Here is a 60,948-nt window from a genome sequence, read left to right on the forward strand (position 1 = left end):
ACTGTATTTGAATTCCGTTTTTGAAAATACTTTCAAATAGTAGGCTATTTATAGGAAAGTATTTGAAACTACTTTAAAATACTTCCATAGAATTAGTTTATTTGGGCCACATTATTTGAAAATATTAAAATACAAAAAAGTATTTAAAAAACATGTATTGGAACCCTATGATGTGAGTCAACACGTTTTTGTTTTATTCTGTTTAGCATGTTATTAATCATTTTAATTAAGTAATGGAAGATTTACTCCCCGATAATATTTTAGATATCACCCACAGTGCATTGTGGAAAAAGTGGCAGATTATTCTCTTACCTGGATGAAGTTGGCATCATCACTGCGGTTGTTACTGCTGTTGTTCAGCTTCAGCCCCCGTCCTTGCTGCATTCCATCCACCCGCTCTTCTAGCCTGTCCATCCTGGTGTGGATTCTCTGGCGCTCTGCCCTCAGCTCCTCAGCACTCGCATGCACCTCAGCAGACATGTTCACCACCATCTCCTGGGCTCTGGTCTTCAGTGCCTCTCCACCCTCCTACAGGCTCTTGGTCTCCCTGCCCAAGTTGGCCACTGTGCCATTGAAGGCTTTCAGCTTGATGGAGATGTCTCTCATCTGGCTCTTGGTTTTCTCAACGTGTTCTTTGAGGCCCTGGCCCAGCTGAAGAAGCCGGTGGGCCACCACGTTCACGTCATCCCAGGAGGCGTACTGAGCCCTGTCTCTCCCAAATGAGAAACTGGTCACCATATGGACCAAGATGGCTGCTAACAGCAGTAGGAATGCCAGTGTTGGCTTCATATTTTGTTTTCACTAGTGTCTTTGGTCGAAGCGACAATGCTGATCTTGGTTCAGCTCAGCTGGAGAAGTCTTGTTCTTTCTTCTGTTATACAGCCTCAGAGGTTTATATATCCTGTTGGTCACATGCTGCGGATACTAGGCAGTTCTGATTGGATGCTCCTCGGGTAGTAGGGGTGTAGCAAGCAAAGTCTAACTCTCCATTGTCACTCTAGTCACATTCTTTTAGGGAACATGCACCTTGATGAGCAATAAGCTGTCTGTGCAACTTTGATATATCAATCAAACTTTACCTCCTATTGAACAAAAAATATACATAATACACCCTCATAGTACATTATTGACAGGACCAGTATGCATTATGTGACGTTATAAAAAATAAAGTAACTAGCTTTGGCTTGTGTGATCCAGAACGGCTCAAATGAGTTTCAGTAGCCTGAGGCAGCTTGACGTACAAGTACACCCCCTGGATAGGATGCTATTCTATCGCAGGACTTTACCGTCAATCTATCTCAATGCTGAGTGCCAAGCAGAGACTCATCAGGTCCCATTTTCCCAACCTCCCAATCTCTGGGCCATATTCAACAAAAATGTTTATTGCTGAAAGTATTTTGGGAAAGAAGATGTGAGATGATGTGTTTATCTATCTTGATTTTCCTTTTAAGGAAGTTAGTTTTCACCTCCGTAATTGTCTCATCTCTAAAGGAAGTTGCTGTTAAACTAAATTATGTTTCACATTCATTATTGTTTGTTTAGCAGTGTTGCACAACATAGATATAGCCTATCCTATTAGATCCTGTTATTCTGGTGCACTCAAGTGTCTAGCTAGCAGGACAGTCGTGATCATCATTATGTGTTGTGGAAAGCTGATTCAAACAGAGGCAGTGTGAATTAGGGGAAAGTTCAGGCTCAGAGAATAGTGGTATTTTGGGGAATATCAATTTGATGAAACAAGTGGTGACAGCATTTGACTTGCATTAGACACTCAAGTTTGTTTTGATAGATTCACTATGCCAAACATTTGTGAGGATATTTATTTAATTAATACTATGTTTTTCTGTTCCATCAATGGTACTTTTGACTAAGAATTTTACTTGAAGTACTTTTATGAAATGGTTTTATACATATTACTGTGTATTTATGTAGTTGGCTAATTAAAATTAATATGATGCTTACGTTCCATATGTCAGTGAATGGTAGCATTTTGACAGCATCTTCGGTTGTACACAAGTTGCATAACCTTTTTCACAAGCTAGGTTATGACACGTAGTCAAGGTTATATTGACTAGAAACCATTGTTTCGAACAAGAGACTGAAGAGAACATAGTGCTGTATTGAAACTAGAGTTCCTGTGGGGAATAAAAAAGCATCTATGTTTATGCAACATAATAAGCATCCTAAGAGTTTTTCCAAAACTGAGGGAAACTTTAAAGCAGGGGTCCCCTATTCCATTCAGCCAATTTTTTTTTACCTTGACTGGGTGGTCGGGCCGGAACATAGTTATAAATTATTTGTGCGCTGAAAATTCACAGAAAGAATTCTAAACAGATATACATATTTGAGAAAAACAGAGTAATTTCAAACATTGATTACATTGGGATATGATCACATATGCCTCTGTGGGTGATTTTAGTCATTTATGTCCAAGAACAAAGTAAAAAAAAAATATATATATATAAAATTACATATCCTGGACTGCCATCCTGCACGTCACCTTGTATTGCTAGGATACTGTAGGTCAGGATACTGTGGTTGTTGACCTCTAGTCCACTAGTGTCCAGGAAGTGTATTTTTTAATGCACACCAGAACACAATGGTCAACTTTGTGATGCAACTTAGTTGTAATTAGATGAACCTACGCTTTTCCTGACCCAGTAAAAATAATTGCTTCTACAAGTTTGAATAATTTCATAGTAAAAAAATAATATTTCATAGTAAAAAAAACTTCACACAAACTATTATGTAAATCTGAATATGTTTGCAAATTGTATGTTTTGCATATTACAAAATGTTTTTAAGTCAAGTCATCCAAACTATACTGGACAAAAATATAAATGCACATGTAAAGTGTTGGTCTTATGTTTCATGAGCTGAAATAAAAGATCCCAGAATTTCTGTACACACGAAAAGCAGATTTCTCTCAAATGTTGTTCACAAATGTGTTTTGAATCCCTGTTAGTTTCTCAAAGCATTTCTCCTTTGCCAAGATAATCCATCCACCTGACAGGTGTGGCATATCAAGAAGCTGATTAAACAGCATGAGCATTACACCGGTGCACCTTGTGCTGGGGGACAATAAAAGGCAACTCTAAAATGCCACAGATGTCTCAAGTTTTGAGGGAGTGTGCAATTGGCATGCCGACTGTAGGAATGTCCACCAGAGCTGTTGCCAGAGAACTTAATGTTCATTTTTCTACCTCCAACGTTGTTTTAGAGAAGTACGGCCAACCGGCCTCACAACCGCAGACCATGTGTAACCATACCAGCTTAGGACCTCCACATCCAGGTTCTTCACCTGCAGGATCGGATGAGTCCAGCCACCCTGACAGCTGATGAAACTGAGGAGTATTTCTGTCTGTAATAAAGCTCTTTTGTGTGGGAAAACTATTTCTGTTTGGGTGGGCCTGGCTCTCCAGCGGGTGGGTCTAAGCCCACCCATGGCTGTGCTGTGCCCCTGTCATGTGAAATCCATAGACAACGGTCTGAGTTTATTTCAACTGACTGATTTCCTAAATACGTATGAACTGTAACTCGTTGAAATTGTTGTATGTTAAGCAGTGCGGCTTGGCGGGGTCGTGTTTCAGAGGACGCATGGCTCTCGACCTTCGCCTATTCCGAGTCCGTACGGGAGTTGCAGCGATGGGACAAGACTGTAACTACCAATTTGGATATCACAAAAATTGGGGGAGGAAAAAGGGCAACAAAAAAAATTGGGGATATTTGTTGCATTTATATTTTTGTTCAGTATAGATAAAGGTACTTACAATGTACAGTGCAACATTGTTTCAAGGTCATTGCATTGGTTATTCAAATCAAATTGTATTTGTCACAAGCTCTGAATACAACAAGTGTAGACCTTACCGTGAAATGCTTACTTATAAGTCCTTAACCAACAATGCAGTTCAAGAAATGGAGTTAAGAAAATATTTACTACGTAAACTAAAGTAAAAAATACATTTAAAAAAAGTTACGCAATAAAATAATGAGGCTTTATACAGAGGGTACCAGTACTGAGCTACTGTCGTTATTCTGGTATAAGGCCTATGTAGCTAATAATGATAAAATTCATTCATAAGCAGTGTAGGAAACATTCACAAGACGCAAACGCTCCCAACCAAAGGTTTAAATGTCACAGCATTCTAAAGAATAAGTGGGTCATTCCACGAAATGAGTGCCTTTTAGATATTTTTATGTAGAAATTGTGTACCAATGTTCTTATATGAAGTGCCCTTAAATAGACCAATAGCGAATTCCACCCAAAAACATTTGCTTAAGTGGCAAAATTAAGCATTTTGACATGTCAATTGTGTTTCACTTCTAGGAAGATTTTAACACACATATTGTCTCCAAGTTTCGCTATCATTGTAGGGCCCTATTTAGTTGCTTTGACAAAGTTATTTGTCTGTCCCTCATTTTAAGAATAACACTTAAGTGAACTGAAGTCTCGTTTTAATATGGTGAAACTATTCCTTTTGAAATATTTTTTTCAATATGAGCTGGTTTTAGTCTTTTTGGACGTTTTCTGGTGTTTTTTGGTGGAAAATGGAGTGGTTCCAGCATAACACTACAACTCTGTTACACATAGATGGACCAGCTATATACAGTGGGCTCCAAAATTACTGGCACCCCTGACTGGCAATGCACAAACAATGCTTAAACAAATATAAACAATATAATTATAGAGAGAAACTCAAAATACCAACATGTGAGAAATACTGTACTTTATTAATGTTTCAATGGAACCAACCAAAATAATTTGATTTAATTAAAAATCAAAGTCCTCCAAATCAATGTTTCACAATTAATGGCACCCTGAAAGATTATTGTAAATAACATCTACCAAAATTAAACCACAAATTAAATTAAACTTATTTAAGTTTATCTAAGTCTTAAGGAACTATATTGAGCCATTACATCACTTCCTGTTTCACTAGGGTATAAAAACGAGGTAACACACATGCAATATCCCGCTGTCATCCAACACCATGAAGAAAACAAAAGAACTAGCAGTTCAAAAGAGATAGATGGTCATAGACCTTCATAAATCTGGTAATGGCTACAAGAAGATCCACAAACGATTGAATATACCACTGAGCACTGTCAGGGCAAATATTAGAAAATTCTAAAGATATGGAACAGTTGAAAACCTCACGGGTAGAGGACAAATGCATTTTGCCCCTCAGGATAGGGAGGAGGATGGTGAGAGAATCAACAAAATCCCCAAGAATCACTGTGAAAGAATTGCAGGCCTTGCACATCCACATGCTCTTTGGAAGGGTTGCCAGCAGAAAGCCCTTTCTGACCCCAAAACACAGATGCAAGCGCTTGGAGTTTGCCAAACGTCATTTAAATTATGACTGGAAGAAGGTGCTCTGGTCAGATGAGACCAAAATTCAACGTTTTGGTCAGATTCGGCATGTTTGGCGTCGAAACAGAGATGCATACAAGGAGAGGCACCTCATACCCACGGTGAAATATGGAGGTGGGTCGGTGATGTTTTGGGGCTGTTTTAATTCCAGAGGTCCAGGGGCACTGGTTAAGATTGATGGCATTATGAATTCTACCAAGTATCAGGCAATTTTGGCTGACAATCTGGTTGCCTCTGCCAGAAGGCTGGGACTTGGCCATAGGTGGACCTTCCAACAAGACAATGACCCAAAACATACCTCGAGATCCACACAGAAATGGTTCTGTGACAGCAAAATCAATGTTCTGCCATGGCCATCTCAGTCGCTGGACCTCAATCCAATCGAAAACCTGTGGGCTGAGTTGAAGAGGGCAGTTGATAAGCGCAAACCCAAGAATGTGAAGGATCTTGAAAGGATCTGCATAGAGGAATGGACCAAAATCCCTCCAAATGTGTTCCTTAACCTTGTCAAACATTACAGGAAAAGACTCCATGCTGTTATCCTTGCCAGAGGTGGTTGCACTAAGTACTAAATGAGGAGTGCCAATAATTATGAAACCTTGATTTTGGTTAAATTTATTTTGTATTAAATAATTGAATGATTTTGGTTGGTTCCATTGAAACATTAATAAAGTACAGTATTTCTTACATGTTGGTATTTTGAAATGTATCTCTATAATTATATTGTTTCTATTTTTTTAAGTATTGTTTGTGCATTGCCAGTCAGGGGTGCCAGTAATTTTGGAGCCCACTGTGTGCATATATATATATAAAAAATTTGTGTGTAAATTTTGCATTCCTGTTGTACACAACAAGCTTCCATTCCCCCGTCACAAGGGGATTTATGGCTGGTTAAAAGAAAAAATGATCAAATCTGTTAATTTCTAGAATTTTTTTGCTATTTTTATTTAACCTCTTGAGATAGGCAAACTTGTTTTTTATGAAGTTGAACATGTGCTCTTTGTCTGAATGTTAAAATGAGGTTAAATCAAACGTCTCTTTTGACCAAGTTACACTTCTCAAAAGGCACCGAATTGGTGGAGCGACCCAAGTATTGTGCAAAGCCATATGCATTTAAATACCATATGGCCCTGGTATGGTGTGGGATTGTGAAGACTAGATTTCTACCACAGCAATAATAACTCTCATTATTGTTTTTCCTTTGCAGGTTTGTGTGTGAATGGTGAAGATGATATCATGTGCCAGGAGTGTTGTATCAGCTTCTTGAGGCAGAAAATAAAATCAGCAAAAAAAAATAAAAAATGTCACTGTCAACTGCATTTATTTTCAGCAAACTTAACATGTGTAAATATTTGTATGAACATAACAAGATTCAACAACTGAGACATACACTGAACAAGTTCCACAGACATGTGACTAACAGAAATTGAATAATGTGTCCCTGAACAAAGGGGGGGTCAAAATCAAAAACAGTCAGTATCTGGTGTGGCCATCAGCTGCATTAAATACTGCAGTGCATCTCCTCCTCATGGACTGCACCAGATTTGCCAGTTCTTGCTGTGAGATGTTACCCCACTCTTCCACCAAGGCACCTGCAAGTTCCCGGACATTTCTGGGGGGAATGGCCCTAGCCCTCACCCTCTGATCCAACAGGTCTCAGACATGCTCAATGGGATTGAGATCTGGGCTCTTCGCTGGCCATGGCAGAACACTGACATTCCTGTCTTGCAGGAAATCACGCACAGAACGAGCAGTATGGCTGGTGGCATTGTCATGCTGGAGGGTCATGTCAGGATGAGCCTGCAGGAAGGATACCAAATGAGGGAGGAGGATGTCTTGCTTGTAACGCACAGTGTTGAGATTGCCTGCAATGACAACAAGCTCAGTCCGATGATGCTGTGACACACCGCCCCAGACCATGACGGACCCTCCACCTCCAAATCGATCCCGCTCCAGAGTAGAGGCCTCGGTGTAACGCTCATTCCTTCGACGATAAACGCGAATCCGACCATCATCCCTGGTGAGACAAAACCGCGACTCGTCAGTGAAGAGCACATTTTGCCAGTTCTGTCTGGTCCAGCGACGGTGGGTTTGTGCCCATAGGCGACGTTGTTGCCGGTGATGGCTGGTGAGGACCTGCCTTACAACAGGCATACAAGCCCTTAGTCCAGCCTCTCTCAGCCTATTGCGGACAGTCAGCACTGATGGAGGGATTGTGCGTTCCTAGTGTAACTCGGGCAGTTGTTGTTGCCATCCTGTACCTGTCCCGCAGGTGTGATGTTTGGATATACCGATCCTGTGCAGGTGTTGTTACACGTGGTCTGCCACTGCGAGGACGATCAGCTGTCCGTCCTGTCTCCCTGTAGCGCTCTCTTAGGCGTCTCACAGTACGGACATTGAAATGTATTGCCCTGGCCACATCTGCAGTCCTCATGCCTCCTTACAGCATGCCTAAGGCACGTTCACGCAGATGAGCAGGGACCCTGGGCATCTTTCTTTTGGTGTTTTTCAGAGTCAGTAGAAAGGCCTCAGTAGAAAGGCCTCTTTAATGACCGTTCCACAGGTGCATGTTCATTAATTGTTTATGGTTCATTGAACAAGCATGGGAAACAGTGTTTAAACCCTTCACAATGAAGATATGTGGAGTTATTTTGAATTTTACGAATTATCTTTGAAAGACAAGGTCCTGAAAAAGGGATGTTTATTTTTTGGGGGAAGTACCATGGCTGTTTCTGATTAGACATGCACAGCTGGAGTGTTCTACGACTGGTTAGTTCCGATCTATAAACCCACAAACAGGCTTCTAAGTGTAAATGTGTTAATCCTTGGCCGTAATGGCTGTAAGATTGATTATGATTTTTGATTAATGTACGCTCACATTGTTAATTTTGATTTAAAGGGATCATTCAATATCTTAAAAACATCAAGTTGCACAAATTGTTATTTAGCTGAAGACTAGAGGACAGTAGATATACCATTATTATATACGCCATTCCATGAAACACATGGTTACACTTGTTTATTTCAGGGGGTGTGGTGGGGGAATTTACATTTATGTTAGCAACCACACAGCTGTTATTTTCAATGCAGGAACTGAAATTCCATTCACCTTCATGTTGACCCATCACCCAGATTCCAAATGTATAGTACCTGTGTTCTGCATGTTGTTTGTCTTTCTATAGGCCTTATATGAACTGTGTCCTAGATTATCTTCTCTATCTCACTGTTAATTGACTTGTTGCCTCTTTTCATTGAAAAATCTATTTTGTGATGTGACCAAATGCTATCAAGTTAGTGCTATCCAGGGTTATTGTGACGTCCCTAACCTAAAGCCTAACCTTAACCACTACCCTTACCCTTACCCGCTACCCTTACCCCGACCTTAACCCTTACCCTTAACCTTACCCAACCTCAATCATTAACCCTTAACCCTTACCTAACCCTTACCTTAACCGTTTTAAATTTCAACTTCAATGGGGGACGTCAGAGTTGGGACATCCCAAGGATTCCATTTAAACTTTTCCATGCCCTTAATGTCACAGAAATGTCATGCGCCATGAGATACATGGTCAATTGGTAACATACACATACATGGACTTGTCCACAAATCAATGTACACCCCAAGTTAATTGTAGATGTGGTAAGAAATACCTCATTATGTGTCTACTGGATTCAACTGGAATTTTCTTACTTTTTAAAGATAAGTGTCATGAGTGGAATGCCTGCTGGAGCAAACATTGTGACCATTACTTAAAAAATGGTTATACACACATGTTCAACCCTTAATCAGCTAATCAAATAGATTTTCCCATGATGTTGCAACTGTGGGGTGACATGAAGATACTCTCCTACATTCTGCCCAATTTCAGTCACTGTAACCTGGAAATGGGTTCTGCCCAATTTCAGTCACTGTATCCTGGAAATGTATTTAACTCTTACCCCTGTTGCATTCAACTTTAGTTGAATCTATTTGCTCAGGTAAAGTTCATTGGTTCATCACTCTGCCTCAATGCTCATTGGTCTGATGAGCCAGGACTTGTGGTAAAACAGTCATTTGATTTTTCATTCACCCCAATCCCAACTCAAAGAGATTTCCACAGGGTAAAATGTGTGAAATGGACTGGACATAACTAATATTTTGACTTTCATCCTTTTTTCATATTTCTTTTTTAATATGCTGGTACCGGGCTACCTTCAGATGAGGCTTGTGGGTGTCCTACAGCAAAACAAATTACATGTATTTTTTTCGTGAAAGTCACTTTTCCATAGAGGGGTCATATTAGTTTTGTAGGACAAACCGTTCAGACGCTACAGACATTTTCGTGAGAATACCAATTTTTGGGATGTCTCATGGTCTGGCAAACCCTGTTGTAGCTCGGCCACCTTCCACCGCAGATACGGAAGGCCACCATTGGTGGATGTGGTGGATTGAGACGCAGCCCATGCAAGATAACAGATATCTCTTAAACAGACAGATTTTGATGGGGCTTTTTATATTATGCTAATTAGATTTCAGAGGGGGCGTGACTCAAGGGTTTTTTATCATGACTATGTTCAACTCATTCAGATATTTAAAATAACTTTCTGTCTGTCAAATCCAATATTCTTTGAGTCCTTTTACCAGGACAACAAATATAACAAATATGTTTTCCTCTCCATTTTGGACTTTAGCATGTCCTTAAAAATGACTGGTTTCTTATCTTACAGTAGGTAGGATACGACACAATTTCTCTTGCCAGTACACAACATCCAAAGGATTTTATGACTTATTGATGGGACAAGGAGTGACGTACAAAGAGTGCTTTTTTTCTGCCATTAGGCTTCAACTTTTAGCAGATGAAATTATAACTAAGAACTTTATAGAGTAATATGTGTATATCCCTTGTCATCCCTTTGGCTAATTTACAGGCCATATGGAAAATATATTTTCAGAAGAAGAAGTTTGGGCCATAGTTGTTGGTGGTAGTTTAGAGTCTGGAATCTAATGACAGAGCGAGCTTGGTTGCTGCCTATGGCAGGGGAGAGTGTGATAATCCAGTAATTGCTGAATTTGGTTTCCTTACAAGCAGTTTCAGTATTACATAGCTGAGGATAGCGCACTCATGGAAAATCTGAGTCAGTTAGGGAACAACAATGCCAACTGTTCCCAATGGTCATCCTCTTACCGTTTTTTGCTGGCAAAATCAACTAGGTAATCATCATTTATGTGTATATATCGTCTGTAAATCACAATTAGGAGGAAATCGAAGTGTTACGTAAATGCATTAAAAAAAAAAAAAAACACATCACGCCTGCTATTTACATAGGCTTTTCACTGCTGAAACAACTTTTTATTTTGTTTAACATTTATTTAACTAAGCAAGTCAGTTAATAACAAATTCTTATTTACAAAGACGGCCTACCCAGGCCAAACCCTCCCCAACCCGAACAACGCTGGACCAATTGTGCGTCACTCTATGGGAATCCTGATCACGGCCGGTTGTGATACAGCCCGGGATCGAACCAGGGTCTGTAGTGATGCCTCTAGCACTGAGATGCAGTGCCTTACACCGCTGCACCACTCGGGAGCTAAGTCAACTAAGTCAACTACTGTTATAAGATGAGAGAAACAATAGAACTTTGGATATATTCAGTAACATACTGTGCCAACCTGAGGGGTTAGAGAGTGTGCGTCTGAGACAATGGCAAGCCCCCATACAACCTTCACCCACACTAAGCTTTATCTCCTTTAGATAGGACATTAGAAATAGCCTATCTCTGTCTTCTGCAGCTTGTATAGACAATAAGGGACTTACATAACAGAACAATGTTTCACATTCCATTCCTGAGGGTGCATATTTGTGTTCTAGTCCAGCACTAACACAACTGATTCAACTAATGAAATGGGCTTGGTGAAACAAACTAACATGCAACCTCCTACAGATATAGGATCATAATTTGAGCTAGTTTGCTACAGCATGACAATAATCCTGCAGCAACAGGATGTGAATTACTATGTGGATTTTAATTAATGGAAATGTTTTTTGGGGTTGATGCATTTTTCGTTATGGGTAAATCAAGTCTGACATTTTAAGTGTAAATTACAAACTTTAGAAGCATTTTTAAACCTTGAATAGACTACACGTTTGTATCGCAAATTCTCGGCAAGAAAAGAGTGATCAAATGAAGATCCTACATCTGTAAGGGTCTGCTTGCCCTGAGACATGGTAGACTCCTACAGCCATGTCTCAGAGCAAGGGGGCCTGTCATGCCAAATAATGTCCCTGTTCAAATAGTGTCCCCCACTGCGTCAGAACTCATCGAATCCCATTGAGGGGGACACTATTTGGCATGACAGGCCCCCAGGAATGGAAAAATAAATAGAGAGGTCAACTGATGATGTTATTATGACTAGTAATTGTTGTAATTTAGCCTCTCAGTGAACAGTAGCGTGGAAGCTAACTATGTTATCATGGCTCACTGAAAGGTAATCAGTCAGAGAGTGACCTCAGCTAAATGTCTAACAGTAACCCCAGGACTCTTCATCCCCTGGGAGTTCTCTATTCTGCTGTGGCCATCAACCGGGGGTCAGCTTCTGACCTGGAGGTAAACCCACAACACTCATCCTGGCTCCATTCTCTGGCATCCTCCACTCCACCTTAGAGGTCAATGAACTAAGGATCTGGGAGAGAAATATTATGTTAGTATTTTCGCACTCAAAACATTTCACTCTGAGCATATATATAAGAATAAACAGACGTGGACTTTTAATATCTATGGCTCAAAATGAAACTGTGAAGCGCAACTAATCTAAATGCTTGGCAGAAGGAACCCTGGAAATAAAAAGACATGGGAAACTAGTCAGTGGCCTTCATTGACACCTAGCCTACATTAATTGTATTACTCAACTGGCACACATAACTGTGATTAAACATGGAAGGGACATTTTAAAATGAGATATGGGAAACTGTAGAAGTTAGTAGCTGAAGTGATTTATCACTTATGCCATTCTCTCATGGATCTTGAAGGTCTTTGCCAGTGTTTGTTGTTGTTACATTGTGTCAATGTCATGTTGTGCTCATCAGTTTTACCCCTGGACCCATACCAAGGTAGGGTCAACAGTAACCTAGAATTGGAGCAATAAAAACAGTCTCCTTTTCCTCCTCAGGATGTTGATCCCCAAGGGATTTTTAAAATATGCTTTATTAATTATCTCAATATTAATCAGTGCTTGTTTGCCCCAGCCCCACTGCCTGTCCTTTTGTTGTACGACTAATGAACCATGCAGTTTTCCCATATGATGGATGTTGGGGTGGTGCTGGAGATTATGAATATGAAGTTGAATAATGGTGAAATTTTCCTTTAATTTATCTCCCGTAAGTGTCACTGGCTCGGTTTCTCTGGTAAATCACAGAGAAGGAGCGCTATCTGTGTGCTCACCCTGGTATCCCCTTTCCCACTTTTAGCCTTCTCCTTGCAGTCTATTTCCGCAGTAAAAACCCTGTTAGAAAATAGTGGCTATGTCAGAGATCGACTACACAGCAGTCGGTGACGGCAGACTGAATGATCTACAAATCACCTTTCATCCTAAATAACTACTCATTATTATTTGTAGATCAGTCAGTCTGCTCAATCATTGATCAGCAACTGCTCTCTAACACGGCTGATGTCTCTCTTACTTGAAGACACATTCTGCTGATTCATCAAAGCAAAGATATTTTCAATGTTCATGACAGAGCAGGGAAGCCATTACAAAACTTTGGTCAGCTACGTGTGTGGTTAGTCAAGCACTGTTCCCTCTGTCACGCTCTTGTAAAATGGAACAATATTTTCTTCAGTGACCAGATTTATCTTAACCCTACCCTTAGAGGCTTTACTGGTCAGTAAGTAGTGCTTTGTACAATCTGAGAAATACAGTAACTGTAATGCAATAGTGCTCTCTACTGTTAGGCCATATGGTTGCAGCCAGGTCAATAGGGGAAATTGTGAGACGTGTTGACATGATGAGTGAAGGCATTGAAGATGACCCTCCCACTTTGCGAAGCATAGACTTTGTTAATTCTTACTCTGCGAAGCCTAGACTTGGTTAATTCTTTATAGATTATAGTTCAGCTTACATTTTTTTTAACATATACTAGCAGACTGCAATTTTATTCCCAGTTACTGAGTTTTTGTAACTAGCACTGAACAATAAAATAGTTACTGCTGTCTGGAAAACATAACATCTGTAGTAGCTGTTTCTGTTTGTAATTAAAAAACTGCTGGTCAGCAGAAAGGAACAGCTACAAGTACAAGAAGGATGCTCATGAAATAAATCAGTTTCTCATTTTACTGGCTTCCGCTATATACGCACTCGCACACGCACACACACACACGCACGCACGCGCGCACACGCGCACACGCACGCACACACACACACACACACACACACACACACACACACACACACACACACACACACACACACACACACACACACACACACACACACACACACACACACACACACACACACACACACACACACACACACACACACACACACACACACACACACACACACACACACTATGCTGACCAGGCATTGTAGGAATGGTAAATATTAAGGTGACTTTCCCCATCCAACATCTTTGCATTCTCAAGTGGGAAGTACTTCAATTGCTTTTATCCAAAACACTCCTGCCCTCCATGCGCTTTCTACACACACATGCATCACTTACCTCATTACATTACCTCACATTGGGGACATTCCTGTGAATGTATTGTGTAAATGGTGGTTTCTACAGTGTTATATTGTATATCTGTATCGATGTTGAATTGATGATGTTTTTGTTCTGAGCCAACACACCAAGATAAATTCCTAGTATTGTTTGTTGCATGGCTGTAATGTTTCCTGATTCTGATTCAATGTCCTATTACAGTCACCTCAAAATGACTTGCAATAGAGCAGACATCCTATGAATGCTTTGAAGTTAACACAATTGAATCACATAGAATAAAAACATCATGCAAAAGTAATTCATAGCAACAAAACCTTACTGTTCAGTGTATTATTTTTGATTATGAAGGCATGATCGTTCTAAATAGATAATGCTATTGAGCAGAACATATTAAACGTCACTGACATCCTTTTCATGGCAAATCAAGGCAATATCCTTTCCTATGCAGGCTTTCCAATGTGTTCTGATTTACATTGGTATTTGACCAGACAAATGTGTATTCTTCATAATTATTTTCATACAGTTATCACAAGCTAATTTAATTCCAAAACATTCCACTATGCACTAAATAGCTTGAAGGCAAACATGAACACATCTTTGTTCAAATAAATAAAGTATATTTTACACTTCAGAGACTACATTTATGAATTAGAGCGGTAGTGAAACTTTCGCCATTTTTATAAAATGTAGAAAGAAGATCTGTTGGCAAAACAATAAAAACGTATTTCTCATTACTTACTGACTTTTTTTGTCCCCATGGGGAAATTTTGTTGCAGTGTCATGTACATGTTTAAAGTGTACATGACACTGCAACAAAATTTCCCCATTGACATCTGGCACTAGTCTAGGCCAACTACAACATGACAACATTTTTTTTGCTCAATTATGACTCAAGAATTTTGGCCACAAACGTATTTTTTAGATATTGTGATACATATGCAAAGTTGATTTTAATTTTCGAAACATATTAAAAAGTATTTATATTATGGCTATAACATCATAATACGTAGCATAAATCACTTCCACTGAGGTATAAAGAACTTCCCACCGTTTCTGTCCCCTACTACTTCTATTGGGCACACATCCCCTTGCACGGATTGGTTGATTCGCCTGTCTATCATTGACTCATAAACCTGAGTGGGAAAGCGCAAGGGGTGGCATGTTTTTCCTTCCTTCCTAACTTTATTACCAACAATGCTCGGAGAAATTATAGTGAAAGTTAAAAGAAAGCCTTAGGAAGTCTGAAAGGTAAGACAAACACATTTCAATGATACATTATTGCATGCACTACATATTCCTCGAACGATAGTCTATCAAATGGGCTCAACATTTGCGTAAAAGCAAAAGGGTAAGTTACAGGTAAAGTTGCCGCTCTATCAACCGTATGGACCATGCCTTGATTGATTTCTATCTCTTTTCCTTTTTACGTAGGCCTACATAACATATCGTGTGCGCTTCTGATTTAGTGCATTGAAAATAGTGCTCAGATAGTTGTGAATGTTACCGACCCGTACGAAGCCCATCATATCCCTACGATACATTTTGTCTGTAACCAACTGTATTCTGAAAAATCTGTAGCAAACCGTCTGCCATAGTTTAAAACATGAACTGTACGTTTATATTTGTGTATAACCAATCAAGTAACGTTATATACGAATAATTGTTCATAACGTTGTGCATTTATTTAGCTCACTGTTCAGAGACAGCACATGAAACGCCACAATTAATATCCTATGTGTGCATAAAGACAGTATCGTCAGGTCCACAAAGAGCCCCATTTGAGCAAAACTGGGCTAGTCCAAGAACATCTGTTTGAATTTAACAAAAATTAATTATACATTTTTATAGTGAATTTAGTCTTGAGAAGAGAGAGAAATTGACACACCCCATGCAAGATAACTGTTAAAGTAGTACTTCATAGATGTATAGGCTACTGAACGCATAGGCGTTATAAAGGTGTTACATGAGGCTGGATGTCTGTTGATTAGTGACATTAGATTTAGACAAGTACATTTGAGATTATAATCCACTCAGGAAGTCAAAAAAACTTTTTTACACCAAGCAAAAAATATTTGGAGTTGTAGCTAAACAAAGTCATCATCAAACAGTAAGACATGACATGGTATGAAAATACTCCATTGTCAGTGAACTGCCCCCCCACCCCTGTGCACATCCCCCATTAGGGCAACAATCTGTGGTGCTGTCAATTGTATTCACTCTGTGGAGGACAAGAAAGTTGTGTCTTGCTTCATAATAACACACATAATCACATTGTGATAATCACATTGTGATATGGGGATTACAAAATTAATCACAGCTTCGTGTAATTGGCTTGTTGTGATCACAATTGATTCTCTTATTGTTGGGTGAGTTGTGCCCCAGACATGGCTTGTCCAGACTGTAATTCATCCACTTGACTGCTAACCATCCCCATGTTGTCTGTCATGTGATTCTATGCTATAAACTGTCTTATTGCCAGCTCGGATTCATTGAATCATTGTTTTGTAACTTCCATATGCTTTCATCGTGAATTCACATGTTGTGAACTATCGGGCTTTCTTTGAAATGTAGATGTTAATTGTAAGATGACAAAATGTTGTGCATCTACAAGAACATACTGGTTCATGATGTACATTCCTAAATCTGTTTGTTTATATTTTAATGGAACATAAACCATTGATGCAGGCTAGATAATTTCTACAACAATATACAGACAAACATAATTAAACATTTCACTGGTTATGTGGGAAAGAAATGATCTAAGCCAGGGGTGTCAAAGTCAAATGGACGGAGGGCCAAATAAAAAATTTAGCTACAAGCCGAGGGCCGGACTGTTCGAATGTTCATTGAAAATTTTTTAAATGACGCATATAGTCTAGTGAACCTAATTGAACCTACTGAAAACCTAACAAATATATTCCAATATGATCAGATAAATAAAGCAATATTTTCTTATGGCTCTGTCAGTAATCTTTAATTTTCAACAGACACAAAAGACAAATTTCCTTTATATAAAAATCCCCATAACATGAACATTAAATGAAAGAAACCGGTATTCAAGGCACCATCAGTAGCCTATATTTTCTATTTTAGCAAAAGTGGGCTAAATTTACTTCAAAGAAAAAAACAATAATAGCAATTTTCTATCATCCACTCAACTGAAATATTTTTAAAATATAATTGGATTGAAATACAATAAAATAAAGTGCAAAAATCTATTAATCAAAAACAACACTTTGTTTAAGGAGAAGTAACATGCAGTGAAAACAAATATTAAACTTTAACTTTTAAACTTGAACTGAGTAAAAACTCTAAATATGTGATTGCACAGTAATGTTCACTTGTTTGAGGTTGAGGGTGATACTTGGTGGTGTCCCATCTTTTCCACAAGTTCATCAATGTTCGGGGTAAGGCTCTGAGCTGAGGAAATCCTCAGAATTGAGTGGAGGTGTTCAGCAGTAAGTCGACTTCTGTGTGATGTTTTGTTCAGGTTCATCAAAGAAAACAGTTGTTCACACAGGTATGTGCTGCCAAACATAGACAACGTTTGAGCAGCCTGGATGCGCAGCTGGGGCATTGTGTCGGGGAGGAAACGGGCGAACTCCGCAGCACCCACTGCCGCATATTTTGCCCTCAGTGCATCATTGCATTGGAGGTCAATCAACTCCATTTGGAGGTTTGGTGGTGAGCTTTCCACGTCAACAGCAAATGGGTTACCGAGCAGTTCCAACCTGCTTTTTTGTGCTTCAAAGTCAGCAAATCGGCGTCGAAAGTCAGCGGCAAGCATACCTATTTTATCAGCCAACTGTGCGCTCGGGAACGCACTGGTAGAGAGCTTCTCTTTCATGGTCTGGCAGCTGGGAAAGTGGCTCAAATTTTCTTTCCGCATCTGCGTCTCCCACAGAGTCAGTTTGGTTTTAAATGCCTTCACTGTACTGTACATATCAGAGATGACATGATCCCGACCCTGCAGCTGCAAGTTCATTGCATTCAGATGACTCGTAATGTCACACAGAAAAGCCATTTCACACAGAAACATTTCGTCTCGGAGTTGTGTTGTGTCTTTCCCTTTGCTGTCCAAGAACAGACAAATCTCCTCACGAAGCTCGAAACATCTTTGAAGCACCTTTCCCTGGCTTAGCCATCGCACCTCTGTGTGATAAGGCAAATCACCATGCTCCGTTTCTAACTCCGTCAGAAATGCCTTGAACTGGCGGTGATTCAAACCTTTGGCTCTGATAAAGTTAACTGTGCGCGTGATGATGCTCATTACATGCTCCATTTTCAAGGCTTTACCGCACAACGCTTCCTGGTGTATGATACAATGATAAGCTGTCAGCTCACCTGTCGCGTTTTCCTCTTGCATCTTTTCCCGTATCTTCGCCACCAGTCCGCTCCTGTGTCCACACATCGCAGGTGCTCCGTCGGTTGTCAAACCCACGAGTTTTTCCCAAGGCAGCTCCATCTCATTTACACATCTTGACACCTCTTCATACAAATCATGCCCCGTAGTTGTGCCATGCATAGGACGTAAAGCCAAAAACTCCTCTGTCACGCTTAGGCTGGAGTCCACTCCGCGGATGAAAATTGACAACTGGGCAATGTCAGAAATGTCGGTGCTCTCATCCACAGCCAAGGAATATGCAATGAAATCTTTTCCCTTTTTCACAAGCTGCTCTTTTAGATTGATGGACAACTGGTCTACTCTCTCGGCAATGGTGTTTCTGCTCAGACTCACATTTAAAAAGAGTTGCCTTTTTTCTGGGCAAACTTCGTCACAAACTTTAATCATGCAGTTTTTGATGAAATCCCCCTCCGTAAATGGCCGGGCTGATTTAGCGATCTCTTCTGCCAAAATAAAACTGGCCTTGACAGCAGCCTGGCCTTGTGATTTGGCTTTTTTGAACAGAGCCTGTCGAGATTTGAGGCCTCGTTTTAATTCCTCTGCCTTTTGTAGCCTTTGTTCCATGTCCATATTCTTGTTTTTGTCCGCGTGTTTCGTTTCATAATGTCGTCTCAGATTATACTCTTTCAGTACCGCCACACTTTCTCCACACAGAAGACACACAGGTTTTCCAGCTACCTCCGTGAACATATACTCCGACTCCCACCTTGTTTGAAACCCCCGGTTCTCAGTGTCCACCTTCCGTTTTGCCATTTTTGATGGGTATCTGAAAGTTAATTTTACTGTGATGCTGACGACTGCTGTGCCAATAAATATTGAAATGAAGCAGCCTACTGCTCGGTGCGTCACCGTTGCATTGTGGGAAATGTAGTATTGGTGCGTGTAAAAGATCTGCGGGCTGCCGGCTTGCTGCGGTCTGCGGGCCGGTTCTAATAATAAATCAAGATCATCCCAGGGGCCGTAAAAAACCTTCTCGCGGGCCGGATGTGGCCCGCGGGCCTTGACTCTGACATATGTGATCTAAGCTAAGGTTGGATGTAAAACAGAATGAATCATATTTGAGCAGCAAATATCTGTCCAAACAAGAGGCCTCTATTGTACATAGGACTTTGCATTGACTTGTTGTGCCCTTAGACAGTAGCCTCCAGAGTTAAAATATAGGTGGCTTTTCTTCTGTTGTCTCTTAAAATATGCAAACAGTTTTATGTGAAGTTTTGGAGTGTGATTATTTATGTTTAAGCATGACTTCACTGCCTCCACATTTTCCCACCATCAATGCAATGCTTTTCAAACTGTTATTGAAAGCAATATTTCCTCCTGAGATCTATTTGAACAACCCCAAAGTTTTAGTAAAACGTCATATTTAACCTTTGTTGTTGTAAGTAAGTATCCATATGAAACAGCTTCATAGCAATGTGAACATCCTCCTATCCTATCCTCCTATGTATTAATTCAGTCATTCAGTTAGATGTTTAACCAAAACGCAATGTGGGGAAAAAAACAAAAAAGTGGGTTTAAAGGCTTTAATAGGAGATGAAATTGCCCTTCTCAGATTGACAGTAGCTAAAGCACTTGCTTTAGCCTGTTGTCAACCCCTTCGAGGAGCAGTGACTGATGTCTTGTTCTGCTATATATGTCTTGAGATTCATTGTAGCAAATCACAACAATTACGCGTGTTGGACGGTAACATGTTAAGCTTTCAGCAACATTGATGAGCTCACAGGGGGATATGTTCGGGTTCCTGCAACTGTACACTTGAGTATGACTTACAGTGTCTGTCTTCAAAAATAGAACCACCATAAATGTAGTGACGGGTGTTGTGGGGACAGTGAAACTGTCTGATGCTGAGGACGTTCTCAGCGTCTAACAAAACAAGAAAATATATATTATATTCTGTAATATATAGGTTTATATTCCGAAACCTTGATGCCATCATAGTAAATGTTTAGTTTTCTTCTCTGCCTGTTCCCTTTACCTTTCATTCACCTTGAATATCCAATCTGCAGAGAGTTTTGTTCATTGTTTGATTGAGTTAGACTATTGACTTATTCATTCAAGGCCACTTGAGGTTTGACCGTTCCCTGAACACTAGTTGTACAATCATCTCCTTTGATCTCCTTTGGTCTGCATCCCCATGGTTAAGTTGGGTCCATCTCCCATAGAGAGGTCTTTCTATTGCATCTCCATCAATCAATCAATCAATCAAATGTATTTATAAAGTCCTTTTTACATCAGCTGATGTCACAAAGTGCTGTACAGAAACCCAGCCTAAAACCCCAAACAGCAAGCAATGCAGATGTAGAAGCACGGTGGCTAGGAAAAACTCCCTAGAAATGCCAGAACCTAGGAAGAAACCTAGAGAGCAACCAGGCTCTGAGGGGTGGCCAGTCCTCTTTTGGCTGTGCAGGGTGGAGATTATAACAGAACATGGCCAAGATGTTCAAACGTTCATAGATGACCTGCAGGGTCAGATAATAATAATCACAGTGGTTGTAGAGGGTGTAACAGGTCAGCACCTCAGGAGTAAATGTCAGTTGGATTTTCATAGCCGATCATTCAGAGTTAGAGACAGCATTTGTGGTAGAAAGAGGGTCCAAAACAGCAGGTCCAGGACAAGGTAGCGCGTCCAGTGACAGGTCAGGGTTCCATAGCCGCAGGCAGAACAGTTGAAACTGGAGCAGCAGCATGACCAGGTGGACTGGGGACAGCAAGGAGTCATCAGGCCAGGTATTCCTGAGGCAAGGTCCTAGGGCTCAGGTCCTCTGAGAGAAGAGAGAGAAAGAGAGAGAGGGAAAAAAGAGAGAATTAGAGGGAGCATACTTAAATTCACACAGGACACCAGATGAGACAGGAGAAATACTCCAGATATAACAGACTGACCCTAGCCCCTGACACATACACTATTGCAGCATAAATACTGGAGGCTGAGACAGGAGCGGTCGGGAGACACTGTGGCCCTGTCCGACGATGCCCCCAGACAGGGCCAAACAGGCAGGATATAACCCCACCCACTTTGCCAAAGCACAGCCCCCACACCACTAGAGTGATATCATTCACTACAGCGGCCATGTTGTTTATTGTTGATGATGCAAATGGCTCCAATATTCCGCGAAGAAAGCCTCTACTTGGCTGTTTCTGACATTGGAGGAGTTATCATTCAAATAAAATGTTATTGGTCACACACATACAGTTGAAGTCGGAAGTTTACATACACGTTAGCCAAATACATTTAAACTCAGTATTTCACAATTCCTGTCCCGCCAATGTGGATAGGGGCGTGCTCCCTCTGCTTTTTCCTGAAGTCCACGATCAGCTCCTTCGTTTTGTTGACGTTGAGGGAGAGGTTATTCTCCTGGCACCACTCTGCCGGTCCCCTCACCTCCTCCCTGTGGGCTGTCTCATCATTGTTAGTAATCAGGCCTACTATGATTGTGTCGTCTGCAAACTTGATGATTGAGTTGGAGGTGTGTGTGGCCACGCAGTCATGGGTGAACAGGGAGTACAGGAGGGGGCTGAGCACACTTCCCTGTGGGGCCCCTGTGTTGAGGATCAGTGAAGTGGAGGTGTTGTTTCCTACCTTCACCACCTGGGGGCGGCCCATCAGGAAGTCCAGGACCCAGTTGCACAGGGCAGGGTTCAGATCCAGGGCCCCGATCTTGAAGATGAGCTTGGAGGGTACTATGGTGTTGAAGGCTGAGCTATAGTTAATGAACAGCATTCTTACATAGGTATTCCTCTTGTCCAGATGGGATAGGGCAGTGTGCAGTGCAATGGCGATTGCACAGTCTGCGGATCTATTGGGGCGGTAAGCAAATTGAAGTGGGTCTAGGGTGTCAGGTAAGGTAGAGGTGATATGATCCTTAACTAGCTTCTCAAAGCACTTCATGATGACAGAAATGAGTGCTACGATGGCACTGTGTTATCCTCAAAGCTGGCGAAGAAGGTATTTAGCTTGTTCGGGAGCAAGACGTCGGTGTCCGCGACGTGGCTGGTTTTCCCTTTGTTAACCGTGATTGTCTGTAGACCCTGCCACATACAGTTGAAGTCGGAAGTTTACATACACCTTAGCCAAATACATTTAAACTTAGTATTTCACAATTCCTGACATTTAGTCCTATTAAAAATTCCCTGTCTTAGGTCAGTTAGGATCACCACTTTATTTTAAGGATGTGAAATGTCAGAATAATAGTATAGAGAATTATTTATTTCAGCTTTTATTTCTTTCATCACATTCCCAGTGGGTCAGAATGTGAGGGTGTTGGTGAATGGAAAATGCAGAGTCAGGCGCAGGACACGGATATGATTAATAGTCAAAAATGTACTCAAATTATAAGTAAAGTTCCAACAAGGAAAAAACACAATAATCCAGAGCACTAACAACACGAACCCACATGACAAACAATAACGCACAAAACAGAGAGGGAAGTCAGAGGTTTAAATAAGGAACATAATTAATGGAATGGAAACCAGGTGTGTATGATAAAGACAAAACAAAACGAAAATTAAACATGGATCGGCGGTGACGTCGACCGCCGAACGCTGCCCAAACAAGGAGAGGTACCAATTTCGGCCGAAGTCGTGACACAGAAATGTACATACACTCAATTAGTATTTGGTAGCATTGCCTTTAAATTGTTTAACTTGGGTCAAATGTTTCGGTTAGCCTTCCACAAGCTTCCCACAATAAGTTGGGTGAATTTTGGCACATTCCTCCTGACAGAGCTGGTGTAACAGGTTTGTAGGCCTCTTTGCTCACACATGCTTTTTCAGTTCTGCCCACAAATTTTCTATAGGATTGAGGTCAGGGCTTTGTGATGACCATTCCAATACCTTGTCTGTTGTCCTTAAGCCATTTTGCCACAACTTTGGAAGTATGCTTGGGGTCATTGTCCATTTGGAAGACCCATTTGCGACTAAGCTTTAACTTCCTGACTGATATCTTGAGATGTTGCTTCAATATATCCACATAATTAACCTAAGTAGAGGTCGACCGATTAATCGGATTGGCCGATTAAATAGGGCCGATCTCAAGTATTCATAACAATAGGAAATCGGTATTTTTGGACACCGATTTGGCCAAATGTTTTATTTTTTTACACCTTTTTACACTTTATTTAACTAGGCAAGTCAGTTAAGAATACATTCTTATTTTCAATGACGGCCTAGGAACGGTGGGTTAACTGCCTTGTTCAGGGGCAGAACGAAAGATTTTTACCTTGTCAGCTCGGGGATTCAATCTTGCAACCTTACTGTTAACTAGTCCAACGCTCTAACCACCTGCTTTACATTGCACTCCTGCCTGTTACGCGAATGCAGTAAGAAGCCACGGTAAGTTGCTAGCTAGCATTAAACTTATCTTATAAAATACAATCAATCAATCATAATCACTAGTTAAGTACACATGGTTGATGATATTGCTAGTTTATCTAGCGTGTCCTGCGTTGCATATAATCGATGCGGTGCGCATTCGCGAAAAAGGACTGTCGTTGCTCCAACGTGTACTTAACCATAAACATCAATGCCTTTCTTAAAATCAATACACAAGTGTATATATTTTTAAACCTGCATATTTTTAATTAATATTGCCTGCTAAAATGAATTTCTTTTAACTAGGAAAAATGTGTCACTTCTCTTGCAACAGAGTCAGGGTATATGCAGCAGTTTGGGCCGCCTGGCTCGTTGCGAACTGTGTGAAGACTATTTCTTCCTAACAAAGACAGCCAACTTCGCCAAACGGGGGATGATTTTAAACCTGCATATTTAGCTAAAAGAAATCCAGGTTAGCAGGCAATATTAACCAGGTGAAATTGTGTCACTTCTCTTGCGTTCATTACACGCAGAGTAAGGGTATATGAAACAGTTTGGGCCGCCTGGCTCTTTGCGAACTAATTTGCCCGAATTTTACGTAATTATGACATAACATTGAAGGTTGTGCAATGTAACAGGAATATTTAGACTTATGGGTGCCACCCATTAGATAAAATACGGAACGGTTCCGTTGTAACGGCTGTTTTCCTCCTCTTCTTCTGAAGAGGAGGTGTAGGGATCGGACCAAAACGCAGCGTGTTGTGAAGACATGATGAATTTATTTAAACAAGACGAACACGAAATACACTTGAGAAATTACAAAACAAAAAACGACGTAGACCGACCTGAACATGAGAACTTACATATAAACGAAGAACGCACGAACAGGAACAGACTAGACAAACAAAACAGTCCCGTGTGGTAACAAACACTGACACGGAAGACAATCACCCACAAACAAACAGTGAGAACAGCCTACCTTAATATGGTTCTCAATCAGAGGAAACGTCAAACACCTGCCCCTAATTGAGAACCATATCAGGCAACACATTGAACCCAACATAGAAACACATAACATAGACTACCCACCCAACTCACGCCCTGACCATACTAAACAAATACAAAAACAACGGAAAACAGGTCAGGAACGTGACAGAACCCCCCCCTCAAGGTGCGAACTCCGGGCGCACCACCTAACAATCTAGGGGAGGGTCTGGGTGGGCATCTGTCCGCGGTGGCGGCTCCGGCGCAGGACGAGGACACCACTCCACCATTGTCTTTGTCCCCCTCCTTAGCGTCCTTTGAGTGGCGATCCTCGCCCCCGACCCTGGTCTAGGAACCTTAACACAGGTCCCCCCTAGATAGAGGAGATAACTCAGGACATAGAGGTAGCTCAGGACAGAGAGGTAGCTCAGGACAGAGAGGTAGCTCAGGACAGAGAGGTAGCTCAGGACAGAGAGGTAGCTCAGGACAGAGGGGCAACTCCGGGAATGGTCGCTCCGGACTGGAGTGCAGCTCATGACTGGAGGGCAGCTCATGACTGGAGGGCAGCTCATGACTGGAGGGCAGCTCATGACTGGAGGGCAGCTCATGACTGGGGGGCAGCTCATGACTGAAGGGCAGCTCATGACTGGTTGATGGCTCTGGCTGCTCCTGTCTGGCGGACGGCTCTAGCGGCTCCTGTCTGGCGGACGGCTCTGAAGGCTCAGGACAGACGGGCGGCTTTGAAGGCTCAGGACAGACGGGCGGCTTTGAAGTCTCAGGACAGACGGGCGGCTTTGAAGACTCAGGACAGACGGGCAGCGCAGGTGGCGCTTGGCAGACGGACAGCTCAGACGGCGTTGGGCAGACGGGCAGTTCAGGCGCCGCTGGGCAGACGGCAGACTCTGGCCGGCTGAGGTGCACTGTAGGCCTGGTGCGTGGTGCCGGAACTGGAGGTACCGGGCTAAGGACACGCACCTTAAGGCTAGTGCGGGGAGCAACAACAGGACGCACAGGACTCTGGAGGCGCACAGGAGGCTTGGTGCGTGGTACCGGAACTGGAGGTACTGGGCTGGAGACACGCACCACAGGGCTAGTGCGTGGAGGAGGAACAGGGCTCTGGAGACGCACAGGAAGCCTGGTGCGTGGTGTAAGCACTGGTGGTACTGGGCTGGGGCGGGGAGGTGGCGCCGGATATACCGGACCATGCAGGCGTACTGGCTCCCTTGAGCACTGAGCCTGCCCAACCTTACCTGGTTGTATGCTCCCCATAGCCCGACCAGTGCGGGGAGGTGGAATAACCCGCACTGGGCTGTGTAGGCGAACCGGGGACACCATGCGTAAGGCTGGTGCCATGTATGCCGGCCCGAGGAGACGCACTGGAGACCAGACGCGTTGAGCCGGCTTCATGGCACCTGGCTCAATACTCAATCTAGCCCTGCCAGTGCGGGGAGGTGGAATAACCCGCACCGGGCTATGCACACGTACAGGAGACACCGTGCGCTCTACCGCATAACACGGTGTCTGCCCGTACTCTCGCTCTCCACGGTAAGATCGGGAAGTTGGCGCAGGTCTCCTACCTGACTTCGCCACACTACCCTTTAGCCCCCCCCCCCCCCCCCCAAGAAATTTTTGGGCTTGACTAACAGGCTTCCTACCGCGTCGTCGTGCTGCCTCCATTCGCCGGTATCCCTCCTCACACTGCGCCAAAGAATCCCAGGCGGGCTCCGGCTTTCTCCCTGGGTCGATCGCCCACCTGTCGATCTTCTCCCACGTAGTGTAGTCCAGATTTTGCTCCTGTTTCCGTGCTGCCTCCTCATACCGCCGCCTCTCGGCTTTAGCTGCCTCCAGCTCTTCACGAGGGCGGCGATATTCTCCAGGTTGAGCCCATGGACCTTTACCGTCCAGTATTTCCTCCCATGTCCAGGAATCCTGCGATCGCTGCTGCTGCTTTCCCCCACGCCGCTTGGTCCTTGGTGGGTGGGTGATTCTGTAACGGCTGTTTTCCTCCTCTTCTTCTGAAGAGGAGGTGTAGGGATCGGACCAAAACGCAGCGTGTTGTGAAGACATGATGAATTTATTTAAACAAGACGAACATGAAATACACTTGAGAAATTACAAAACAAAAAACGACGTAGACCGACCTGAACATGAGAACTTACATATAAACGAAGAACGCACGAACAGGAACAGACTAGACAAACAAAACAGTCCCGTGTGGTAACAAACACTGACACGGAAGACAATCACCCACAAACAAACAGTGAGAACATGGTTCTCAATCAGAGGAAACGTCAAACACCTGCCCCTAATTGAGAACCATATCAGGCAACACATTGAACCCAACATAGAAACACATAACATAGACTACCCACCCAGCTCACGCCCTGACCATACTAAACAAATACAAAAACAACGGAAAACAGGTCAGGAACGTGACATCCGTATTTCACTGAAAGAATAAACGTTTTGTTTTCGAGATGATAGTTTCCAGATTCGACCATATTAATGACCTAAGGCTCGTATTTCTGTGTGTTATTATGTTATAATTAATGCTTTGATAGAGCAGTCTGACTGAGCGATGGTAGGCACCAGCAGGCTCGTAAGCATTCATTCAAACAGCACTTTAGTGCGTTTTGCCAGCAGCTCTTCGCAATGCTTCAAGCATTGCGCCGTTTATGACTTCAAGCCTATCAACTCCCGAGATTAGGTTGGCTAGCTAGTTAGCGGGGTGCGCGCTAATATCGTTTCAAACGTCACTCACTCTGAGACTTGGAGTAGTTGTTCCCCTTGCTCTGCAAGGGCCGCGGCTTTTGTGGAGCGATAGGTAACTCTGCTTCGAGGGTGGCTGTTGTCGATGTGTTCCTGGTTCGAGCCCAGGTAGGAGCGAGGAGAGGGACGGAAGCTGTACTGTTACACTGGCAATACTAAAGTGCCTATAAGAACATCCAATAGTCAAAGGTATATGAAATACAAATCGTATAGAGAGAAATAGTCCTATAATTCCTATAATAACTACAACCTAAAACTTCTTACCTGGGAATATTGAAGACTCATGTTAAAAGGAACCACCAGCTTTCATATGTTCTCATGTTCTGAGCAAGGAACTTAAACGTTAGCTTTCTTACATGGCACATATTGCACTTTTACTTTCTTCTCCAACACTTTGTTTTTGCATTATTTAAACCAAATTGAACATGTTTCATTATTTATTTGAGGCTAAATTGATTTTATTGATGTATTATTTTAAGATAAAATAAGTGTTCATTCAGTATTGTTGTAATTGTCATTATTACAAATACATTTTAAAAAAATAGGCCGATTTAATTGGTATTGGCCTTTTTGGTCCTCCAATAATCGGTATCGGCATTGAAAAATCGGTCGACCTCTAAACCTAAGTGTATGTAAACTTCCGACAACTGTACATCTCGTGTCTGAGCCGTTGAATTGGCACTCCACTTGTCTCTGTACTGACACTTTGCCTGTTTGATTGCCTCACAGAAGGAATAACTACACTGTTTGTATTCAACCATATTCCCAGTCACCTTGCCATGGTTAAATGCGCTGGTCAGCGCTTTCAGTTTAGCGCGAATGCTGCCATCTATCCACGGTTTCTGATTTAGGTATGTTTTAATAGTCACAGTGGGAACAACATCAACATTCCCTATACACTTCCTGATGAACTCAGTCACCGTGTCCGTGTATACATCAATGTTATTCTCCGAGGCTACCCGGAACATATCCCAGTCTGCGTGATCAAAACAATCTTGACGCATGGATTACGATTGGTCAAACCAGCGTTGAATAGACCTTAGCATTGGTACTTCCTGTTTGAATTTCTGCCTTTAGGAAGGGAGGTGCAAAATGGAGTCGTGATCTGATTTGCCGGAGGGCAGGGGAGGGCCTTGTAGGTATCCCGGATGAGAGAATAGCAGTGGTTGAGTGTTTTCCCAGCGCGAGTACTACAGTCAATGTGTTGATAGAACTTCGGGTAGCGTTTTCCTCAAATTTGCTTTGTTAAAATCCCCAGCTACAATAAATACGGCCTCATTTGGCCAACTTGGAGATTGACACACCATCCTAAAAAAGGACTGGTTGTCCTAGAGAGAAGATTTTATTGATATGAGTAGGAGCATACTGCTTAATGGGCTTTCATTGCACTGAAACACTATTAAATTGAATCTATCTTGGATATTAGATTGAGTCCCTACCACACGATATACAGTGTGTGAGAATACATTTCCTTAAAATACCTATGTAAACTTTCTAATAAGGTCTGGGGGAGAGAGCCTATTTACTAATTGAATCTAGTGCCTTGAGATGCTGTTTATTCTCGCTTAAAGTGCAATCAGGTGCTTCTAACAATTTCCCCAAGGACACTTTTGGAAACATTTAAAGGGATAATTTGGGATTTTGGCAATGAGGCCATTTATCTACTTCCCGAGAGTCAGATGAACTCGTGGATACCATTTGTATGTCTCTGAGTGCAGTTTGAAGTTGCTAACTAATGCTAGCGCTAGATACCCATACTAGCAAAAACCCATAAACTTCCAGTCATTGCACTAATGCTGGTTTGCATTGGATGGCGAAACTACCTTCATACTGGACACAGAGACATAAAAATAGTATTCATAAGTTCATCTGACTCTGGGGAAGTAGATAAATGGCCTCATTGCTAACATGCCGAAGTATCACTTTAATGCAGGTCATAACTCTATGGTTGTTGATGTTCAGTTGGTTGAATTAATTTACATTATTCACAGTGAAAGATCTGTTTGACACTGAGGAGTAAGCTATCGCTTAGTTCTCAGTGTTTATTTCATGGAATATACAGACTGTATTGCCCAGTAGTTAGTGTTCTGTTATATCTCATGAACACACAGACAGAGCTCCAATCGCATTTACAAATTAGGTGAATTGGAGCTCTACTTGTATGAAACCTTGACCTTCACAATTTCATAGAGTGAAAATTGCCAATTGCACATTTGATATTGATTTATTTTTCCAAAGCCAACTTTTAAGTGTATTATGTCATATTACATTTAATATGAGTTAACTTAATGATTTACCTTAAGGCCAAAGTTGAATTACTGTTTAACGGATGCCCCGCCTTACTTTTCTCCACACCCCGCAAAAAACAAAAACAAAAATCAGATGTGTTATTTTTTGGCCAATATATGTGGTGCTTTGTTTATAATGCATTGTCTGCTCTCCCTTGAGGTTTTCCCAAGTTGATGCGCAAGAGACCAAACAGCCTCAGATCACGTGCTCAGATCATGTTCGAGCCTCGGATTGGACAGTGAAACACACACACTTGCACCTGTAGGCGACGTGCAGATGTTTCATTTCTCTCTCATGCTGTCATGGCTGAGGTCAGCGGATATTCCTACTATTTATGTGTCCAGGTTTAACGTGCGACGTCCCTCGTTATAAACAAATATTTGGTTAAATTCATGGTTAATGCATAATTTCCAGATCTATTAGAAGCGATTAATAGACGAAACAACAATGTCATTGAACCAACCAGCCAGCAGCATACCACCCTGCATACCACTGCTGGCTTGCGTCTGAAGCTAAGCAGGGTTGGTCCTGGTCAGTCCCTGGATGGGAGACCAGGTGCTGCTGGAAGTGGTGTTGGAGGGCCAGTAGGAGGCACTCTTTCCTCTGGTCTAAACAAAGATCCCAATGCCCCAGGGCAGTGATTGGGGACACTGCTCTGTGTAGGGTGCCGTCTTTCGGATGGGACGTTAAACGGGTGTCCTGACTCTCTGAGGTCATTAAAGATCCCATGGCACTTATCGTAAGAGTAGGGGTGTTAACCCCGGTGTCCTGGCTAAATTCCCAATCTGGCCCTCAACCATCACGGTCACCTAATAATCCCCAGTTTACAATTGGCTCATTCATCCCCCTCCTCTCCCCTGTAACTATTCCCCAGGTCGTTGCTGCAAATGAGAACGTGTTCTCAGTCAACTTACCTGGTAAAATAACGGTAAAATAAAAATAAAAATAAAAAAAAAAAATTGACTGGCCAGATATAGGTTGGACACAGTACATTTTTAACAACGCTTTTTTCGGATAAAAACTAGTTCATTGCATCCGCCGTAGAGACCAGTTTCATAATATGACCATATTTCCCAGCTGCTTGCCGTCGTTTTGAAGTAATCACGAAAAAACAGGCCTTATTTTAGGGCATTTTTCACCCTGACAGCTCCTATTAGTTCTATTGAGCACCGTGGCACCAACTCGCCTTCCAAACGTTCTATTCCAAGCTTATTGTTCTATGTCACAATGCCTGCTTCGCTATTGTTGGCAATGAGACCTGCTCACGTTGTTTATAGTTCAAATGTAAACAACAAAAAAGTACTTATGGAACTCTGAGGTTGTCCCATTGTTTCCTATAGGGGAAATATAGGCATGTCTTTCTATTTCCCCAAATATCTCACAATGTGTACACTTTAATTTTTTCAAGTCGGACGTCATTTTAATCATGAGAATCTCCTCTTTCGATTTACGTACGTTTGGGCAGCGAGCTCGGTTGTCATCAAATGCTAGCCCCAAAATACTTTTTGCCCTTGGAACGCTGAGTTCCCCCCATTGTTTTCCTATGGAGAGGCATGCCGGGCAATTTCGCCAAATATCTCACAATGTGTATATTTAGATTTTTTCAAGTCGGGCACCATTTTAAATCAGGACTCTCCTCTTTGTAATTATGTAAGTCTGGGCAGCGAGCTCGTTTGTCATCGATCACTAGACCAGAAATAGTCAGAAGTTTTTATTTTTTCCCTACTTTCTCATTACGCAGAAATAAGCACAGTTGACACCATCTAGGTGCGGATGTTTACTTTCTACATTTTAGAAAGACATTTTTTTCCAGTTTCGTCCGACTATCAGATTGTAGTGGTAAAATAAAAAGGGATACATTTTTTTGTGCCATTTAGTCGAAATGGAATTCTAAGCACCACTCCAGTCAAAACAGGCTCTGCGAACATTTGATTCCATTCATTTGCTATGGGCTCGCGCTAGTGTTCCAGCTTAGCCAACGTTTTTTTTTGCCGTTTTTTTAGCCTTGGGTGAATTTTGACTCTTTCTATTGTCCATCCTACCAGAGATCAGGGCATTCATCAGTAAAGACGCAGTGCAAGCTGATAGTATTTTGGACAACCAAATTGAAGTCAAATTGATTGATGAAATTGAAGTGTGTCAGCTGTATGGTGATTTGCGATTCATAACTTACTTTACCATAACTAACTTTACCGGTACTACCAGTAGTAGTAGGCCAACCGATAACACCAAGACGGAATGCGTTTGAAGTGATGATGCGCAGCCAAGAACAGCTAGCAGGTCCAGCAAAGTACATCGCCAGTGTCACACACACTTCGTGCAGATCAGCAGCTCCACAATTATGTGATTGACTGTTTCCAAGGTGGGGGCTTTTCATGGCAACCAGACGAGACAATCAAAGGAGGATGCGGTGAGCAAAGTAACTGGGCTCGAATTTATTCAAGCTTGCTTTATATAGATTGTGTAACGATGTGCGCTGAGAGTCGGGAAGCAAGTTCAGGGAGTGTTTTAATAAAATAAACAGAACATAATACAAAACAAGAACCTTGAACAATGCAGAGACATGAAACAGAAACAATGACGCCTGGGGAAGGAACCAAAGGGAGTGACATATATGGGGCAGGTAATCAAGGAAGTGATGGAGTCCAGGTGAGTCTGACGACACGTAGGTGCGCGTAACGATGGTGATAGGTGTGCGCCATAACGAGCAGCCTGGTGACCTAGAGGCCAGAGAGGGAGCACACGTGACAGATTGATAAGTGTAATTTGCACCAGTAAAGGAAATAAGTGACTAATAAACAGGTTTTGGAGTGTGGTTTTAGATAACTGCGGCTAGCTGACATCTGGTCTTTTTACTGGAGGTATGAAAATAAAACATCTGGAGGCTTCATTTGCTACTGTTGTGAAGAAGGCAAATGGTTCAGTCTCAAATGGTTCAGTCTCTATGCTGCATGCAGCTCCTAGGCTTGCCAAATGGGTCAATAAGATCATGTTTCCGGAGATCTAGACATTAGGCTATGTTTTTATTGCATCATTTATTGGACCATTCCAAGTCCAGTCAAGTCATTTTCTCAGTTTTCTTAGTTGACAATATAACAGTTTGAAAATAAACAATTTGAAAAAGTAAAGTAGTTAATTCAATCTCAGTACAGGGTTGAAGTTGAACAGTAAGATGTTGCAGAACCATGGCACTCATTTTAATTTGATCCACTTTCTCCCCAGTGACATTACAGACAGTACATGTCAGAATGTCTTACCATTTCTGTTTTCCACTAAGGCCTATATGAGGACCCTTGCTGAGGAGCTAGACCTTCAGACCATTTTAGAAAGAGCTTGGGCAGTACATTGAGACCATTGTAAAATCTGCATGCAAATAGCTCCACTTTGAGTGTGGTGCTTGGAGCCAACATGGTATCTGGGTGGGAAGACAAGGTCCTGTTAGACTGGGTTTTGTACTTGGCCTTCCAAACACCATTCAAAGCCACGGACTTCCCCAATGCCTGATTGAATTCACTTTGTGACATTTTGAACCCTTTGGGGAGAGAGAGGGAGAGTGAGGGGGAACGGGAATGGGAGATTGAACAAGGAACAAGGAGACCTCAGAAAACTGTTGCGAACAGCCTCACCACCGAAGTGGCATAATGCCTCATTGTGAGGCTTGAATGTGTGTGAGGGAGGGGGGGATGCATGTGATGTTTGATACCCAAGTTGATAGTTAAAAGATAGGGTTTTAGTCTAGAAGCTTATTTAAGACTGTAAGGGCTAAACTTTGGACTGTAATGTGTTTGTGTTTGTGTATCTCGAAATCCCTCATTGACATCAACGCATGATTTACGAGACAGAGTTACGGATAAGGATGTGGCCCTAAATACCTGGGGAAACATCTGGTGGCAGGGGGTTATTTCTGTAAACTTCCCAGGCACTTCATGCTGTGTACACATTTGCATGTTGTCTAATTTCTGCATTATGTGTCGTGATGGGATGCTTGGACGCCGGGAAAAGACCAGGAGCTGTAGTGGATATGCGTTAATGTGTGTTTGCGTTCCTGTGTGCGTTCTTGTTTCGCAGCAACTTAGGCTGCTTTTCGACAGTAACAGCAGTGTTACACTAGTGTACATCCCCTTTGTTTATACTAGGGAAATTGTGTTTCCAAAGCTAGGGCTGAGAGTGAGAACTTGTGAAGTGCATAATCAACAACCTCTGCATAACCAAAATAGTTGCTTTGTGAGAAGGTGTTAAAGTTCACAGTTAGATATTGTTATGTAAATTACAGCTGAAAAGTAACAGTAGCCTGGCTTTGGCCCAGTGAGGCACGGGTACCGGCCCGTGTAGATGGAAACAGAAAAGTGAGCCTTTTGGGTAAAACACAGGGGTTAATCCTGCATGGCAATACACCAGTAGTGTGTTTGTTCAGCTCCTCGTTTTTGCATGTCTTCTCCCTGGATTTTTCTTCTGGTGTCGCAGGAAGCAGCTTTTTGGCCTTAGCGATGGGTTTCCTGTCAGGATTGGAGCGGCCCTGAGTTCCTACTGCGAGACAATAGGAGGTTTCCCCTGCTGCTTCCCTTCAGGAAACTGCAGATTTATCTCAGCAGCTGAGCTGTACTGAGCTGAGCCACACTGACTCATACAAGGACGAGAGTGAGGCACTACCCTATGAGTGTGTGTCTCCTCTGAATGGGGCTTTTGTTATGTTAAGTAGTCTGATGGTAAAAATGAGCCTGTAGTTGGGGTGGGGTGGGCTGGAAGGATGAAGGAATAGCCTTGCCCACTAAGACCCGAATCTGGGTTAATAAGTGTGAGCTGATCTGGAGTGACTATTGTCTATCTGTAGAGCTAGAAGCCTTGCTTTCTCTATTGTCAGCCGGGCTTGCTGTTGACCCTCTCATTCATGTTGAGGGAAAAGGGAGGTGGTGGCCGGGATGAGGTCACTTTTCCAAAACATGGCTCCTGCCATGTAGCCAGCAGCCCTCGGCCAGAACACTTCCTGTTGAAAAGCAGCGCTGAAAAGTATTCTTCAGTGTTAGAATTATGGTGAATGCCGGGGAAACAGCCACCTCAGTGATGACGGTAATGGTAGAGAGTCGTTATGTTAAACAGGATGCCAAATCTTTATAGAAACCATCAACAGCTATTGGAAATATGTGCAATCGCTTAGTTTATAGTTGCTTGGCTTCAATTTGTAGAGTATTCCACTGTGTCCGAATCCAATGACGGCTTTACAAAGTTAAACCATTCTATTCGTTTTATATTGACTTACAGCCATAGGCATTTGTTTTGGTCATTTATGGGATCATATGACATGATCTACAAGATTGCAACAACAACATAGAACATTGTGTAACAGACAGTTGTTGTTGCGCTTGCATGTGTCTGTGTGTGCGTGTGTGGTCACACCTGCGGGTGTATGTGTGTGACATGGCTGTGGCTGTGGCTCACTGCTGGTGATGAAAGAAAGGGGGATACCTAGTCAGTTGTACAACTGAATGCCTTCAACTGAAATGTGTCTTCCACATTTAACCCAACCCCTCTGAATCAGAGAAGTGCAGGGGGCTGCATTAATCGACATCCGCGTCCTCGGTGCCCGGGGAACAGCCTTGCTCAGGGGCAGAACAACAGATTTTTACCTTTTCAGCTCGGGGATTTGATCCAGCAACCTTTCAGTTACTGGCCCAACACTCTAACCACTAGGCAGAGGGATGTGGCTTCTCCCCCTGATTGTGTGTGTGTTGTAATTTGGTGCCTGTCATCAGGACCTGGGAAAACATCTTGAACTGGCCTGCTTGTGCTGAGTGGGAGCTGGTGACACTAAGTAAGGAGGAGTGAGGGAAGGAGTGGGTGGCATAGAGGCTCGGCTACATGTCTATTTTACACTCCTCTAATCTGAGGAGAGGGAGTGGGTGGGATGGAGGCTACGTGTCTGTCTATGTTACACTCTTCTGATCTGAGGAACAGGCATCTAGGGAAAATCTGAGACACTTGGAATTTGGCGGTTGCTAATACCTGACTAAGGGTTTCTTTGTGTTTATCTAAGTGTTGTCGATCCTGCCTCGATACCCCTTGCTTTTTCACAAGGTTGGTTCTGAGTTTGTGGCTGTGTAGATTACCTAATCATTCCAACATAAGGATATGTTCAACAGTGGCAATTGTTACTGAGTGGACTATCCTGGCTAAATAAAATAAATGAGTTGTTTGGAAGTTGAGATAATTTACAGATTGGTTAATCTGCGCAGCACCTTGACTAATTAGACTGGATGTTGTGAAGAAGGCCTTGGAGTTATTCCAGACTGGGAATTGAAATCCTGGCCCTAGTAAAGTTATAGGCTATAACTAAGTCCCAGAGTTTTCCCTAGCCAGGAAAATGTTTTTGCTAGATGGCCTTAGAACCCTGTGTTTGAGGGAGAGGGTTTTTCCTCTGGCTGGAAGAACGAAGTGGTGACAGCAGGCATGTCTGAAGCTAACCAGAGTCCCTCAGACCAATCTCCACTTGACTTCTCAGGCTAATGGCCAGTGACAGTGGATGGCATTCTCTTGTGATAAGCTTGGCTCGGTGAGGTGAAGGGAAGGGGCTGTAGGGACTAGCCTCTGCAATCAGTTTTTGTGTTTTATTTTAATCCAACGCCTTGCTTTGTGGAATATTAATGTAGGCTACGCTGGGCTTTGCTGTTACAGTGTCAACATTTCCATGTATTTGGAGATGTTTTTTTATTTATCCTTCTATGTTATCACAACTACCATGTAGGTCTACATGTTCCAGCCTGGTCCATGCTAGCAAGTTGTGAGAGGGAAGTGTGGTGGAATGTGCCAGAGGCTATAGGGAAACAGAATCTGTGTGTTTGTGTGTTAGGGTGCTCTGAACCTGCGTCAATCTCTCTTTCTTAGTCTAGTTGTCTAAGGAAATGTGACCCACAACTCTGAACTCTGTATATGTGTTGGTGTGTATGTTAGCTTTTCTACGAGAGTTGTCATTCTGGGTCGGTGAGAGAAAAAACATACTACTTTAGCTATGAAGGCTTTAAAAACCCCACCCCAGACCAATGTAGGAAATTGCTCTTCAACAAGGGGTGAATTCAGAAATATTGCTAAATGGATTCTCTCTACTTTTAATTTGCGCAGCAGGCTGTCTTGTAAGCCATGTGAGAACATATGTGACCGACTGGCTCAATTCGGTCTTCTGTAGCAAAATTTGAAATTGTGTTTTTCACATTGGATAACAGTAAAGACTCAGAGCTAGAAAGTGGGTATATCGTACACAACAGTTGCGGAACAATTGGAAAGTAATTCTGCTTTGAAAGTTGATAAACTTGTAACACCACTTTTGAGAAAATGTTCCTTGAATATTTTGGTACACCTACTGGAAAGCTCTTCTTTGTCTACACTCATTCAGCATCGTCACACCCTCTTAAGCCTTAGCCCCACCCGTCTCTTTATGGATTCACTTGAGGCCATGTGCTAAACAACCATAGATTTCAATACTGGTTTATACTAGTACTATACTCTATTGACATGTCTGTAGACAGTTGTCGCAGTGACATCATCAACATTCTATTGTTGTTCGACATCAAACTTGTCGTTGTTCTTATGAAAAAGTATAAACACAAAACGACAGGCTGCATGGCATCAGCAGCCTGGTGTTCCAAAATAGCATAACTGGTTTATTTTAACACCAATAAACCCATCCGTTTAAAAATGAATTTAGTATATGTCAATCTAGCAAACCAGGCAACTAAAAGCAACTTTCTAAACAATATTTTTGTTAGTTTCTAGCTTGTTAGCTGGCTAGCTAAAGTTAAGTTTAGTTAGCTTAAGTTAGCTGGCTAGCCAGTTCAAATAATTACCATATCATATAGCTGACAAAGTCTTAACTTTAGCTAATTTGTAGAAGGTGTTAGCTAGCAAGCTAACATTTGGCTTTAATTTTTTTTTTTTTTATATAATACTTTTATTTTATTTAAGAAGGTAGGCCAGTTGAGAACAAGTTCACATTTACAACTGCGAACTGGCCAAGATAAAGCAAAGCAGTGGGACAAAAACAACAACACAGAGTTATACATGGGATAAACAAACGTACAGTCAATAACACAATTGAAAAATCTGTATACAGTGTGTGCAAATTAAGTAAGGAGGTAAGGCAATAAATAGGCCATAGTGGTGAAGTAATTACAATTTAGCAATTAACACTGGGGTGATAGATGTGCAGATGAGGATGTGCAAGTAGAAATACTGGTGTGCAAAAGAGCAGAAAAAACAAAAACAAATATGGGATGAGGTAGGTAGTTGGTTGGATGGGCTATTTACAGATGGGCTGTGTACAGCTGCAGCGATCGGTAAGCTGCTCTGACAGCTGATGCTTAAAGATAGTGAGGGAGATATAAGTCTCCAACTTCAGTGATTTTTGCAATTTGTTCCAGTCATTGGCAGCAGAGAACTAGAAGGAACGGCGGCCAAAGTAGACCAGTGAAATATACCTGCTGGAGCGCGTGCTACGGGTGGGTGTTGCTATGGTGACCAGTGAGCTGAGATAAGACGGAGCTTTACCTAGCAAAGACATATAGATGACCTGGAGCCAGTGGGTTTGGCGACGAATATGTACAGTCGTGGCCAAAAGTTTTGAGAATGACACAAATATTAATTTCCACAAAGTTTGCTGCTTCAGTGTCTTTAGATATTTTTGTCAGATGTTACTATGGAATACTGAAGTATAATTACAAGCATTTCATAAGTGTCAAAGGCTTTTATTGACAATTACATGAAGTTGATTCAAAGAGTCAATATTTGCAGTGTTGACCCTTCTTTTTTAAGACCTCTGCAATCTGCCCTGGCATGCTGTCAATTAACTTCTGGGCCACATCCTGACTGATGGCAGCCCATTCTTGCATAATCAATGCTTGGAATTTGTCAGAATTTGTGGGTTTTTGTTTGTCCACCCGCCTCTTGAGGATTGACCACAAGTTCTCAATGGGATTAAGGTCTGGGGAGTTTCCTGGCCATGGACCCAAAATATTAGTTGGTTGATCGCTGCAGCTTGCCTTATGGCAAGGTACTCCATCATGCTGGAAAAGGCATTGTTCGTCACCAAACTGTTCCTGGATGGTTGGGAGAAGTTGCTCTCGGAGGATGTGTTGGTACCATTCTTTATTCATGGCTGTGTTCTTAGGCAAAATTGTGAGTGAGCCCACTCCCTTGGCTGAGAAGCAACCCCACACATGAATGGTCTCAGGATGCTTTACTGTTGGCATGACACAAGACTGATGGTAGCGCTCACCTTGTCTTCTCTTGACAAGCTTTTTTCCTGATGCCCCAGACAATCGGAAAGGGGATTCATCAGAGAAAATGAATTTACCCAGTCCTCAGCAGTCCGATCCCTGTACCGTTTGCAGAATATCAGTCTGTCCCTGATGTTTTTCCTGGAGAGAAGTGGCTTCTTTGCTGCCCTTCTTGACACCAGGCCATCCTCTAAAAGTCTTCACCTCACTGTGCGTGCAGATGCACTCACACCTGCCGGCTGCCATTCCTGAGCAAGCTCTGTACTGGTGGTGCCCCGATCCCGCAGCTGAATCAACTTCAGGAAACGGTCCTGGCGCTTACTGGACTTTCTTGGGCGCTCTGAAACCTTCTTCACAACAATTGAACCGCTCTCCTTGAAGTTCTTGATGATCCAATAAATGGTTGATTTAGGTGCAATCTTACTGGCAGCAATATCCTTGCCTGTGAAGCCCTTTTTTTGCAAAGCAATGATGACGGCACGTGTTTCCTTGCAGGTAACCATGGTTGACAGAGGAAGAACAATGATTCCAAGCACCACCCTCCTTTTGAAGCTTCCAGTTTGTTATTCGAACTCAATCAGCATGACAGAGTGTACTCCAGCCTTGTCCTCGTCAATACTCACACCTGTGTTAACGAGAGAATCACTGACATGATGTCAGCTGGTCCTTTTGTGGCAGGGATGAAATGCAGTGTAAATGTTTTTGGGATTCAGTTCATTTGCATGACAAAGAGGGACTTTGCAATTAATTGCATTTCATCTGATCACTCTTCATAACATTCTGGAGTATATGCAAATTGCCATCATACAAACTGAGGCAGCAGACTTTGTGAAAATTTATATTTGTGTCATTCTCAAAACTTTTGGCCATGACTGAAAAAAAACTAACAGGTCTGTGAGAGCCGGAATTCTTACTGGTTGGTAGGTGATCAAATACTTATGTTATGCAATAAAATGCAAATTAATTACTTAAAAATCATACAATGTGATTTTCTGGATTTTTGTTTTAGATTCTGTCTCTCACAGTTGAAGTGTACCTATGACAAAAATTACAGACCTCTACATGCTTTGTAAGTAGGAAAACCTGCAAAATCGTCAGTGTATCAAATACTTGTTCTCCCCACTGTATGTACAGTGCATTAGGAAAGTATTCAGACCCCTTGACTTTTTCCACATTTTGTTACGTTACAGCCTTATTCTTTAAATTGATTAAATAAAACATTTTCATCATCAATCTACATACAAAACCCCATAATGACAAAGCAAAAACAGTTTTTTAGAAATGGTTGCAAATAATAAAATAAAAAAAACAGAAATACCTTATTTACATAAGTATTGAGACCCTTTGCTATGAGACTTGAAATTGAGCTCAGGTGCATAATTTTCCCATTGATCATCCTAAAGACTCTCAGACCATGAGAAACAAGATTCTCTGGTCTGATGAAACCAAGATTGAACTCTTTGGCCTGAATGCCAAGAGTCACATCTGGAGGAAACCTGGCACCATCCCTAAGGTGAAGCATGGTGGTGACAGCGTCATGCTGTGGGGATGTTTTTCAGCGGCATTGACTGGGAGACTAGTCAGGATTGAGGGAAAGAGGAACGGAGCAAAGTACAGAGAGATCCTTGATGAAAACCTGCTCCGACCCTAAGCACACAGCCAAGACAACGCACGAGTGGCTTCGGGACAAGTCTCTGAATGTCCTTGAGTTGCCCAGCCAGAGCCTGGACTTGAACCCGATCGAACATCTCTGGAGAGACCTGAAAATTGCTGTGCAGCGATGCTCCCCATCCAACCTGTACAGAACTTGAGAGAATCTGCAGAGAAGAATGGGAGAAACTCCCCAAATACAGGTGTGCCAAACTGAATACTTATGTAAATGTGATATTTCCTTTTTAGAATAAGGCTGTAACATAACAAAATGTGTAAAAAGTCAAGGGGTCTGAAAACTATCCTCAGAAACACACATACAGTACACAGGTATCTGAGTCTGTGTGTCCATTCTCTGCCCAGGTTGTGAGTAGATTCTCAGGGGGCTTCTGCTGAAAGGTGTCAGTCCACAACCATGACTCAGTCTGTGCAGGTCAACCCAAAGCTGCCTGGTAAGCACATTTCACCGCTATTCACTTCATTAGACGTTCAGTTCCAGCTGGTATTTACCAAGTCATTATGTGTTAACAAATTATGGATATAGTCTAATTGCTACCTGTTATTATAATGTTTTATTGCGGCTTGCAGATCTGGGCGCACCGTTTCTATACTCCAGTCAGGAAGAGGCGGATCAACAGGGTTCTTATTCGGTCCAGACACCGTATGGCTTCCAGCTGGACCTGGACTTCCTCAAGTATGTGGAGGAAATAGAAAGCGGCCACCACGTCAGACGGGCACCCGTCAACTCCCGCAGGTCATCCCGGGGGGTCAAAGTCTCCCAGCGGAGCCCGAGTGTGGGGGGACGCGCCAGCGGCTGGACCTCCACAGAGTCCCTCTCCTCGCCCGCCAGCGAAGATGGTCGAGTGCCCCCTCCCCCGCCCCCACGGAATCGCATTGGCTCTGCTCCCAGTGAGGGGCAACCCCTGTCCTCGCTATCTGTCCTCAGCCCTCCTCTCTCAGCCGGCGCCAAAGTGCCACCACCACCTCCACTACGTAACCCCAGAGTAGAGAGGACCCTCCTGGAGACCAGCCTGAGACTGCAGCAGGAGCAGAGCCATCAGCACCAAAATGGCACCCGTTTCCAGCTCTCAGACCCACCAAAGCAAAACCCCAGAACTGCCCCTACCCATGCCACCCCAGCTAGTGCAGCAGCCAGCGTGGATGGCCAGCCCTTGCACCTGTCCTCTGCATCTCCCAGCCCATCTCAGAGTAGCCTGCACAGACCCAGTCCCCACACCTCCGGTAAGAGCACCCCGGCCTCTAGCACCGGAATGGCTACTCTGCCCCCCAGCCAATTGCAGACGGTGAGAGAACAGATGGCCACTGCCCTGAAGCAACTGAAGGAGATGGAGGAGCGAGTAAAGGGTGTCCCAGTGCTGGAAAGAGAGGTGGCCAAGCTACGGGCTGAGAAAGACATGCTCCTGCTGGCACTGCAGGAGACGAAGACCTTGGTGGCCCAACAACAGGCTACAACAGTAGACAGCAGTACTAATACCACCACGTTGGACGCAGGCACACGGAGTCAGGAACGTCCTATTTTATCCCCTGAGAGTCCCAGATGTCCAAAGAGTCCCAGTAAATTAGGGGACCTCAGAAAGCTGACAGAGAAGTTCGAAGGCAAGACAGAAAAAGATGGAGCACATTCTGAGAAAGTTCCGGAAAAGGTTGTGGAGAAGAAGTCTGTGGCCATCGGGGACGACATGTTGCTGGATGCTGGGGTCTTCTACTACAGCCTGGGCACCAAGGACGCCTCAGAGGGCACGCCGCAGATGGACGTCTGCGAGAAAGGAGTGGCCACGGAGGCGCCGGCCATCCGCGAGGAGGGGGTGCAGGCTGTAGTGGAGACAGAGGAGGCCTCGGTTTGGGTGATGGAATCCCAGCTGGGGCTAAGCAGCGATGCCCAGAGGGAGATCGACACCCTACAGGACAACATCAAGTTCCAGCAGGAGTCCATCTCGGTTCTGGAGGGGCGACTTGGCCAGGCTGACGAGGACCTGGCGGCGCTCAAAGCCCAGGAGAATGAAAGGAAGTCCAAGGCAACGTCCGAAAAGGGGGTCCTTGCCAAACCAGACTCTGCCCATGCCCAAGTGGGGACTGAAGCCTCTACAATGTCCACACCAGCTTTACAGAATGTTGCAGTCTCCTGTTGTCCTGAGGTGGTTGACGCATGTGTAGGTGAGGATTTGAGAGCCGGATATTACGACCAGAGCACTCAGACTGACTCTGTGGAGAGCCCTGCAGAAGCGGAATCAACTCCAGTAGTACTGGTCAGCACTGGAAGTCAATGGGAGAATCTGTACAAGGAGGAGGACATAGAGCAGAAAGCTCCAGTCACTGCGCTGAAGAGGAGACAGACGACCATCGCGGAGTACAAGGTCAACCCTGGCAAGGAGACGGTCAGTTTACCCGAAGGAAAGGAAGTGAAAGAGGAGGAAATGGCGCCCAGCACTCCAACAACTGCAACAACGGTTGGAAGTGAGTGCCAAGTGTATTTATTTAACTGTTTTACAGTAGTACTTCATATAGAAGATAAATGATTCCCCCACACTAATAAAGCAGGTAGAAAAGTAATATAGAATTCAATGTACTAGCATACTGGTTGGGTCACTCGCCACATCCGTTGTGGCCATAGGTATGTTGAAATCAATCATGAAGAAGAAGGATGGGAGTAGTTCCAGTGAATCACGCAGCAGCGGCAAGAAAAGCTTGCAGTTCGTTGGCATTCTCAACGGGGGGTAAGTGGCGCTTTTGCCATCAATGAATGTGTCAAATAGCACATATTACCATTACACTGACAATACATGGGCCATATTCGAAGGAAATTATGACCAATCTTAAAGATAACTAACTAGACATGTGCTTCTGTCCAGGTATGAGTCGACATCTAGTGAAGAGGAGGAGGATGATGATGAGGAAGAGGGGAGTTCCTCAGGTGGCAGTGAAGTAGGTGATTGCTCAGACGGTAGTGATGATGAAGATGCAGCGGCCGCTCTGGAGGAGACCTCCGATGAGGAGAGGAACATGAATATGGATGACACCGATAGTGATGATGTGGCCTTAGCAGCAGGGACTGGAGCCACTGAGGAGATTCCAGATACAGTGAAAGAGAAGTATGCTTGATTATGACTACAGCTCATAGAACTCAGTGGTGGCAGATACAGTGCCTTCAGAAAGTATTCACATCACTTGATCCCTTGACAAAGTGAGATTCAAAGGGATTGCATTTTATTTTATTTTTTTCAACGATCTACACAAAATACTCTGTCATGTCAAAGTGGAAGAAAAATTCAAATATTTGTAAAAAAATTCTAAATAAAACACTAATATATCTTGATTAGATAAGGATTCAACTCCCTGAGTCAATACAGTAGAATCACCTTTGGCAGCGATTACAGCTGTGAGTCTATCTGGCAAAATCTCTTAGAGCTTTCCATACCTGGATTATGCAATATTTTCCCATTATTCTTTAACAAATTCTTAAAGCTCTGACAAATTGGTAGACAACCATTTTCAGGTCTTGCCATAGATTGTCAAGCAGATTTAAGTTAAAACTGTAACTAGGCCACTCAGGAACGTTCACTGTCTTTTTGGTGAGCAACTCCAGTGTAGTTTAGGCCTTGTGTTTTAGATTATTGTCCTGCTGAAAGGTGAATTCATCTCCAGTGGCATGTATTCATAAATGCCAAGAGAAACGAGGCTTTGTGTCATGGATCATCACTGGAGGCTTCGTGCCATGGATCATCACTGGAGGCTTCGGGCCATGGATCATCACTGGAGGCTTCGTGCCATGGATCATCACTGGAGGCTTCGTGACATGGATCATCAATGGAGGCTTCGTGCTATGGATCATCACTGGAGGCTTCGTGCCATGGATCACCACTGGAGAGTTCGTGCCATGGATCATCACTGGAGGCTTCGTTCGTGCAGCAGGCACAGGACTCACCAAGCTGGGGAGACACACAGGAGGCCTGGTCCGTGGAGCAGGCACAGGACTCACCAGGCTGGGGAGACACACAGGAGGCCTGGTCCGTGAAGCAGGCACAGGACTCACCGGGCTGGAGAGACACACTGAAGGCCTGGTGCGTGGGGCAGGCACCGGATACACTGGGCCGTGGAGGCGCACTGGAGGTCTCAAGCGTAGAGCTGGCACAACCCGTCCTGGCTGGATGTTTACTTTCGCCCGGCAAATGTGGGGCGCTAGCACAGGACGCACTGGGCTGTGCAGGCGCACCGGAGACACAGTGCGCAGAGCCGGCGCAGGATACCCTGGGCCGTAGAGACGCACTGGCGGCCAGATGCGCTGAGCCGGCACCATCCGTCCTGGCTGGCTCTAGCCCGGCCGATGCGGGGAGCTGGAATGTAGCGCACCAGGCTGTGAACGCGCACTGGAGACACCGTGCGCTCCACCGCATAACATGGTGCCTGACCAGTACTACGCTCCATACGGTAAGCACGCAGAGTTGGCTCAGGTCTCCAACCTGACTCGGCCAATCTCCTCGTGTGCCACCCCACATTTTGGTCTTTCGTGCCAGCCGTGACCCTGTGTAATCCTGGGCCCTTTTACTCGCTGCCTCCGCCTTCCTCGCTGCTTCCACCTGCTCCAACGGCATGCGATCCTTTCCCGCCAGGATCTCCTCCCACGTCCAGGATCCTTTCCCATTCAGGATGTCCTCCCATGTCCATGTCCAAGACGCTGCTTGGTCCGTTTGTGGTGGGTAGTTCTGTCACGAACGTCGTCAGGGAAATGACCGGACCAAGTTGGTGTGGTTCTCAATCAGAGGCAGCTGTCTATCGTTGTCTCTGATTGAGAACCATACTTAGGTAGCCTTTTCCCACCTGTGTTTTGTGGGTAGTTGTTTTCTGTTTTGTGTGTCTGCACCAGACAGAACTGTTTCGTTTGTTCCGCTTTGTTATTTTTTGTTCTAGTGTTCAGCTTTATTAAAAATCATGAACACGTACCACGCTGCACCTTGGTCTACTCCTTCTTCCTCAGACGAACATCGTTACATGCTGGAATAGTGGCGGCAGCTCCTGTTTTCTTTGCGACTTGCGGTAAATCTCCATGGTTCTAAATCAATAGTTGTTTAATAGTCCGAAATGTCGGAAACATTATCTTGCTTGTGTGGTTGAATTCATGTGTGGTTGAATTTATTCTGCCACTGTGTCTTCTTATTGTCTCGGCCTTAGGCCTATATATCACGATGTCAAGGCATATGAACTAACAGGTTATAGAGCAAACAATGCAATTATCACAACACATAGGTTGTAATATGGCTTTTTTTGTTCTGGATTGGCTTCCCTGGTGATTTTACCCATGCACTGTTCATCTCCCGGTGTCTGATGGAAAGCAGACTGAACCAGGTTTTCCTCAACAATTACAAACATACCCATATCATGATGCAGCTACCACTATGCTTGAAAATATGGAGAGTGGTACTCAGTAATGTGTTGTATTGGATATGCCCCAAACATAACACTTATTCAGGCCAAATTTGTTGCAGTATTACTTTAGTGCCTTGTTGCAAACAGGATGCATGTTTTGGAATTATAACAACACAGGGCGAGACCCAGATGCAGACACAGGAGGCAGATGGTTAGAGTCTCTCATATTTATTAAAATACAAGGGGCAGGCAATAGGCAGGTTGAGGACATGCAGAAGTTCATTAACCAGATCAGAGTCCGAAGGGTACAGGGCGGCAAGCAGGCTCGAGGTCAGGGCAGGCTGAATGGTCAGGCAGGCGGGCTCAGTGTCAGGGCAGGCAGAATAGGTCGGAACTGGGAGGGCTAGAAAACGGAGACTAGGAAAACAGGAGCACGGAAAAACACGCTGGTAGGCTTGACGAGACAAGACGAACTGGCAACAGACAAACAGAGAACAGGTATAAATTCACTGGGGATAATGGGGAAGATGGGCGACACCTGGAAGGGGGTGGAGACAAGCACAAAGACAGGTAAAACAGATCAGGGTGTGACAGTACCCCCCCTCTAGGGGCGCCACCTGGTGTGCTACCTGGGCGCATACATGGTTGACCGGGGTGCATGTGGTGACAGTCGGCAATGAGGGCCGGGTCCAGGATGTCCTTAGTGGGGACCCAGCACCTCTCCTCCGGGCCATAACCCTCCCAGTCAACCAGGTATTGGAAAACCCTGCCCCTATGTCAAACACTCAGTAGGCGTCTCCCCGTGTAGGGCGGATGGCTGTCGATGAGACGGGGAGGAGGGGTGGGCTTGGAAACAGGAGACAAAGAGCTGTGAGACAAGTGCTTAATCCTGGACACATGAAAGTGGGATGTATATGGAGGGTACGGGGAAACAGAAGATAAACAGCAGTGGGCAGCCATACCCTCTGCCCGAGACGATAGCGGGGAGCTGGAGTCCGGTGGGGGTCGTCTTGTCGACAATACCTGGAGGTGGTCTTGAGAAGAGCAGACCGAGCTCTCTTCTAGGTAAGCCGACAGCGGCGGACAAACATCTGGGCCGAGGGTATGTTGATCTCTTCTTCTTGCTCTGGGAAGAGCAGGGGCTGATACCCTATGGACTCGATGGGCGAGAGTCCAGTGGCCGAGCAGTGAAGAGTGTTCCGGGCGTACTCCACCCACACAAGTTGCCGGCTCCAGGTGGTGGGGTTGGTCGAGACAAGGCACCTAAGCGTCGTCTCCAGGTCTTGATTGGCATGTTCCGACTGGCCGTTGGACTGGGGATGATATCCGGAGGACAGGAAGGCCGACGACCCAATGAGGGTGCAGAGCGCCTTCCAGAATCGGGACGAGATTTGAGGACCACAATCAGACACAATGTCGACAGAGACTCCATGGATTCGGAAGACGTGCTGCACTATGAGCTGGGCCGTCTCCTTGGCTGAAGGTAACTTGGGGAGAGGGATGAAATGGGCGGCTTTAGAGAACCTATCCACTACTGTCAGGATAGTGGTGTTGCCATCAGATGGAGGAAGCCCAGTGACAAAATCCAGGGATATATGGGACCAGAGGAACAGGGAGTGGCTGAAGGAGGCCAGCCGGAGCTTGCCACGGAGTCTTATTCTAAGCACACACCGTGCATGCGGCGACGAAGGCTGAGACGTCAGGAACCTTAGTGCGCCACCAGAAGCGTTGTCGGAGGAAGGCCAGGGTTCGACGGGAGCCGGGATGGCAGGTGAGCTTGGAGGAATGAGCCCATTCCAGCACCTGAGATCGGACCAAATTAGGGACAAGCATCCGGTTAGCAGGGCCCCCCTAGGGTCCGGCTGGGAATGTTGTGCCTTGCGAACCTGGCTCTTGATACCCCAGACAACTGTAGCTGCAAGACATGAGGTAGGGAGGATGATCTCAGAGTCAGAAGGTGTGGCAACGGGACTATACAGGTGAGAGAGAGAGCGTCCGGCTTCACATTCTTGGACCCTGGGCAGTAGGAGATGGTGAAGTTGAACCTGGTGAATAGCAGAGCCCAACGGGCCTGCCTAGAGTTAAGGCGCTTGGCGATGCGAAGATATTCTAAATTCTTATGGTCGGTCCACACCAAAAATTGATGTTCTGCCCCTTCCAGCCAGTGCCTCCACTCCTCCAACGCCATCTTGACAGTCAGAAGTTCCCGATTTCCTACGTCGTAGTTTCTCTCAGTGGGGTTGAGACGATGGGACATGAAGGCACAGGGATACAGCTTTTGGTTCTGGGCAGACTGCTAAGACAGGACAGACCCCACTACAACGTCAGAAGCCTCGACCTCAACCACCAACTGACGGGACGGGTCTGGATGGATGAGGTTGGGGGCTGTAGTAAACCGATGCGTAAGGTCCAAAAACGCCATGTCAACAGCTGGGTACCATGTGAACGGCACCTTGGGAGAAGTGAGTGCAGAGAGGGGAGCAGCCAGGGTGCTGTAGCCCCGAATGAAGCGGCGGTAGAAATCCCAAATCCACCACCTCTCTCACCTTTTCATGATCTATCTGAACATTCCCTTCAGCGGTGACGTATCCCAGAAAGGAGATAGTGGAGCGGTGAATTCGCACCTCTGCTTTCACGAACAACTGGTTCTCTAGGAGGCGCTGAAGGACTTGTCGGACATGGAGAACGTGTTCTTGAGCAGAACAGGAGAAACAAGGATGTCGTCGAGGTAGACAAACACAAATCGATTCAACATGTCACGGAGCACATCGGTGACCAGGGCATGGAACACTGCGGGAGCGTCCAAACGGCATGACCAGGTACTCATAGTGTCCACTAGCTGTGTTGAAGGCCGTCTTCCACTCCATGGTTGCCCCCTGGAGAGGTTTGAAAGTCAAGGAGAGGAGTGGTGTCATTGAGGCCCCGGTAGTCGATACATGGACGCAGGGTCTTGTCCTTTTTTTTCATGAAGAAGAACCCTGCGCTGGCAGAGAAGGCAGAAGGACGAATGCTCCCAGCAGCCAGAGAGTCCTCTGTGTACTCCTCCATGGCCTTGGTCTCAGGATGTTGTTATTCTGTACAGGCATTGTTATTTTCACGCTGTCAATTAGGTAAGTATTGTGGAGTTTTTACAATGTTGTTGATCTATCTTAAGTGTTCTCCTATCACAGCCATTGAACTCTGTAACTGTTTTAAAGTCATCATTGACCACATGGTGAAAACCCTAAGCGGTTTCCTTCCTCTCCGGCCACTGAGTTAGGAAGGACGCCTGTATCTTTGTAGTGACTGGGTGTATACACCATCCAAAGTGTAATTAATAACTTCACCATGCTTAAAGGGATATTCAATGTCTGCTTTTAATTTTTTTTTTTTTTACCCATCTACCAATAGGTGCCCTTCTTTGTGAGGCATTGGAAAACCTCCCTGGTCTTTGTGGTTGAATCTGTTTGAAATTCATTGCCCTGCATTTCAGATAATTGTATGGCTGGTACAGAGATTCAAAAATCATGTTAAACACTATTATTGCACACAAAGTGAGTCCATGCAACATATGTGACTTGTTAAGCACATTTTTACTCCTGAACTTATTTAGGCTTGCCGTAACAAATACATATTGACTCAAGACATTTCAGCTTTTCACTTAGAATTCATTTGTTAAATTTTTTTAAAACATAATTCCACTTTGACGTTAATGGGGTATTATGTGTAGGACAATGACAAAAAAAATCAGGCTGTACAACAACAAAATCTGGAAATGTCAAGGAGTGTGAATACTTCCTGAAGGCACTGTAAAAAATGTAAATGGGTATTCAACATAATTTTAAAGGGATAATTAACAGAATTTTCATATTTTGTTGATAGTTTGCTTTCCTCGAAAGAAGTCTGTTGGTAGTAAAACTTGAATCCTTTATTTTGGTTTGTAGCCTATAGGTAGCCTGCATTTGCAAAAGTTAGCATAAATGTCAAAGTAATTGGAGCAAATCAGTCCTGAATTAACATATGAAACCCTAATATTACTGCAGTCAAAGTTATTTCGCAACATTATCATCTGTGAAGCTATGCATGTGTATAATATTGCCGAGGAATTATAGCCAAGATGTTTACAAAAATGAGTTGAATACTTTATATAGGAGCCTCATCCATTGGCTAACTGCACAAGTGTTAGATCCCCGTTTGTCACAACCCATAGATAACTTCCACATCTAATTGCAGTAATCCTTTGTCCTAGGTTTGAGCTGAGTGCAAAAATGCGTGAAGCTTGTCTCATTTTGAAGAACCATCTGAATGATGATGTCAAAACACTGAAGAGTAAAGAAGTGGTGGGTTTCAGCATGCCTCTAATTTCTCTGTTTGATAATATCCTGGAAATCTTAAATTTCCTTTACAATTTCCGGCTAGTTTTTTCCCAAAATGCACATAATCTCTCAAGTGTTCCCTCTCAGTATTAAGAGTGATATTTTAAAGTTCCATGACTTGAAGTGTTTATAATCATGTTAGTATGATAACCTTTATGTAGTAGTATTACATCCTTGATCTTATCCCACGTCCTCTCTTCTTCTCCCTTGTCTTGTCCTATAGATCTCCAGCACTCACACTGTGCAGCTGGAATGGTTCCGCATCTCCAGTGCCAAGCTGGCCCAGCCGCCCCGTGTCTCAGACTACCTAATGGCCCTCACAGAGGTCTCCTCTGCCTTGCTGGCCCACGTCGTCAACATGACTGATGGCAATGGCAACACAGCCTTGCACTACAGCGTCTCCCACTCCAATTTCACCGTGGTGGGGCTACTGCTGGACACAGGTTAGTTTGAGTGAGGAGTCCTCACTTATCTTTGGGAAGTTGTGTTAGGGTCAAGGTTTATGACCTTAGTGAAGAGGGCCTATTATAATGAATCTTCAGAAGGTTGGTTATTTATGGTTTAACTACAGGCATAAAATTACATTAGTTATGCCATGCCCCGGGGTTTCAATAAGGTGTGTGTGTGTGTGCTCTGTGCAGGCATGTGTTGTGTAGATAAGCAGAACAAGGCAGGCTACACTGCGATCATGCTGGCGGCCCTCTCAGCTGTGAAAGAGGAGGATGACATGGTGGTGGTCAGGAAGCTCTTCAGTCAGGGCAACGTCAACGCCAAGGCCAGCCAGGCAAGTCCTTCTCAATCACTTCACATCCAGTCTATCCCCTCAGTCAGTACTGCTTATGTGTGTTTCGCTACCACTATGCTAACTGGGCTAAGTTGTGTTTAGGCTGGCCAGACGGGGCTGATGCTAGCTGTTAGCCATGGACGGCAGGAGATGGTGCGGGCGTTGCTAGACTGCGGGGCTGACGTGAACGTGCAGGATGACGAGGGCTCCACGGCGCTCATGTGCGCCAGCGAGCACGGCCGCGCCGAGATTGTCTCACTGCTCCTGGACCAGCCGGGCTGTGACATCTCCATTGTGGACAATGTGAGTTCCTTTGCTGTCTGTCTGTCTGTTTACCCTGTACACCTGTCTGTTTACCCTGTACACTCACAGAGTGTTTCTTGATATGCTTACCTGGCTTCCTCTTCCTGTCCACTTTCCTCATTCTCTACTTCTTTTCCGTTTCACGCTGAACTGAAAAAACTAAGCAGATCAAAGCAAATGCTCTGATAGGCTTTAGCGATATTTCCCATCTTAACATCAGAGCTGCAGATGAAGGACAGGAGAGCAGGGGAGGAAACCACAATTGATTATTGAGATGCACCCAAGAAGTGAATACAACATTTATTTATTTTATTTATTTATTTTATAAATTCTTGTTTGTATGAACACTTTTATTTTCACAATAAGAGATAATCATTTTATAATCTATACACCAAGTGTTTTTCTACAGTATGACTTTATAATACATTTTTCTCAGACTACTTTGAACCTCCAGTCCAGACTCATATCTGGGGGGAAATGTGTTAGCCGTACAGCACATGGATTGGGTTTCAGTAGGACACAGCTGGGCTGAGAGGGGCTGGGAAAGTATTTGGGAACATGCTTTTTTTCCCAACCCTGTGACAATTGGATACAGCTAATTGTTGAGGACTGGGAGACAGACAGAGATGTGGGTTAACACTTTGCTGGTGTGTAACCTAGAGCGGGGGTGGGCAACCTTAAGGGCCAGTGTGGGTGCAGGGTTTTGTTCCAGCCTGATTCCAGCTTCATTTAGTTGGTGTGTTGCTTAGCTGCCTAGAAGAAAAGCCTGTACCCACACCAGCCCAGCAGTTTAAAACCTCTACAGGATCGGTGGGTCCCCCGCGGGACGGTTGCGCTAACGTAGAGGTTAATGCGAATGGCATGAGCTTGTATGTAACAATTTTTTTTACCAGGACATAGACATACAGTGGGGCAAAAAAGTATTTAGTCAGCCACCAATTGTGCAAGTTCTCCCACTTAAAAAGATGAGGGAGGCCTGTAATTTTCATCATAGGTACACTTCAACTATGACAGACAAAATGAGAAAAAAAATCCAGAAAATCACATTGTAGGATTTTTAATGAATTTATTTGCAAATTATGGTGGAAAATAAGTATTTGGTCAATAACAAAAGTTTATCTCAATACTTTGTTATATACCCTTTGTTGGCAATGACAGAGGTCAAACGTTTTCTGTAAGTCTTCACAAGGTTTTCACACACTGTTGCTGGTATTTTGGCCCATTCCTCCATGCAGATCTCCTCTAGAGCAGTGATGTTTTGGGGCTGTTGCTGGGCAACACGGACTTTCAACTCCCTCCCAAAAATTTCTATGGGGTTGAGATCTGGAGATTGGCTAGGCCACTCCAGGACCTTGAAATGCTTCTTACGAAGCCACTCCTTCGTTGCCCGGGCGGTGTGTTTGGGATCATTGTCATGCTGAAAGACCCAGCCACGTTTCATCTTCAATGCCCTTGCTGATGGAAGGAGGTTTTCACTCAAAATCTCACGATACATGGCCCCATTCATTCTTTCCTTTACACGGATCAGTCGTCCTGGTCCCTTTGCAGAAAAACAGCCCCAAAGCATGATGTTTCCACCCCCATGCTTCACAGTAGGTATGGTGTTCTTTGGATGCAACTCAGCATTCTTTGTCCTCCAAACACGAGGAGTTGAGTTTTTACCAAAAAGTTCTATTTTGGTTTCATCTGACCATATGACATTCTCCCAATCTTCTTCTGGATCATCCAAATGCTCTCTAGCAAACTTCAGACGGGCCTGGACATGTACTGGCTTAAGCAGGGGGACACGTCTGGCACTGCAGGATTTGAGTCCCTGGCGGCGTAGTGTGTTACTGATGGTAGGCTTTGTTACTTTGGTCCCAGCTCTCTGCAGGTCATTCACTAGGTCCCCCCGTGTGGTTCTGGGATTTTTGCTCACCGCTCTTGTGATCATTTTGACCCCACGGGGTGAGATCTTGCATGGAGCCCCAGATCAAGGGAGATTATCAGTGGTCTTGTATGTCTTCCATTTCCTAATAATTGCTCCCACAGTTGATTTCTTCAAACCAAGCTGCTTACCTATTGCAGATTCAGTCTTCCCAGCCTGGTGCAGGTCTACACTTTTGTTTCTGGTGTCCTTTGACAGCTCTTTGGTCTTGACCATAGTGGAGTTTGGAGTGTGACTGTTTGAGGTTGTGGACAGGTGTCTTTTATACTGATAACAAGTTCAAACAGGTGCCATTAATACAGGTAACGAGTGGAGGACAGAGGAGCCTCTTAAAGAAGAAGTTACAGGTCTGTGAGAGCCAGAAATCTTGCTTGTTTGTAGGTGACCAAATACTTATTTTCCACCATAATTTCCAAATAAATTCATTAAAAATCCTTCAATGTGATTTTCTGGATTTTTTTTCTCATTTTGTCTGTCATAGTTGAAGTGTACCTATGATGAAAATTACAGGCCTCTCTCATCTTTTTAAGTGGGAGAACTTGCACAATTGGTGGCTGACTAAATACTTTTTTGCCCCACTGTATCTGATATTGGCAGAAAGCTTAAATTCTTGTTAATCTAACTGCACTGTCCAATTTACAGTAGCTATTACAGTGAAAGAATACCATTCTATTGTTTGAGGAGAGTGCAGTTATGAACTTGAAAATGTATTAATAAACCAATTAGGCACATTTGGGCAGTCTTGATATAAAATCTTGAACATATTTTCAATGGTTCATTGGATCAGTCTACATCTTTGCACACACACACACTGCTGCCATCTAGTGGCCAAAAACTAAATTGCGCCTGGTCTGGAATAATACATTGTGGCCTTTCTCTTGCAATTGAAAGATGATGGAACAAAAAAAATATTAAAAGAACATGTGCTTTTTTCTTTGTATTATCTTTTACCAGATCTGATGTGTTATATTCTCCACAAACTTCAATGTGTTTCCTTTCAAATGGTATCACGAATATGCATATCCTTGCTTCAGGTCCTGAGCTACAGGCAGTTAGATTTGGGTATGTCATTTTAGGTGAAAATTTTAAAAAAAGGGGCAGATCCTTAAGAGTGGCCACACCTCACATAGACAATATACCAGTGTTCCCCAACTGGCAGCCCATTGGCCAAATTTGGCCCGCAGGTGATTTTATTTGATGCCCCAAGTTTTCTGAGGACAATATACAGTGGGGAGAACAAGTATTTGATACACTGCCAATTTTGCAGGTTTTCCTACTTACAAAGCATGTAGAGGTCTGTAATTTTTATCATAGGTACACTTCAACTGTGAGAGACGGAATCTAAAACAAAAATCCAGAAAATCACATTGTATGATTTTTAAGTAATTCATTTGCATTTTATTGCATGCCATAAGTATTTGATCACCTACCAACCAGTAAGAATTCCGGCTCTCACAGACCTGTTAGTTTTTCTTTAAGAAGCCCTCCTGTTCTCCACTCATTACCTGTATTAACTGCACCTGTTTGAACTCATTACCTGTATAAAAGACACCTGTCCACACACTCAATCAAACAGACTCCAACCTCTCCACAATGGCCAAGACCAGAGAGCTGTGTAAGGACATCAGGGATAAAATTGTAGACCTGCACAAGGCTGGGATGGGCTACAGGACAATAGGCAAGCAGCTTGGTGAGAAGGCAACAACTGTTGGCGCAATTATTAGAAAATAGAAGAAGTTCAAGATGATGGTCAATCACCCTCGGTCTGGGGCTCCATGCAAGATCTCACCTCGTGGGGCATCAATGATCATGAGGAAGGTGAGGGATCAGCCCAGAACTACACGGCAGGACCTGGTCAATGACCTGAAGAGAGCTGGGACCACAGTCTCAAAGAAAACCATTAGTAACACACTACGCCGTCATGGATTAAAATCCTGCAGCGCACACAAGGTCCCCCTGCTCAAGCAGGCGCATGTCCAGGCCCGTCTGAAGTTTGCCAATGACCATCTGGATGATCCAGAGGAGGAATGGGAGAAGGTCATGTGGTCTGATGATTCAAAAATAGAGCTTTTTGGTCTAAACTCCACTCGCCGTGTTTGGAGGAAGAAGAAGGATGAGTACAACCCCAAGAACACCATCCCAACCGTGAAGCATGGAGGTGGAAACATCATTCTTTGGGGATGCTTTTCTGCAAAGGGGACAGGACGACTGCACCGTATTGAGGGGAGGATGGATGGGGCCATGTATTGCGAGATCTTAGCCAACAACCTCCTTCCCTCAGTAAGAGCATTGATGATGGGTCGTGGCTGGGTCTTCCAGCATGACAACGACCCGAAACACACAGCCAGGGCAACTAAGGAGTGGCTCCGTAAGAAGTATCTCAAGGTCCTGGAGTGGCCTAGCCAGTCTCCAGACCTGAACCCAATAAAAAATCTTTGGAGGGAGCTGAAAGTCCGTGTTGCCCAGCGACAGCCCCGAAACCTGAAGGATCTGGAGAAGGTCTGTATGGAGGAGTGGGCCAAAATCCCTGCTGCAGTGTGTGCAAACCTGGTCAAGAACTACAGGAAACGTATGATCTCTGTAATTGCAAACAAAGGATTCAGTACCAAATATTAAGTTCTGCTTTTCTGATGTATCAAATACTTATGTCTTGCAATAAAATGCTAATTAATTACTTAAAAATCATACAATGTGATTTTCGGGATTTTTGTTTTAGATTCCGTCTCTCACAGTTGAAGTGTACCTATGATAAAAATTACAGACCTCTACATGCTTTGTAAGTAGGAAAACCTGCAAAATCGGCAGTGTATCAAATACTTGTTCTCCCCACTGTATATATATACTGTGCCTTCAGAAAGTATTCACACCCCTTGACTTTTTCCCCCAAAAATGGTGTTACAGCCTGAATTTAGAACGGATTACATTGAGATTTTGTGTCATTGGCCTACAGACCCCATAATGTCAAAGTGGAATCATGTTTTTAGAAATGTTGACAAATTAATAACAAATGAAAAGCAGAAGGCCTCTCAAGTGGCGCAGTGGTCTAAGGCACTGCATCGTAGTGCTTGAAGCGTCACAACAGACCCGGGTTCGATCCCAATATGTGTCACAGCCAGCCGTGACCGGGAGACCCATGAGGTGGCGCGCAATTGGTCCAGCGTCGACCAGGTTAGGTGAGGGTTTGGCTGGCCGAGATTTCCTTGTCCCATCGTGCTCTAGCGACTCCTTGTGGCGGGCTAGGTGCCTGCAAGCTGACCTCGGTTGCCTGCGGGACGATGTTTCCTCAGACATATTGGTGCGGATGGCTTCCATGTTAAGCGAGCAGTGTATTAAGAAGCAGTGCGGCTTGGCAGGGTCGTGTTTAGGAGGAAGCATGGCTCTCGACCTTTGCCTCTCCCAAGTCCGTAGGGGGCTTGCAGTGATGGGACAAGACTGTAACTACCTATTGGGGAGAAAAAGGGGTAAAAGTACTAAAATAAAATGAAGAGCAGAAATGTTAAGTATTTAACCCCTTTGTAATGGTAAGCCTAAATAACTTAACATAATAAGTTGCATGGACTCACTCTGTGTGCAATTAATAGTGTTTAACCAGATTTTTGAATGACTACGTCATCTCTGTACCCCACCCATACAATTATCTGTAAAAACCCTAATTTGAGCAGTGAATGTCAAACACAGATTCAACCCTCAAGACCAGGGAGTTTTTCCAATGCCTCGGAAAGAAGGGCACCTATTGGTAGATGGGTAAAAACAAATATCAGACATTGAATATCCCTTTGAGCATGGTGAAGTTATTAATTACACTTTGGATGGTGTATCCATATACCCAGTCACTACAAGGATACAGGCATGAGGCCAATGGGGATTTTAAAACAGTTACAGAGTGGATGTGATAGGAGAAAACTGACGATGAACAACATTGTAGTTACTCCACAATACCAACTTAAATGACAGAGTGAAAAGAAGGAAGCCTGTACAGAATAAAAAATATTCCAAAACATGCGTCCTGTTTGCAATTAGGCACTAAAATGTGGCAAAGAAATTAACGTTATGTCCTGAATACAAAGTGTTATGTTTGGGCAAATCCAACACAACACATCACTGAGCACTACTCTTCATATTTTCAAGTATGGTGGTGGCTGCATCATGTTATGAATATGCTTGTCATTGGCAAGGACTAGGAAGTTTTTAGGATAAAAATAAATAGATTAGAGCTAAGCACAGGCAAAATCCTAGAGGAAAATCTGGTTCAGTCTGCTTTCCAACAGACACTGGGAGACAAATTCACCTTTCAGCAGGACAATAACCTAAAACACAGGGCCAAATACACACTGGAGTTGCTTACCAAGTCAACACTGAATGTTTCTGAGTGGCCTAGTTACAGTTTTGACTTAAATCAGCTTGAAAATCTATGGCAAGACCTGAAAATGGCTTTCTAGCAATGATCAATAACTAAATTCAAAATAGAATAATGTGCAAATATTGTACAATCAAGGTGTGCCAAGCTCTTAGAGAAGGACTCACCGCTGTAATCGCTGCCAAAGGTGATTCTAACATCTATTGACTCAGGGGGTTGAATACTCTAATCAGAAAGTATTCATACCCCTTGACTTATTCCTCATTTTGTTGCGTTACAGCCTGAATTCAAAATTGATTAAATAAAAATAAATCTCACCCATCTACACACAATACCCCATAATGACAAAATGAAAACATATTTTTAGAAATTTTGGGAAATTAAATACAGAAATGTCAAAGTATTCACACCCCTCAATACTTTGTCGAAGCATCTTTGGCAGCGATTACAGCTTTGAGTCTTTCTGGTTATGTCTCTTGAGAGCTTTCCAGGCCTGGATTGTGCAACATTTGCCCATTATTCTTTTCAAAATTCTTCAAGCTCTGTCAAATTGGTTGTTGATTATTGCTAGACAACCATTTTCAGGTCTTGCCATAGATTTTCAAGTCAATTTGCGTCTACAAATTATTTGTAATTACGTTCTGGCATATAGCTTCTTAATCTTCCTAAACTGTGTGTTGTGGCTATGAATGGGCAGGAGTGCTATGTGTATCCCGCCTCAGAGGATTTATAGCTAAGCCTGCTCTCCCTTTCGTGTTCCTCCCTCTCTAGGACGGCAGTAATGCTCTGTCCATCGCCCTGGAGGCCTCTCACAATGACACAGCTGTGCTGCTTTACGCCCACATGAACTACGCCAAAGCCCAGACAGCTGTGAGTTCCCCAGACTCTGGTCTGGAGGCCGAGGGGCCTGCCTTTTTTTATATGACAAACAGCCAGTTAGACTTTGAATCCAGTATAGGTCGCACTCACAACATATCTGTGTCATGCGCAATGTTGCTACTATTTGAAGTGTGTAATTTTAGCGCTTCGGCTACACTCCAATGTTTAGTTTGGGTGTGGTATGTTGGCTGCTAGTTGAAAGATCCTGTCTTGACATGTGTAGCAGTAGTGACCCATAGAGCATATTCTATAAAGCACCATGTATTTTTTCCCTCCAGTTTATTACTGTTCATTGTGATTTTTGCCCTGTTTTATTACTATCAGGCTGAAAACATTGGTATATTTCTTTCAGGGGACGACCAAGACTCGAAGCCCCACTAGTCCTCAAAAGACATGGCCTGCTGCGGAGTAATGGGCCACCAATATGGAAAAACAAACATAACTGGACTTGAGAATTGAAAATGCGCCACTGGAATACTGCCGCTGTCTACATAAAAATATGTATTTATATAATGGCATACGTCATTCATTTATTTGTATTGTTAATATAATATTATTTTTTCAATAAATGCCTTAAACCATTATTATATAAGCCAATAATCTGCATTTGCAACATTTCTGACTAGGTCAAGGTCTGCAGCATATTTTAGGTCAAGCTGCAGACCTGATTAGGTCAAGGTCTGCAGCATATTTTAGGTCAAGCTGCAGACCTGACTAGGTCAAGGTCTGCAGCATATTTTTCTATGATACAGTAAAGCAGACCTCACATATATTTGCACTCATTGACTGTGTTTAGTTTTAGTTCCCCTCCCCTTTTTAAAGGCGCACTCCAGCTATTTAAAGAAAATCAACTTTTCCTGTTGAAAAACAATATCCCACGTATAAATACAGTAATATACACACACTTAAGGGTACAAACAATATGTTTTGAGCAAATTAGAGTTTTTTAGACACAAGTGCAAACTTCATGGAGTAGGCCATTCGACGGGTTGGTCTGATGGACCACCTATTTATATGTTCCTTTTGTCAAGTAAATCAAGTGATAAATTAACTGAAAATGAGACTGGAGTAGTAGTCTTCTCAATCTTAATGCCAAAATAGTTCCAAGTTTGCACTAACTGTCTATGCCTTGTATATTCATGTATCTATTTTCATGTAAAAAATAAACATATATTTACATAACATGTGACACTGTTAAATGTTGTACTAAGCAGATATACCAGAAGGTTGCTGTTAATGTTCATTATATAAGATGATGTAAGGCAGGTATTCCCAAACTGGGGTACGCGTAATGCCGTCCGGGGTACGCCAAATAAAAATGTGATTCACATTAAAAAAAAATATATATTTATTTTTTATTTTTTTCTTCACATTTTCTAACAGTAAATTTATATTTTCCAACAGGGCTATACATTTGGGTGAGTTTTTTGTCTCGCCTGAGTAGCCTCATTTCACTGCCAAAAATAAAATGAAACCCTCTAGTGTTCAGTGAAATAACAACACAATGTCAAATACAGGTAGCCTAGTCAAATCATTAACATCCAATCACATTAACCGTTACTCTCTCGAGGGAAACTTTCACTCTTGCTCAGACGTATACATGACAATTTTAAAAATAAGCCACGGGAGTTTTTTTGCAAGAATAAAGATGACTTTCGAGTAGTAAGACTTATAAAAGCAACAGATACCATTAATAAGAAGGGGCTAGAAGCATCTTATATGGTGAGCTACCAAGTGGATAGGATAGGCAAGCCCCATACTGTTGTGGAGGACTTAATTCTTCCTGCTGCCACGGATATGGCTGGGACAATGCTGGGGGAAAAGGCCAAAAAAACTATACAGACAATGACTTCATCAAACAAGACTATTTCATGACGCATCAGTGACATGGCAGGAGATGTTTTGAAACAATTCCTGCTTCGCATACAAGCCAGTGAATTATATGCGTTACAGCTGGTTGAGTCAATAGACGTGGCAGGCCTGGCACAGCTCCTGGTATATGTCCGTTATGTTTATGGGGGGTCAATTAAGGAAGACATCCTCTTCTGCAAACCACTGGAAACCAGGACAACATGAGAGGATATTTCTAAAGTACTGTACAGCTTTGTGACATCAAATGGACTTTGGTGGTCAAGATGTGTTGGTATCTGTACTGATGGCACTAAAGCCATGACAGGGAGAGATAGTGGCGTGGTAACACGAATGCAAGCAGTTGCTCCCT

At 43.4% G+C, this 60,948-nt stretch overlaps 1 protein-coding gene and 1 pseudogene across 4 annotated transcripts; one reads left to right on the plus strand and one right to left on the minus strand.

Annotated features, from left to right (window-relative positions):
• The window catches only part of LOC139539293 (angiopoietin-related protein 4-like), a 6,654-nt pseudogene extending 5,801 nt beyond the window's left edge, over window positions 1–853 (minus strand).
• A 14,320-nt stretch (window positions 854–15,173) lies between these two features.
• Window positions 15,174–59,909, plus strand: LOC139539619 (KN motif and ankyrin repeat domain-containing protein 3-like). 4 transcript variants are annotated; one of them, XM_071342722.1, is made up of 12 exons: window positions 15,196–15,321; window positions 40,100–40,159; window positions 41,104–41,192; window positions 41,329–43,215; window positions 43,373–43,475; window positions 43,611–43,850; window positions 50,351–50,441; window positions 50,701–50,920; window positions 51,119–51,261; window positions 51,364–51,564; window positions 58,620–58,718; window positions 59,080–59,909. In XM_071342722.1, exons 3-12 carry the CDS (start codon window positions 41,156–41,158, stop codon window positions 59,137–59,139), a joined length of 3,081 nt encoding a protein of 1,026 aa, XP_071198823.1. In that variant the 5' UTR covers window positions 15,196–15,321; window positions 40,100–40,159; window positions 41,104–41,155; the 3' UTR covers window positions 59,140–59,909. The 4 variants fall into 4 exon arrangements, with proteins under 4 accessions (XP_071198822.1, XP_071198823.1, XP_071198825.1 ...); XM_071342721.1 differs by lacking the exon at window positions 40,100–40,159 and having other exon boundaries at window positions 15,174–15,321; XM_071342724.1 differs by lacking the exons at window positions 15,196–15,321; window positions 40,100–40,159 and adding an exon at window positions 34,734–34,894.
• Window positions 59,910–60,948: the final 1,039 nt, after the last annotated feature.

This window comes from Salvelinus alpinus, chromosome 15 (genome assembly GCF_045679555.1).
Source record: "Salvelinus alpinus chromosome 15, SLU_Salpinus.1, whole genome shotgun sequence".
NCBI classification, from domain to species: Eukaryota; Metazoa; Chordata; class Actinopteri; order Salmoniformes; family Salmonidae; genus Salvelinus; species Salvelinus alpinus.

Coding starts and splice junctions, on each gene's coding strand:
- LOC139539619 (XM_071342721.1), top strand. CDS start 41,156: ATGACTCAGTCTGTGCAGGTCAACCCAAAGCTGCCTG. Junction 43,476..43,610: donor GTTGGCATTCTCAACGGGGG/GTAAGTGGCGCT, acceptor GCTTCTGTCCAG/GTATGAGTCGACATCTAGTG. Junction 58,719..59,079: donor ACGCCAAAGCCCAGACAGCT/GTGAGTTCCCCA, acceptor TATTTCTTTCAG/GGGACGACCAAGACTCGAAG.